Below are 58,907 nucleotides of genomic sequence, written 5' to 3'. Positions count from 1 at the left end.
AACTGACAATGCCATTTTTTTAACCTCTGACCAGGACAAACTTCTGTGGTTCCTTTTAAGAATGGACTTAAGTCTTCTCTCACACTGATATAAATCCTGATTATTTCTGTTGATCTACTTTAGCGTCAGTGGATTTACTCCAAATTTATATCAGTCTAAACTAGGAGCTGAACTTTTCTCTGGCAGCTTGATGAACATGCCCATTTTTTTAAACTTTTTATTTAGGAAGTTTTAACAAGTTTACAAATCCTTCCCGTGTAAATATCAAAAATGAAACAATTACTACAACAGCGAACTTTGGTTTAAGAGACATCAGACAGGAATATAGTCAGCAGATCTTTCTATTTAACAGGTTTTTACCATAGAGCAGAGTGAGGATCATTACACCTCCGATGTCATTTCTGGTGATTTTATTAAAGTGAGTGACATTTCTGTATTCACATATTAACAGACCAGGTATGTCTACCAAATGTTCATATGCAAAGCAATTGGACAAGTGTGCTGGGATTTTTTTTCTTTTTTTACAGTTGAATATAGTTTGAGCACTGGATAAGAGGTCACCAAATATCCAAGTATTTATCTGTTCTGTCTATTTTGCTGAATATGTAATGGTCCATTTGTTGCAGCTGACAAGAAGTTAAGAGGAAGGGGAGCGGGATGAGGGGAGGAAAAAACATGGGGAAATAGTTTTACTTTGTGTAATGACCCATCCACTCCCAGTCTTTATTCAAGCCTAATTTAATGGTGTCCATTTTGCAAATTAATTCCAACTCAGCAGTCTCTCGTTGGAGTCTGTTTTTGAAGGTTTTTTGTTGTTGTAATATTGCGACTTTTAGGTATGTAATTGAGTGATCAGGGACTCTGAAGTGTTCTCTGACTGGTTGTTTAATGTTATAATTCTTGATGTCTGATTGGGGACCATTTATTCTTTTCCATAAAGACTGTCCAGTTTGGCCAATGTACATGGCAGAGGGACATTGCTGGCACATGATGGCATATATCACATTGGTTGATGTCGTAACTATTCCAACTACTCCAAGTTGTAACTATTATCCCCATTGTAGGGATGACAACTGAGGAATGGAGAGGAAGGGACTGAACAAAGTCAGAGGAATAGTTGGAATCAGATCTCAGGACACCTTGGACCTTACCTTTTTATTAATTAATTAATTAATTAATGATAGTTGAATCTGATATAAGAGGCCCATTATATTAGGTAAGACACAGTCTTCGCCCCAGGGACAGGTAAAGGGTGAGAGGGAAAAGACAGCCCCAGGGAATGACTTTCCCAAGGTAATGCAGCAGGTCAGCAGCAGGGATAGGAATTGACGACAGACATCTGGAATACAATCCTGTGTGCCCGCAGTGTTTGCTTCACAGTCTTTCCTCGAGACCCTGCTGCCTCATTGGAATTGTGAATATTTTAGTTTCTGGAAACTCTTCGGGGAAGTAGAGGGCAAGAGAAATTAATTGTTGCCTCTGTGCTATTAAGGGCTCCAGACAGTGAGTCTCACAAGCCCTTAGAAAAGAGACATGGATAAATTACCTTCCTGAAGCACCAGCCTTTTTGACACACAGCTCATCTGCAGACAGCACAGATCTCAGTGTATTTCCAGCAGCTCAGCCTCAGTGCGTTCGGGGAACGGCCTCTCATAATACAGTGATAAGGGCATTAGATAGAGAGATTGGTGGATAGAGCAGTGTATATGGGGCTTGAGGGAGAGGGGAAAACCAATTCCAGTCTGTAGCTGGAGGAGAAAAGACACCTCAGTTTGGGAGGATTCCACATTGACTGGCACCATAAATTTTCTCTTGCAATTAAATATATTTGGGAGTTACATAGTGGCACTTTAAGGATGAAATTGTAAGTGACAATAGTTTTTTTTTCATAGTTTCACTCTTAGCTCAATTTTGGCGTGGGAAACTGAGGCAGTCCAAAGAATTTACCTTCAGAAAGAGAGGGCAGAATATCTGTGCTTCAGTTTCCTTCTATTGGGAGTGGGAAACTAGATGAAATTGACACATATTTTTTAGAATGGTTTAAGGAGTTTACATTAAAGTAGTCCAAAAATTGTGACAAACACTATCAGCTCATTGATACCTTTCTCTCTGTATACAATAGTTTGTTCTTATTCTGCCTGTCTGTCTGTTTGTACTTTTCTCTCTCAATAAGTTTGTTTTTACTTCTCTATCTGTTAGGTTTTTTAATTCTGTGTTTCTCTCGCACTTTCTATATCTGTTCTTTTCTTAATTGTGTCTCTCTATTAGTTTATCTATCTATCTATAAATTTGTGTCTAGTTCTCAGTTTGTAATTATTTCTGTCTATTAAGTTGCAGCAAGGGCAGCTGAGTAAAGTGGGTTAGAGTAGTGGTGACTAGGTGCCTGGACTCCTGGGTTCTATCCCCAGCTCTGGAAAAGGAGTGGGGTCTAGTGGGTAAGAGTAGTGGGGACAGAGAGCCAGGCTTCCTGAGTTTTATGTGTGGCTCTGGGTGGAAATTCAGTCCAAGGTGGGGAGGAGAGGAACCAGAACTGGGGGTTCTATTTCTGTCTCTCATAAGGACTCTGGGGCAAGCACCCCTTATAACTTGAAGCTATGTAGTTAGGGCACTCTGCTGGCTTGTGACAAACTCAGACTCAATCTCTCCCTCTTACTGATGATGAGAAGGGGTTTGAATTCCCACTTTACAGGAGGGTGCCTGAGCCGCTAGGCTATGGGTTGTTCTGAAATAAGACTGTCTCAGTCTCTCCTGTTGAAGCTGCTCTACTTTGTATGAATAATTAAATACTCACTGGAGCAGGGACTTGAAGTCTTCCAGACACCAGGTGAGTGACCCTAGTACCACGCTGGAGAATCATTCTCACTTGCATTCGGTACCCCAATGACTCTCCATTGTCATTCGCAGCAGTCATTCCTGATGGCAATGGAGAGTCACTGGGATAGAGGATGAGATACAGTTTAATGCAGTCATTATAGGAGGGAACTGGGAGTCATGACACGTCACTTTTGTTCCCAGCTCTGGGAGGGAGTTGAGTCCAGGGAGTACAGCCAGAACTGGCCTGTATTTCCAGATCTGGGAGGGGTGTTGTATTTACTGAGTTAGTTCAGAGGGCGAACTGGGAGTCAGGACTCCTAGGTTCTCTTCCAAGCTCTGAGAGAGTTTAGTTGAGTGGTTAGAGAAGCAGGAGGGGAGCCGGTACGTCTGTCTCTCACAGCAAGCGTGAAAATCTGGCTAGAACGGGGGACGGGGCATCAGAGCTCCTGGGCTGTATCCCTAGCTCAAGCTTACCATGTAATTGTGACTGGATTGGCTCACCTCAATGTGAGATGCTGCTCCAGTTTAGAGCAGTATAAAGTGGGAGTTACTCCTTATTTACACTGGGGTGAGAGTAACTCCACTGGAGTCCATTGAGCTGATTCTACTTTCTCTCACCCCAGTATAAATCAGGAGTAACTTCACTGGAGTCAATGGGGCTGTTTTTCCCATCCTCATTCCCATATTACACCAATCTTCACAAGCTAAGGGTCTGACTCAAGGAAATTAAGGTGGTTTTCACAAAAGGAGAGTTATTTTTACTGATCTAATGTTGTCCCTTGTTCTCTTCTCTCCCTCCGCAGACATCAAACAATGTCCTGAGAAAGAAAATGTCCATCTGAACCACCTTGACCGAGTTCCTTCTCCTGGGATTCTCTGGAGTTTGGGAGCTGCAGATTTTGCACTTTGTGGTGTTTCTAGTGATTTACCTGGCAGCCCTGGTGGGGAATCTTCTTATCTTCATGGTTATAGTCTTCGACCACCACCTCCACACCCCCATGGATTTCTTTCTGATGAATCTGTCCATCCTAGACCTTGGCTCCATCTCTGTCATTGTCCCCAAATCCATGACCAACTCCCTCATGAACATCAGGTCCATTTCCTATGCTGGATGTGTTGCCCAAGTCTTTTTCCTCTTTTTCTGCTGGGAGCAAATTTTTCCCTTCTCACCTTCATGGCTTATGACCGATATGTCGCCATCTGCCAACCACTGCACCATGAGACAATAATGAACAGCAGAGCTTGTGTTCAAATGGCAGCTGTTGCCTGGATCAGTGGGATTCTCCACTCTGTGCTACACACTGGGAAAATGTTTGCATTGCCCTTCTGTGGAGGCAACATGGTGGATCAGTTCTTCTGTGAAATCCCCCAGCTACTGAAGCTCACCTGTTCTGACTCATATCTGACTGAAGTTAGGGTTATTGCTTTTAGTACATGTTTGTTCTTAGGCTGCTTTATTTTTATCACTTTGTCATATGTTCAGATCTTCAAATCAGTGTTGAGAATCCCCTCTGAGCAAGGCCGGCATAAAACCTTCTCCACCTGTCTCCCTCATCTCATTGTGGTCTCCTTGTTTGTTTGCACTGGGGCCTTTGCCTACCTGAAACCCACCTCCAGCTCCACATCTGCTCTATATCTTGTGATGGCTGTTCTGTATTCTGTATTGCCACCAATCATGAATCCAATTATCTACAGCATGAGGAACAAGGAGATGAAAGCTGCACTGAGGAGACTGACTGAGTGTAGGTAATTGAAATAAAATAAAAGTTTGCTCACTCATTATCTGTTCATTGAATGTCGGTGATTTCCATGACCACACAGCTTGCACACAACCAGGTCTGATTCTGATCTCAGTTGCACCAATGCAAATCCAGATTAACTTCGCTGATGTAACTGCTGCTGGGGTGATTTACACCAGTAGAAAATGTGGCCGAGTTGTGGAGTTAAATGGGTGTAAATTGTGTGTGTAAAAGGAATCAGACTTTCATTCCGTGTCAAAACAATAACTGTTACACTGGTTGGTCACTTGCACCCATTCCATGGCCAGTGAAAACAATGATGAAAGTTGTCTTGCTTGTGTGTGTAAATCAGGAATGGTTTCGTTGGAACCAGAGGAGTAAGACTGGTGTAAGACGGGGATATGTGAGAAGACATTTGGGGTAGATCCTCAACACATCAGTGTAGTTCCATTGACTTTGGTGGCCCTAAAACGATTTGCAGCACTTGTGGATCTGAGCTACTGCTTCCAATGGAGCTGTATATCCATTGCCACCAGCTGGTGACTGGACCCATTGTCTTATAAACCACCATTCGTGGCCTAACCGTTACAGGGGGACAAAGAGCCAGGCTATGTCATCCTGGCTTACATGTACATTGGGCATGTGAGTGATAGAGATACTGTCTAGAAATTACAGGGAGGTTTCTAACCACCAGTGGGGCAAGGTCCTGGAGCAGCCTCCAAATAGAAGTCGTGGGGGGCAAGTGACCAAATTCATTTTAAGAGAGAGCTGGACACATGTTTGAGTGAGATTGTATGATGGAGCTGCTTGTGATGGTGCAGGGCAGGGCTCAGCAACCCTGTGTCTCACTTGCAGCATATGTCTTATGTTTCTAAAAGTTAATGCTTCAAGATTTTGTCTGGACACTTGCAGGGGTCAGGAAGAGATTCTGCCCCCGAAGTGTATTCTGGGAGGTTGTTTTTTTTTTAAATCTCTGAAGCATCAGGGCGGCCCTAGCTGGAGATGTAACATTGGGTGGGATGTGCCAGGACTCTGAGGTGACACTGAGTCATTATCTCTCTCTCTTGGGTGTTTGGCTGGCTGGTTCTTGCCCACATGCTCAGGGTCTAACTGATCATCATGTAGTGGTCAGTAAGAATTTACCCCCCGATCAGATTGGCAGGGACCTTGGGGAGGTTCACTTTCCTTTCCAACATGTGGTGCGGATAACTTGCCATGATTTTCTGTGTATATCTCAATCATTTCCCTGCCATTGTGGGGGCCTCAGGCACTGGTGCACCTCAGTCTCTCCTATTCTCTGCCGGTGGTACAGAACTGTGTAGTTTCCTGAGGGCTGCAACACTTTGGTCTAATTTCAGTTGTTGGGTTTGGTGTGTGGGTGGTATTGGAGTACAGCAGATCAGACTGAATGATCTTGTCATCTCCTCGGGCCTTGAACTCTATGACTCTGTGACTTTATGGATGTGCAGGGATGGGGAAGTGGAGAAGGGGCCACACAGAGAATATACACGAGTAAAGTCCATAGCTTTACATTAGTACAACTGTCTGTGAGGCACTGTCCTCCTGGCTGAGGGAGGTGACTGAAGCTCAGATGGAACCCTTGACCCGTGTAGTTGTGCAGTGTCACTGTATAAACCTCACCCAGGGGCAGTGTGTGTTATGAGGCCCCTCTGTGCCCCACCTAGAGGATAGGAGGCTGTTCCAGTGGTTGTCAGGCAGCCTGGCTGTTCAGCTCAAGCTGTAGAATCTCGTACTTTGGGCCCTTGATGTCCCTGGTTGAGTCCCCCGGGTGCCAGCCTTGATTATATGGTGACCCTCACATACGTGGAAGTGGCCTGAGAACTTCAGGGGTCCATACCCCTGCACTAATCAGAGGCTGATGTTGCCTACCAAGCTTCTGCAGAACAGCAGCCGGAGTGAGACCTGAGAGGGGAGGGACTCCCTAGTGAGAGAAGGGGAAGGTTTATTCCCGGATCATCTCAGACATGCCCATTCCTAGTCCCTCTGCACCCTGGAGACCGAAGATGCATGGCATTGGCAGGGGTGTGTGTGTTGCTCTCAGCTCAGGTTGGTAGAGCTGGTCAAAGTAACTTGTCATTAGCAAATGGTTTCCTCAACCTGTTTGTGACAGATGCTGCTATGTTTTTAGCTGAGTTAAACAATCTGCCAATGGCTTGGAAAAATATTGCCCAACTCTGCGCTCAACTAGGTTGGCCACTGACTCATTCCCAGAGTACCGGACATTCTGGTACTTCTGGGAAAGGTGTGGCCCCATCCACCAGTGTGACCATGCCTGCCTCCCTAGTCCGTGATACTGGACAAAACCACGTCTGGTTTTCTCTCAGTACCAAACAGGGGACAAGCCACACAAAAGGGGATTCTCCAGTTGAAAACCAAATGAATGGTCATCTACATCAACCCACAGGAGGTGTGGGGTTGGCTGGAAGCAGGGCAGGGAGCGCACTCTTCGGCAGTGTGACTGGTGCCAGGTCTCTGCAGTTCCCCCCGCTGGTGAGTGCAGGCCTGGACTTGCTGCAGAGCTCAGGGGAGTGGGGGTAGTGCTGAGCAGGGATGGGGGCCCTGGGGAAGAGCCAGAGCAGCAGGGAGCAGCACAGCACCCCCAGCGGCCGGAGGAGGAATGACATACTTCCCGGCCAGCTGGAGCTGATCAAAGCCGCAACGTGGGGTGAGCATCCCAGATATTTTGGGCACCACTTTTTGGCACCCTCAAATCTTGGCGCCCTAGGCAGCTACCTAGTTTGCCTAATGATTGCAGCGGCCCTGTGTGGCTTCCTTCTGGAGTAGGGCCTAATGGAGTTAAAAGATTCCTTGGGAACTTGTGTTTAACATCTCAGGACTCTCAGAAAATCACAGCTCTGGTATTAGACCAACCTTCTGTCTTCTCCCTAGACATGATGCCTCCAGGTTAGCTGTCAGATACACTGTCTTGGACAAGTGCATTTGCTTTATAGGTGAAAAGAAGGATTTAGTTCTCCATGGCTCTCAATTAAGGACCAAACTAACAAGATACTGAAAACAGGCTTTAGAATTTTAAAGGTCCCTAGGGGATTTGGACACAATTATAAAAAGAAAGCAGCTTAAGGCAAAGTACACACTAAAGGCAATAGCCCCAGTTTCACTGAGATATGAGTCATAGCAAGTAGGTTTGAGGAGCTGGAGGATTTCACAGAAGAACTGACCCATTTAATTCTCTCCACAGAAGATTATTGCAAACGTGTTTCCAGAAATTTTCTGCTTATATTGTTTTGAAAGGAAAATTGTGTTCTCAATTAATCAAATTTTCACAGAACTTCTCAAGTATCCTCAAATATATTTCACTGATCCTTCATATATATACTGTGATAGACCCAGGTCAGTTGGGAACAGCAGAGTAGTCCTGTTGGTATCCAGGGAGTGGGCGGGCCTGCCTACTGCTAAAGGACCTTCCCACAGCCTAAGGGGAGGATCCACAGGTCCGTGATACCAAATAATTGTGGGAGACAACCAATGAAATAACAGGAACAGGAGTGAGGTCACAGGGCTAAATGAAGAGAACCTGATGGGGGCACCGAGCAGAGAACCCTGGACAACTGCTCCTCAATGGCATCAAGGGAGCCAGCGGGACACTGCCCGAGTAACTCTGCCCGGATGCATGAAAGGACGGAGGAGTGGAAATAGGGCCCACAGTTGCAGGAAATTTGGTTGGCCAACCTCCTCTCCCTGGTGTTGTAAATGGCCATTTTGACCAGAGCTAGGAGGAGGTTGACAAGAAGGTCCCGCGACTTTGTAGGGCCACGGATGGGGAGTGTGTAGATGAACATGTGAGAGGAAAAGTGCAACCAAAAATGAAATAATATATCGAAGAGGAGCCAGAATAGGGGCTGCAACAGCAGAGGAGTAGAAGGGAGATATACTGGCCACTGGAGAAGCAGTTTTCTGTGCCCTGAGTGACCAGAGCAGAGGCTGCTCCAGGCCAATGAGAACACCTGACTCTAATTAACCTGCTAAGAGTCAGGTGAGGCAGTTAAGCACCTGATTCTAATTAAGGCCCCTCTGATGCTATAAAAGGGCTCACTCCAGTCATGCCGGGGGAGCCAGAGGAGAGAAAGTGTGTGTGTGAGGAACTGGAAGCAAGAGGCATGCAAGAAGCTGAGAGTGAGTAGGGATACTGGTGGAGGACTGAGAAGTACAAGCGTTATCAGACATCAGGAGGAAGGTCCAGTGGTGAGGATAAAGAAGGTGTTCGGAGGAGGCCTTGGGGAAGTAGCCCAGGGAATTGTAGCTGTCATGCAACTGTACCAGGAGGCTCTCTAGACAGCTGCTGTCCCCAGGGTCCTGAGTTGGAACCCAGAGTAGAGGGCAGGCACAGGTTCCCCCCAAACCTCCCAACTTCTGATTAAACACAGGAGGAATTGACCTGCACTGTGGCTTCTACCAGAGGGGTAGGTCTCTGGGCTGTTTCTTGACTCACAGGGTGAATCTGCGAGGCAAGCAAATCTGCCAATAAGCACAGAACCCACCAAGGTAGAGGAGGAACTTTGTCACCATACATAGCAGAAAGGAAAACTCATGTTTTTTTGGGGTCGATTTAGGCAGAAAAAAAAATCAGTTTTCTGCAAATTTTAGCTGAAAATGTTTGTTTCTCACTTGCCAAAACATGAAAAATTGTAGATTTTGGGGAATTCTATGAAAGCCCAATTTTTTTATTTTAATTTTATTTTGATAAAAAAAAAAGATAGACTCTAGATATTTGGTTGACCTGATAGCAAAAGTCTTAAAGAGTGCCAAACAAAATTCAAATTTATGTTCTTAAATTAGCCCCGTACCTGTGCTTGTCCTATGCTTGAACACTGAGCATGCTCCCCCCACAGAATGCCACATTGGTACAATTTAACTACATACACTTCACACTTGCACAGAGGAGACCACCCTAACTCTACTTCTCTCTATCTCTCATTAAACCCATAGCCTGCTCTCATATCCCCCCTCACCAATGACAAGATGACCCCAGGGCCCTTCTACTGACATGACCTACACAATTCTGTATTGAAACGATGTAGATGGGACCCTCAAGGGACACGTGCACCTCTTCCCTTTGGTCACACATGGGATGTAGGGGTGAGACCAGATCTCCCCATATTACAAACACAGCTCTATGGCACTCCTCAACTAATCCCCAAAGTTCCTCATATCACAAACACACCACTCTTCTCCCTCCGCCATTCAGGTCAGCTATAGCTAACACAATGAATGCAGCTAGAGTTTAATACAGAGAATTCCATGGGGCTATTGTCAGCTCCTGGTGGCAGAGTTAAGGTTGTATTGTTACCCGGGGTTCTTTCAACCCAAAGCTCTTGGTAACTTTTACTCTGTGCGAGGAGGTGTCAGGAAATAAATCAGGGAGACACAGCCTTCCAACTGATAGATGGCTGGCACAAACAAGACAACACAAGAATGCTTTCACTTAAAGCCAAACGTTACTAGTCTCAAGCACTTACACACATCCACAACAAGATTAGTAAAACACCCCCAACCCTCGATTATTACCGAGTGTGGCTCTCAAGTGACGCAGTGGCAGCCTGTCTTCTGGTGAGGAACAGAAGATGCATCCGGAGGGAGAGACCAGTCCAAAGAGTCCCCAAATGAGTCCCCTTATTTATACATTAGTAATAGAACGACATGTCCCTTAAAGAAACCTTGTTAAGTAAGCAGTTTCAATGATCAGGCAGAAGGTTCCTTCTGATTATTGAATAACCAGGTGTTTTTTTTCCAGAACTTGCAGCGTTGAGACCTCAATAGACAATCCTGGGGCATATCCTACTCTTTTAAAATGCATGCATCAGCAACTTCAACACAATTCTTATAAGGAAGGATACGGTGTCAAGCTGTACTTTCTGTGGCACCCCAAACCCCCTCCCCTCCTGCTTTGGTCAAGCTGAGATTGCTGAATGGCCAATTTACAGCTTGTTGACTAGGCTGCCTTTAACAATAAGCCATAATGGTTTCAAGCACTTTACTGGTTTGGCAAAGTCTCCCCGTACAGTTTGAGTGTGTATATTAACTCTCTATTTCTTGACTTTCCAAAGTTTAAATTTTGCTGTACAGCATAATATTCTGGAAAGGTCTGAGCTATCCCTGGGAAACCTTAACTCTGTGTTAACAAAAGATTTTGCTTTTTTTTTTTGCCATTTATAGCTAGATTGATCAATCAATTCTTATCTGATTTACACTGGGGTAAATCTAGAGTAATTCTACTGACTTCAGTGAATTTAGTCTGGATTATTACCACTGTAAACACAACATTTTGTATAAAAAAGATTGCACATCACATTCCCATGGAGACAATAATGTCATCATTTGATTATATCTGTGAGGAAACACAGAATGAAACCATGGTCATGGGAGAAATCTGGAAATTTTATTTTTGGTGAATAACCTCCAGTTAGTCTCTTCAAGGCACCTTTGATCTCCTTGTTCCTCATGTTGTAGATGATCAGACCACATGGCTACAGACTGGGGACGGAGTGGCTAGGCAGGCAGTTCTGCAGAAAAAGACCTAGGAGTTATAGTGGACAAGAAGCTGGATATGAGTCAACAGTGTGCCCTTATTGCCAAGAAGGCTAACAGCTTTTTGGGCTGTATATGTAGGAACATTGCCAGCAGATCAAGGGACATGATCATTCCACTCTATCTGACATTGGTGAGGCCTCATCTGGAGAACTGTGTCCAGTTTTGGGCCCCACACTACAAGAAGGATGTGGAAAAATTTGAAAGTGTCCAGCGGAGAGCAACAAAAATGATCAGAGGGCTGGAGCACATGACTTATGAGGATAGGCTGAGGGAACTGGGATTATTTAGTCTGCAGAAGAGAAGAATGAGGGGGGATTTGATAGCTGTGTTCAACTACCTGAAAGGAGATTCCAAAGAGGATGGATCCAGACTGTTCTCAGTGGTAGGAGATGTCAGAACAAGGACTAATGTTCTCAAGTTGCAGTGGGGGAAGTTTAGGTTGGATATTAGGAAACACTATTTCACTAGGAGGGTGGTGAAACACTAGAATGTGTTACCTAGGGAGGTGGTGGAATCTCCTTCCTTAGAGGTTTTTAAGGTCAGGCTTGACAAAGCCCTGGCTCGGATGATTTAGTTGGGCATTGGCCCTGCGTTGAGCAGGGAGTTGGACTAGGTGACCTCCTGATGTTCCTTCCAACCCTGATATTCTGTGATTCAGAAAAAGGAGGCACCATGGATTAAAGCGCACACACCACAAGGTCCAGACCAGATGGAGAGCGGGAGGTGTGCATCACGCAAGCAAAAACAGCTTTGCAAAATAACAAGGAGACCACAATGAGGTAAAGAAGTCTGGTGGAGAAGGCTTTATGCCAACCCTGCTCAGAAGGGATTCTCAGAACTGTTTTGAATATCTGAACATATGACACAATTATAAAACCAAAGCAGCTTAACCCTAAAAATATGTTAAAGTAAATAACCACAGTTTCACCAAGGTACAGGTCAGAACAGGCCAGCTTGAGTATTTGGGGGATTTCACAGTAGAACTGAGCCACCACGTTGCCTCCACAGAAGGTTAGTGGAAAAATGCTCCCAGTGTGCAATGGAGAAAGGAGAATCGCAGTGATCCAGAGACTGTCTTCCATTTGGAAAACAAGCTCTCCTGTTCATTATAATCTCATAGTGCAATGGTTGGCAGCTGGCAATATATCAATCATATGCCATGATGGTGAAAAAAGCAAAGTCAACCACAGTGAAGAAGATGAAGAGAAAGACTTGGGAAATTAACCCACTATAAGAAATTGACCTGGTGTGTAGTAGGGATTTGGCCACAAACTTGAGGACAGTGAGGGAGATGGGTCCAAGGTCCAAGATGGACAGATTCATCAGGAAGAAATACCTGGGGGTGTCAAGGTGGTGGTCAAGCACTATAAGGATGATAAAAAGGAGATTCCCTTTCAGGGCTATCAGATAAAACCCTAGAAACAGTATGAAGTATGAAATCTGCAGCTCCCAAAACTCAGAGAATCCCAGGAGAAGGAACTCAGCCACGGTGGTTCAGCAGGACATTTTCTTCCTCAGCACATCATGTCCAGCCTGTGGAGGGCAGGAGAAGGGCACTGCTCAGGATTAGAGTGACAAAGGAAATGATCCTGATTCTCTTTCTCTAATATACCCTAAAATAATTTGGCGTGTTTAGCCAAGCAAAACGCCGGCTGAGAGATGTGGTCACTTTCTATAAATAGATTAGGGAGATAAACACCAGGGAGGGAGAAAAGCTATTGATGCTAAAGGACAATGCTGGTACAGGATCTAATGTGGATAAACTGGTCATGAGTAAATTTAGGCTGGAGATGCGAAGGTTTTTCCCCATCAGTTATTCCTTAAAAAAAACAACAACAAAGAACAAAACAACCAAAAAACCAACAATCTTTAAATACTACTTTTCAAAATAAAATGCAAATAAAAAATTATATATGCAAATAAAAAATTGTATATATTTAATTTTGACTGATAATATTGATGTTTATCATTAAGCATTTTTTTATTTTTATCAGTTTAAATTTTCAGAGTTACAGGAAATTATGAAGGGGGTCAGACAAAAGTTATTTAATGATATTACATGTTGAGATTAAAAAAGTTAAAACTTGAGAACTGTGAAAGCACAACCTTTCAACATGACGTGAAAATATACAAAGTCAACATCCTTAAATAAAACACTCATAAGTTCTCAAACAGCATTTTTCTTACTTTGTCTTGCTGGAAATGTTGATTGTTGAAGGAAATATTTTTTTGCTGGTTTGTGTGTGTATGGTGAAATTAACATTTGCCAATATTTACTGATAAAAATCTGATTCTTCCAAGACTACTTACAGAGGTAGCAATAGAAGGAGCATTGCATAGGCAAGACAAGACCATAACAGTGAACTATTAGTTTAGTTTTCCTAAAAGATTAAAGTTGTTGTCTGCATTATGCATAATTCTCATTCAAATGTTGCACGTGAATAAAGAATAGTAACCAGAGTGTGTGTGGGGTTTTGTTTTTTTAAATCTTGAAGTCCTTGATCTATGTTGTCCTCTCCATTATACCAGTTTTATGTCACCATAACTACACTGATTTCAGTGAGGTTACACCACTGCAAAACTGGTACAATGGGATGGACAGGCAAAACTCACAGTGGAGGAAATTCTGAACTTAGGGATGAAGCCAAAATAACTCCAATGACTTCAGCTTTACTCTGGTGTTATTGAGATCCCAGTTTGGTTCATCCAGCCTTGCTTGATTAAACACTTATAAGTAACTCAAAATTTGGCTCCTAAATAGGCTTGTTCTGCAATTTATAACTATAGATCAATACCTCAGCTGCCTATATTCCAAACCCAGTTGTCTTCTCTCACATACCTTGGAGAAAGGTAAAAGTGCTACCCAGAAATAAGGACCTGGACACAATACATGGTGTGAATATTCCTCTCATTCACAACAGGCATCTGACCCCACAGCATCTCAAAGGTGGTAAGAAAAATAAGCCACCGCACTGCTTTGGCCTCATCCTAGGAGAAGGCAGGCTCTGTGTAGATTTTGCAGATCTGCCATTTTTTCACCAAAGATAGGTAATAATAATATTGGGAGTGTTCTGAGGGCAATATAAATAAATACTCTCATGTAGGAGAAATGACATTAACCCTAAATATTCCTCAAATCTCACAGTGATGGATATATGTAGTTGAGACAGAAGGTTCAAGACAGTGGGGCAACATACTATGTACAGGAATAAAGAGATAGGTCATGCAAGTGCCTCAGCATCAAGAAGCCAGCAGATTTCTGATGGGTTCCCATGTTTCCATTTCAGTGCTGGGGAACTCGTTGTGGGAGGGGTTTGTAGATATCCCCTCCAGCGGTGCATTGCAAATTCTCAGTCCAGAGAATTTGTGGGAACTGATGCCAAACTCAGTCCTGGTTCCTTGTTTTGTAACATCACTATACACAATATACGTTCTAACCTGGGACATAAATGTGTTGTGTTTGTCTGTGAGAGCCAGTGAGCATGTGTCTATGATTGTTTTTGTGCTGGGGGAAAGAGTGTGTTTGGTGCATTTAGGCTGGTGTGTTAGTGAGTGTTTGTATGTTGGATAGTGTATGTGTGCCTGCTTGTGTGAAGTGTGAGGGAGCATCATGGTGCGTGTGTGTGTGCATCAGTCTATGGAAGATACTGCATGAATGTTTATGTGAGTGTTTGCCTGTGTGTTTAAATGGCAACTATTGGACACAATAAAAGTTACCTTCCTCCTTCCTTATTGCTCGTAATCTAGCACATCAAATTTCCCATGATTTGCGGGAGGAAAATCCAAATAGAGCTGGGCAAATAATAGAGTTTTCATTTCACTGGCAATTTTGAAAAATCAGAAAAAAAAATAATTGTGGGTCAAACTGAAAATGGTATTTTTTCCAAATTTCAAAAAGTAAACAAAAAAAAAGTTTCACTTTTCATTTTGACAAAATCTAAACATTTTCTTTCAATGTGTACCATGTTTCAAAGTAAAATTAAGGAAAAAAATAAATGAAAAATTGTTTTGTACTGGAAAATCAGAATGTTTCATTCCAAAAAGGGAAATTGTTTTACACTTCAACTAACAATTCCACTTTTTTAACCTCTGAGCAGCACAAACTTTTGTGGTCCATTTTAGGAATGGATATAATTTTTCTCTCACACTGATACAAATCCTAATTATTTCTACTGATCTACTTTAGCGTTGGTGAATTTACTCCAAATTTATATCAGTCTAAACTAGGAGCTGAACTTTTCTCCGGCAACTTGATCAACATGCCCACTTTTTAAACTGTTTATTTAGGAAGATTTAACAAGTTTACAAATCCTTGCCGTGTAAATATCAGAAACAAAACAATCATTACAACAGTGAACTTTGGTTTAAAGAGACATCAGACAGGAATATCGTCACCAGATTTGTCTATTTAACAGGGTTTTACCATAGTACAGAGTGACATTTCTGTATTCAAATATTAACAGACCAGGTATGTCTAACAAATGTTCATATGCAAAGCAATTGGACAGGTGTGCTGGTGTTTTGGGTGGTTTTTTTTGCAGGTGAATATACTTTGAGCACTGAATAAGAGGTAACCAAATATCTAAGTATCTATTTGTCCTCTGTCTATTTTGCTGACTATATAATGATGCATTTGCAGCAGTTGACAAGAAGTTAAGAGGACGGGGAAGGGAGGAAAAAACATGGGGAAATAGTTTTTCTTTGTGTAATGACCTGTCCACTCCCATTCTTTATTAAGCCTAATTTATGGTGTCCCTTTTGCAACTAAATTCCAATTCAGCATTCTCTCATTGGAGTCTGTTTTTGAAGGATTTTTTTTTTTTTGGAATATTGTGACATTTAGATCTGTAATCAAGTGACCAGGGAGACTGAAGCGTTCTCTGACTGGTTTTTGAATGTTATAATTCTTGACATCTGATTGGGGTCCATTTATTCTTTTCCATAAAGACTGTCCGGTTTGGCCAATGTACATGGCAGAGGGACATTGCTGGCACATGATGGCATACATCACATTGGTAGATGTCGTAACTATTCCAACTACTCCAAGTTGTAACTCTTATCCCAACTGTAGAGATGACAACGGAGGAATGGAGCGGTGAAGGGACTAAACAAAGTCAGAGGTATAGTTGGGATCAGATCTCAGGATACCTTGGACTCTAGCTTTTTGTTAATTAATTATCTGATATGAGAGGTCCATTATATTTGATAAGACACAGTCTCCGTCCCAGGCAAAGGGTGGGAGGGAAAAGACAGCCCCAAGGAATGACTTTCCCAAGATAACACAGCAGGTCAGCTGCAGGATGAGGAATTGATGACAGATGTCTGGAGTACAGTCCTGTGTGCCTGCAGTGTTTGCTTCACAATCTTTCCTCGAGACCCTGCTGCCTTGTTGGAATTGTGAATATTTTAGTTTCTGGAAACTCTTCGGGGAAGTAGAGGGCAAGAGAAATTATTTGTTGCCTTTGGGCTGTTGAGGGCTCCAGGCAGTGAGTCTCGCAAACCCTTAGAAAACAGACATGGATAAATCACCTTCCTGCAACACCAGCCTTTTTGACACACAGCTCATCTGCAGACAGCACAGATCTCAGTGTACTTCCAGCAGCTCAGCCTCAGTGCGGTGGGGGAACAGCCTCTCATAGTACAGTGATAAGGGCATTAGATAGAAAGATTGGTGGATAGAGCAGTGTGTATGGGGCTCGAGAGAGAGGGATACCAATTGCAGTCTGTAGCTGGAGGAGAAAAGACATGTCAGTCTGGGAAGATTCCACACAGACCAGCACTGTAAGTTTGCTCTTGCAAATAAATATATTTGGGAGTTACACAGTGGCACTTTAAGGATGAAAATGTAAGTGACAACAGATTTTTTTTCATAGTTTCACTCTTAGCTCAATTTCAGCATTTGAAACTGAGGCAGTCCAAAGAACTTTCCTTAGGAAAGAGAGGGCAGAATATCTGTGCCTCAGTTTCCTTCTATTGGGAGTGTGGAAATTGATGAAATTGACACTCATTTTTTAGAATAGATTGAGGATTTACATTAAAGTAGTTCAAAAACTATGACAAACACTATCAGCTCATTGATACTTTTCTCTCTGTATATATTAGTTTGTTGTTATTGCTGTCTGTCTATCTGTTTGTACCTTTCTTTCTCAGTTAGGTGTTTTTCTATCTCTATCTGTTAGTTTTTGTTAGTTCTGTGTTTCTCTTGAACTCTCTGTGTCTAAACTTTTCTTACTTGTGTCTCTTTGTTGTTCTATCTATCTATCTATCTATCTATCTATCAATCAATTTGTGTCTACTTCTCAGTTGATTGTTACTTCTGTCTATTAAATTGCTACAAGAGCAGTTGAGTCTAGAGGGTTTGAGTGGTGTGGATTAGAAGCCTGGACTCCTGGGTTCTATCCCCAGATCTGGAAAACGAGTGGGGTCTGGTGAGTCAGAGTAGCGGGGACAAGAGCCAGGCCTCCTGAGTTTCATGTGTGGCTCTGGGAAGAAATTCAGTCCAGGGTGGAGAGGAGAGGAACCAGAACTGGGGGTTCTATTTCTGTCTCTTATAAGGACTCTGGGACAGGCACCCCTCATAACTTGAAGCGGAGTGGTTAGGGCACTCTGCTGGCTTGTGACAAATTCAGACTCAATCTCTCCCTCTGACTGATGATGAGAAGGGTTTGAATTCTCACTTTACAGGAGGGTGCCTGAGCCACTAGGCTAAGGGCTGTTCTGAAATGAGACTGTCTCAGTCTCTCCTGTTGAAGCTGCTCCACTCTGTATCAATAATTAAATAGTCATTGGAGCAGAGGACTTGAACTCTTCCAGACAAAAGGTGAGTGACCCAAGTACCACGCTGGAGAATTCTTCTCACTTGTGTTTGTTAGCCCAATGACTCCCATTGTCACTCTTGGCAGTCATTGATGATGGCAATGGTGAGTCATTGGGACAGAGACTGAGATACAGTCTGATGCAGTCGTTAGAGGAAGGGACTGGGAGTCATGACACGTCACTTGTGTTCCCAGCTCTGGGAGGGAGTTGAGTCCAGTAGGTAGAGCCAGAAGTCCTGGCCTGTATTTCCAGCTCAGGGAGGGGTGTTGGATTTACTGAGTTAGTTCAGGGGCGAACTGGGAGTCAGGACTCCTGGTTTCTCTTTCAAGCTCTGGGAGGGAGTTTAAAGGAGTAGTTAGAGAAGCAGGAGGGAACCGGAACGTCTGTCTCTTAAAATAAGCATGAAACCCCAGCTAGAAGAAGGGGATGGCATGTCAGAGGTACTGTCTGTATTCCTGACTCGATTTCACTGTGTAATTGTGGCAGGGTTCAGTCACCTCCATGCAAGATGCTGCTCCAGTTTAGAGCAGTATAAAGTGGGAGTAATTCCATGTCATGCAGTGAAATTACCCCATATTTGAAGCAGTGCCTCTGACAGCAGAATCTGACCAGGCAAACTCCTGATTCTTCTCAGTAAATTGAGATTAGTAACATTTATACAACGTCATCCAGAGTTTGCCCACCTCTGGGTGACAGAGGTATACAAATACCTCAAAAGCAATTGTTCCTAATTCTCCTTCCCATCACCCTGGTGTAAATTAGGAGTAACTGCACTGGAATCCATTGAGCAGATTCTATTTTCTCTCACCCCTGTGTAAATCAGGAGGAACTCCTTTGGAGTCAATGGGGATGCTTTCTCCATCCTCATTCCCATTTTACACCAATCCTCATAAGCTAAAGGGCTAACTCAAGGAAATTAAGGTGTTTTTTAAAAAGGAGATTTATTATACTGATCTAATCCTGGCCCTTTAACTTTCCCCTCCCTCCACAGACATCACACGATGTCCTGATGTCCAACCAAACCACCGTGACCGAGATTCTTCTCCTGGGATTCTCTGAAGTTCGGGAGCTGCAGATTTTGCACTTCGTGGTGTTTCTAGTGATTTACCTGGCAGCCCTAATGGGGAATCTTCTTATCTTCATGGCCATAACATTAGACCATCACCTTCACACCCCCATGTACTTCTTCCTGATGAAACTGTCCATCCTAGATATTGGCTCCATATCTGTCATTGTCCCCAAATCCATGGCCAACTCCTTCATGAACACCAAATCCATTTCCTATGCTGGATGTGTTGCCCAAGTCTTTTTCCTCCTCTTCTTGGTGGGAGCGGATTTTTCCCATCTTACCATAATGGCGTATGATCGATATGTTGCCATCTGCCAACCACTGCACTATGAGCAAATAATGAACTGCAGAGCTTGTGTCCAAATGGCAGCTGCTGCCTGGATCGGTTAAATTCTCTACTCTGTATTATACATTGGGAACACGTTTGCATTGACCTTCTGTGGAGGCAACACGGTGGATCAGTTCTTCTGTGAAATCCCCCAGCTACTCAAGCTCACCTGCTCTGACTCATATCTGACTGAAGTTAGCATTATTGCTTTTAATATATGTTTATTCTTAGGCTGCTTTATTTTTATCACTGTGTCATATGTTAAGATCTTCAAAGCAGTGTTGAGAATCCCCTCCAAGCAGGGCTGGCATAAAGCCTTCTCCACCTGCCTTCCTCACCTCACTGTGGTCTCCTTGTTTCTTTGCATTTCTATCTTTGCCTACCTGAAACCCACCTCCAGCTCACCATCTGCTCTAGATCTTGTGATGGCTGTTCTGTATTCTGTATTCCCATCAATCATGAATCCAATTATCTACAGCATGAGGAACAAGGATATGAAAGCTACCCTGAGGAGACTGACTGGGTGTAGGTAATTCACCAAGAATTCATTTCTGTCTTTCTCTAATAAAAATTTGCTTACTTAGTATCTGCTCATTAATGTCAGTTGTTTCCATGACCACACAGTTTGCACATAATCAGGTCTGATTCTGATCTCAGTTGCACCAATGCAAATCCAGATTAACTCCCCTGATGTCACTGGTGCTGGGGTGATTTACACCAGTAGAAAAACTGGTCCAGATGTGGAGTTATATGGGTGTAAATTGTGTGTGCAGAAGAAATCAGACTTTCATTTTGTGTGAAAACAATACCCGTTACAATGCTTGGCCACTAGCACCCGTTCCATGGCCAGTGAAAACAATGATTGGAGTTGTCTTCATTGTGTGTATAAATCAGGAGTGGCTTCATTGGAACATGAGGAGTCAGACTGGTGTAAGACTGGGGTAGTTGAGATGATATTTGCGGTAGATCCTCAGCACATCAGTGTAGTTCTATTGACTTTGGTGGACGTAAAGCAATTTGCAGCATCTGTGGATCTGAGCTACTGCTTCCAATGGAGCTGCATATCCATTGCCACAAGCTGTCATCTGGGCCCACTGTCTTATAAACCACCATTCATGGCCTAACCATTAAAGGGGGACAAGGAGCCAGGCTGTGTCAGTGGGGCTTACATGTACATTAGGAATATGAGTGATGGAGAGACTGGCTAGAAATTACAGGGAGGTTTCTAACCACCAGTGGGGCAAGTTTCTGGAGCAGCCTCCAAATATAAGTTGGGTGGGGTGGAGGGCAAGTGACCGAATTCATTTTAAGACACAGCTGGACACATGTCTGAGTGGGATTGTATGATGGGGTTGCTTGTGATGGTGGAGGGCAGGGCTCAGCAACCCTGGGTCTCACTTGCAGCATATGTCTTATGTTTCTAAAAGTTCATGCATCAGGGTTTCGTTTGGCCACTGGCAGGAGTCAGGAAGGGACTCCCCCTCGCAGTGTATTCTGCAAGTTTTTTTTTTCTTTCAATCTCTGTAGCATCAGGGCAGCCCTAGCTGGAGATGGAACATTGTGTGGGATGTGCTAGGGCTCTGAGGTGGCACTGAGCCATTATCTCTCTCTTGGGTGTTTGGCTGGCTGGTTCTTCCCCACATGCTCAGAGTCTAACTGATCATCATGTGGTGGTCAGGAAGGCATTTTCCCCCGTGTCAGATTGGCAGGGACCTTGGTGGGGTTCACTTTCTTCTCCAACATGTGGTGCGGATAACTTGCCATGATTTTCTGCGTGTATCTCAATCATTTCTCTGCCACTGTGGGGGCCTCGGGCACTGGTGCATCTCAGTCTCTCCTATTCTCTGCTGGTGGCACAGAACTGTCTAGTTTCCTGAGGGTTGCAACACTTTGGTCTAATTTCAGTTGTTGGGTTTGGTCTGTGGGTGCCGGATGGTGTTGGAGTACAGCAGGTCAGACTGGATTATCTGGTCGTTCCTTCTGGCCTTGAACTCTATGACTCTGTGACTTTATGAATGTGCAGGGACAGGGGAGAGGAGAAGGGCCCACACAGAGAATATACACGAGTAGAGTCCATAGCTTTGCATTAGTACAACTGTCTGTGAGGCACTGTCCTCCTGGCTGAGGGAGGTGACTTCAGCTCAGATGGAGCCCTTGACCCCTGCAGCTGTGCAGTGTCACTGTATAAACCCCACCCATGGGCAGTGTGTGTTATGAGGCCCCTCTGTGCCCCACCTAGAGGATAGGAGGCTGTTCCAGTGGCTGTCAGGCAGTTTGGCTGTTCAGCTCAAGCTGTAGAAGCTCGTTCTTTGGGCCCTAGATGTCTCTGGTTGAATCCCCCGGGTGCCAGCCTAGGTTAGATGGTGACCCTCACATACGTGCAAGTGGCCTAAGAACTTAAGGGGACCTTATTCATGCATTAATCAGAGGCTGATGTTGCCTTCCAAGCTTCTGCAGAACAGCAGTGGGAGTGGGACCTGAGAGGGGAGGGACTCTCTAGTGAGAGAAAGGGCAGGTTTATTTCCGGACCATCTCAGATATGCCCATTCCTAGTCCCTCTGCACTCTGGAGATGGAAGATGCATGGCATCGGCAGGGGTGTGTGTGTTGCTCTCAGCTCAGGTTAGTAGAGCTGGTCAAAGTAACTTGTCATTGGGAAATGGTTTCCTCAACCTGTTTGTGACAGATGCTGCTATGTTTTTAGCTGAGTTAAACAATCTGCCAATGGCTTAGAAAAATGTTGCCCAACTCTGCGCTCAACTAGGTTGGCCACTGACGCATTCCCAGAGTACCGGACATTCTGGTACTTCTGGGAAAGCTGTGGCTCCATCCACTAGTGTGACCATGCATGCCTCCCTAGTCCGTGATACTGGACAAAACCACATCTGGTTTTCTCTCAGTACCAGACAGGGGACAAGCCACACAAAAGGGGATTATCTAGTTTAAAATCAAATGAGTGTCCATCTACCTCAACCCACCATGCTCACCCCTGCAGAACAGCTTCTGCACAGCTTCCTAGATACCTCCTCTACCAGAAATATGTTCCAACAGACTGAAACTCCTGCATTTTGTCCCATTTTGTCCCAGATGCACAGGTGGTGGGTATATTGTCCAACAGTGAACATTGTGGCTCCAGGGCCAGTGCAAGGATACTTTGCGCCCTAGGTGAAACTTCCCCCCATAGTATTGATTATAAACTTTCAAACATGAGCACTGCATAATATGGCATTATTCATTAGAATTAATACATCTTTGACTTGAAAATTTATTTATTTTATTATTTAGCCTACATATTTAATGAAAATAAATGAATAACCTGACAGGGTGTGGGGCTGGCTGGCTTCAGGCAAAAGGTGTGCGGCAGGGTTTGGCTGGAGACAAGGAGATGAGAGGCTGGCTGGAGGCAGGGGAGGAGTGTGGCAAGGATTGGCTGGAGACAGGTTGCGGGGCAGGCTGCTATGAGGTCAGGGGGTGCAGCAGAGGTTGGCTGGAGACGGGGGTTCAGGGCTGGAGGCAGGGCAGGGGGTGCGGGGCTGGCTGGGGGCAGGGCAGGTGGGTGCAGCAGGGGTTTGCTGGAGACAGGGGATGCGGGACTGGCTGTGGGCAAGGTAGGGGGTATGGGGTGGCTGGAAGAAGGGTGGGGAGGTGCATCAGGGGCTGGCTGGAGAGAGGGGGTGTGGGGCTGGCTGGAGGCAGGGCACAGGGTGCAGTGGGGGCTGGTTGCAGGCAGGGTGGCGGGTACAGAGCCGTCCCTAGATATCCTGGGGCCCTACGTAGACTCCATGGGGGAGGAGGGCTGGCCTCTGTGGGAGAGTGGGGCTGGCTTTGAGGGCAGGAGGCAACCATCCCCGGCACACCCTGGGGGCGTGGCTGGGGCCGGGTTTCTGTGCATGCAGGTCCCGCCCTGCTGCAGAACTCAGAGTGGGGCAGGTCTGAGCGGGGGCAGGGAGGGGCTGGAGAAGAGCCAGAGCAGCAGGGAGCAGCGCAGTGACCTCGGCAGCCAGAGGAGGAATGACATCACTTCCCAGCCTCCCAGAGCTGATCAAAGCCACAGCGCTGGGTGAGCATGCCAGACAGTTTGGCCACTGCTTTTTGGTGCCCTCAAATCTTCAGTACAGTTTGCAGACAGGCGGAACCAGAACAGGGGGTGGGGGGGGTGTTCTATTTCTGTCTCTCATAAGGACTCTGGAGCAGGCACCCCTCATAACTTGAAGCTAAGCGGTTAGGGCACTATGCTGGCTTGGGACAAACTCAGGTTCAATTCCTCCCTCTGACTGATGATGAGAAGGGGTTTGAATTCCCTCTTTACAGGAGGGTGCCTGAGCTTCTAGGCTATGGGCTGTTCTGAAATGAGACTGTCTCAGTCTCTTCTGTTGAAGCTGCTTCATTGTATAAATAATTAAATAATCACTGGAGCAGGGACTTGAACTCTTCCAGACAACAGGTGAATGCCCCAAGTACCACGCTGGAGAATCATTCTCACTAGCGTTCGTTAGCCCAATGACTCTCCATTGTCACTCTTGGCAGTCATTGCTGATGGCAATGGAGAGTCACTGGGACAGAGGCTGATGCAGTCGTTAGAGGAGGGGACTGGGAGTCATGACTTATCACTTGTGTTCCCAGCTCTGGGAGCGAGTTGAGTCCAGTGGGTAGAGCCATAACTCCTGGCCTGTTGATTTACTGGGTTAGTGCAGGGGGCGAACTGGGAGTCAGGACTCCTGGGTTCTCTTCCAAGCTCTGGGAGGGAGTTTAGATGAGTGGTAAGAGAAGAAGGAGGGGAGCTGGAATGTCTGCCTCTCACAGTGAGCTTGGAAATCTGGCTAGAACCAGGGACGGGGCACCAGAGGTCTTGGGCTGTATTCCTAACTCAAGTTTACCGTGTAATTATGACTGGGTTGGGTCACCTCCATGTGAGATGCTGCTCCAGTTTAGAGCAGTATAAAGTGGGAGTAATTCCATGGCATGCAGAGAAATTACCCCACATTTGCAGCAATGCCCCTCACAGCAGAATCTGGCCAGGTAGACCCCCAATTTCCCTTGGTAAACTAAGGATAGCAACACAGTTATCCAGAGTTCGCCCACCTCTGGGTGACAGAGTTATACAAATACCTCGATAGCAATTGCTCCTATTTCTTCTCTCCATCACCCTGGTGTAAATTAGGAGTAACTCTATTGGAGTCGGTGGTGCTGCATTGGAGTCCATTAAGCTGATTCTACTTTCTCTCACCCCAGTGTAAATCAGGAGTAACTCCATTAAAGTCAGTGGGGCTGTTTTCCGCATCCTCATTCCCATATTACACCAATCTTCACAAGCAAAGTGTCTGACTCAAGGAAATTAAGATGGATTTCACAAATGGAAAGATATTTTACTGATCTAATCCTGGCCCTTGGTCTTGTCCTTCCCTCCGCAGACATCCTGAGACATGTCCTGAGAAAGAAAATGTCCAACCGAACCACCGTGACCGAGTTCCTTCTCCTGGGATTCTCTGAAGTTTGGGAGCTGCAGATTTTGCACTTTGTGGTGTTTCTAGTGATTTATCTGGCATCCCTGGTGGGGAATCTTCTTGTCATCATGGTTGTAGCCCTCAACAGCCACCTTCACACCCCCATGTACTACTTCCTAATGAATCTGTCCATTGTAGACCTTGGCTCCATCTCAGTCATTGTCCCCAAATCCATGGCCAACTCCATCATGAACACCAAGTCCATATCCTATGCTGGATGTGTTGCCCAAGTCGTTTTCCCCCTCTTCTTACTGGGAGAGGATTTTGCCCTTCTTACCATCATGGCATATGACCGATATGTCGCCATCTGCCAACCACTGCACTATGATGCAATGATGAACAGCAGAGCTTATGTCCAAATGAAAGCCGGTGCTTGGATCAGTGGGATTCTCCACTCTGTGCTACACACCGGGAACACATTTGCATTGACCTTCTGAGGAGGCAACATGGTGGATCAGTTCTTCTGTGAAATCCCCCAACTACTCAAGCTCACCTGCTCTGACTCATATATGAGTGAAGCTGGGGTTATTGCCTTTAGTATATGTTTATTCTTAGGCTGCTTTATTTTTATCATTGTGTCGTATGTTCAGATCTTCAAATCAGTGCTCAGAATCCCCTCTGAGCAGGGCCGGTATAAAGCCTTCTCCACCTGCCTTCCTCATCTCACTGTGGTCTCCTTGTTTGTTTGCACTGGTGTCTTTGCCTACCTGAAACCCACCTCCAGCTCCCCATCTGCTCTGTATCTTGTGACGGCTGTTCTGTATTCTGTATTGCCACCAATCATGAATCCAATTATCTACAGCATGAGGAACAAGGAGATGAAAGCTGCCCTGAGTTGACTGACTAGGTGAAGGTAATTCACCAAGAATTAATTTTCTGTCTTTATCTAATAAAAGTTTGCTTATGTAGTATTTGTTCATTAATGTAGGTTATTTCCATGACCAAACAGCTTGCACACAACGGGGTCTGATTCTGATCTCAGTTGCACCAATGCAAATCCAGATTAACTCCGCTGATATCACTGCTGCTGGAGTGATTTTCACCAGTACAAAATCTGGTCCAGTTGTTGAGTTAAATGGGTGTAAATAGTGTGCGCAAAAGGAATCAGACTTTCATTCTGTGTGAAAACAATACCCATTACACTGCTTGGCCACTAGCACCCGTTCCATGGCCACTGAAAACAATGATTGGAGTTGTTTTGCTTGCGTGTATAAATCAAGAGTGGCTTCACTGGAACATGAGGAGTCAGACTGGTGTAAGACTGGGGTAGGGGAGAGAAGACATTTGGGGTAGATCCTCAATACATCCGTGTAATTCCAGTGGCTTTGGTGGATGTAAAGCAATTTGCAACATCTGTGGATCTGAGCTACTGCTTCCAATGGAGCTGTATATCCATTGCCACCAGCTGGCGACTGGGCCCACTGTCTTATAAACCACCATATGTGGCCTAACCATTAAAGAGGGACAAAGAGCCAGACTGTGTCAGCCTGGCTTACATGTACATTTGGTCGTGTGAGTGATGGAGAGACTGGCTAGAAATTACAGGGAGGTTTCTATCCACCAGTGGGGCGAGGTTCTGGAGCAGCCTCCAAATAGAAGTTCTGGGGGCGCAAGTGACCAAATTCGTTTTAAGAGAGAGCTGGACACATGTCTGAGTGAGATTGTATGACGGGACTGCTTGTGATGGTGGAGGGCAGGGCTCAGCAACCCTGGATCTCACTTGCAGCATATGTCTTATCAGGAAGGGATTCTCCCCCCCCACCCAGTGTATTCTGGGAGTTGGTTTTTTTTCAATCTCTGAAGCATCAGGGCGGCCCTAGCTGGAGATGGAACATTAGGTGGGATGTGCCAGGTCTCTGAGGTGGCACTGAGACATTATCTCTCTCTCTTGGGTGTTTGGCTGGCTGGTTCTTGCCAACATGGTCAGGGTCTAACTGATCATCATGTGGTGGTCAGGAAGGAATTTTCCCCTTGGTCTGATTGGCAGGGACCTTGAGGGGGTTCACTTTCCTCTCCAGCATATGGTGCGGATAACCTGCCATGATTTTCTGGGTGTATCTCAATCATTTCCCTCCCATTGACAGATGGTGCTATGTTTTTAGCTGCGTTAAACAATCTGACAATGGCTTGGATAAATGTTGCCCAACTCTGCCCTCAACTAGGTTGGCCACTGATGCATTCCCATAATACCGGACATTCTGGTACTTCTGGGAAAGCTGTGGCCCATCCACCAGTGTGACCTTGAATGCCTCCCTAGTCCGTGATACTGGACAAAACCACATCTGGTTTTCTCTCAGTACCAGACAGGGGACAAGCCAACAAAGAGGGGACTTGCGAGGGCCTAATATAGATGAAGATGGAGGTGCTATAGCCGAGGGTAACCACAGTGAAATGAGATGCACAGGTGGAGAAAGCTTTCCCCCTGCCCTTGGTAGATGGTATACGGATGATGGTGCAGATAATATACATGTAGGAGATGACCAGCAACAGCAGGGAGCCTAGTAACACAGACAGCGAGATGATGAAGTCGATGAATTCCACCAGCCGGATGACACAGGCGAAGTATAACAAGTGGGAATGGTAGCAAAAGAAATGGTTGATGACGTTGGGGCCACAGCAGAGCAATTCAAGTTTGATCATGGTAAGGACCAAGATGCAGAAGAATCCCCGCATCCATGATCCCATCACCAACCAGACGCAGACCTTTCTATTCATGATGGTGCTATAGTTCAGTGGGTAACATATGGCCACACATTGATCGCAGGACATCATGGCCAACATGACATTTTCTTAAATGCCCAGCAGGAAATAGAAGTAAGACTGAGCCAGGCAGTCATAAAAGGAGATGGTATTCCTCTGATAAGAAGTTCTCCAGCCTAGGTTTCTTGGCGAGAACATTCTCCTTTCAGCAGCTATGGGGCTACGAGTCAGAAACAGCTTTCAACCAGATCCTCCTTTCGCCATGCACATTCACAGTGCAATCTGTTTGGCGTGACTCCAACCACTTCAAAGGCTGATGCCTAACTGAGAACTAAACACTGTGGTTGATAACGCTATCACTTTATTTCCCCAGAGGGCAAGCAGGTGGACTAAACTCTACTGAGCTTTGGAGTCCCCGGTGTGAGGATCTGAGCCCCGGTATGATTTCTAGCTGTGCACAATAAATCAGCACCCAAATATACCAACGGTAAAAAAAGTTAGAAATACTTCACTGTAATCAACTGATTTCCCTCTCACTCATCCTGGTGTAAATCAGGAGTAACTCCACTGGAGTCAATAGGGCTGATTTCCCAGTCACTCATCTCAAGGTAAGTCCATGGTGTTACAGTGGCGTATGTCTGGTTTCAGGGAGAGGAGATTCAGGCCCTTTGACTCCAACCTCTGCTGCATCCTCCACCCTCTGAATGTTCTTACTCTAGTCCCCGGCTGTCTCCTTCCCTCTGCCTCACACAGCTCAGACCCACAAACAAAACCCCCAGTTCCTAATCCCCTTCCTCCCCTCTCACAACCCTCCACCTCACAAATGCTCTTGGGCTCTGTTCTCTGAGATTTCCCCTCCCATGACCCAGAACCAATTCTCCACCCAGAGTTCCTGATTCAGCTTCCTCAGAGAGGTAACTGGTCCTAACCTTTTTCTGCCTATCTGTTACTATCGACTGCTTTAACAGTGGCTGTTAACCTCAAGAAATACTTTTGGTTCAAATAAAGGTTTGACCCGTCCCAAGTGTGTTGGCCACAATGTGCTATAGAAAACTCAACAGTTCCCCCCGTACCTCATGTGGAGAAGATCTGTGAAGTTGGGTCTTCCACACTACAAAAGAGAGCCCTAATCATTGGATTATGGTATGGTCTGGTGTAGGGCTCTCTCTCAGTCTTTGATGTTGAAGCTGCTCCACTATGCATAAGTAAGAAACAGAGACATGAACTTAGCTCTTCTACATCCTAGGTGAATGCTCAAAACACTAGGCTTTAGAGTCATTCTCATGATCTTGTCCCTGGCCCAATGATTATTCATTGTCATTCACAGTGGCAATTCTTAGCCTATCTCACCTGCAGGATCTGATCCAGTAGGAGTGCTCTGAAATAGCCTAACTCCACACATGGGAGAGCAGGGGACCTTTAGCTCAATTGTTAGGGTGCTCACCTGGGATATGAGATGCCCTGGTTCAGATTCCCTCTCCGGGTCTCTAACATCCCAGGTGAGTGTCCTGTTGGGGAAAAGACCATCACCTTGTCAATTTGATCAGACAGCCGGAGGCTCCTTTTATTGATATATCATTAATACATGTGTGCACACATGGAGAGTCAGCGTATTCCCTAGCAAGGGTTAAGCCGCTCTCCCGTACTGATTTTCGCCAGCGCTTATAAAGCTTAAAACCGCAAATTATCATATCTTGCTTACACATAAATCACAACCTTATTTGGCTATCACATGGCATATATTGCAAAAGCACAATTAATATTGTCCTTATATGACATAACACATGTAAAATTGCAAGCCTTATCTTTTTACTTCCTTATGGATGTTTACGTGATTGTCAGGAGACCCTGACAGTTCAGTTACCCCTACTTGCGGTCAGGCTGACAAGCTTCGCATGGCCCTCTACGATTCAGTGTCTGGTGTCCAGTTCCCAATTCCGGCCAGATGGTTTTTATACTGATATCAAATTAGTTTTATGCTAACGCAAGCTTATTAATGAGTTATTCTAGGGCAGTGATGAGCTGGTTATTAGGAGCCTTTCTTTGAGTTATTTCCTTTGCTAGCAGCATGATCATGGTTTGTATATTACGAAACTGCCTCCTGGGAGTTCAGTTCTGCAGTTGTTAATGTTAAGGCCTACACTGATGGAGCATTTATAGGTAGTATATCTTTGATAGGATACTGGGGTGAGGGGTCAATTTTCCCTATCAGTCCTAACAAGTGGGCTAAAAGCTATAAAGCATTGCTTCTTCTCCCCCGGGAATGTCTTGCAAAAAATGACATCGGTACCTAACTCCAGGAGAGGATTCACAGTTTAAAATCCCAAACAAAGCTAGGTGCCAACCTCTAGCCCAGATTTAGGAGTTGAACTCCCTGAGAAGGGCAGGCTTAATACACATCCCTCTCATTGGCATCAGGCTTTGGCTAATTTAAGTATCTCCCTGCCTAGTATGATGGCTTTTGTGGATCCCATTCATAGGTGCCTGTCTCTTCCCATTCATTGTCTAGGGAGCCTGGGTGCCTAAATTAGGACTTGTGGATTTCACTGGCTGTCTTGATGTCTTAAAATTAGGTGTTGCCACACATTGCAATGCCTTAGTCTGTTTGTGGATCTGGGCCTTGGCCACCCAGTGAAAACCAGAAATAAGAAGTTAGGAACACAGGATCCCTCATCCCTCATGTGTGGTGTTACCCCTGGGTTACAAGTTATGAGTCGAGTTGGCAGAATTGATTTCTTAAATGAAAGTAATTTTGAGCAATATTATTAATGTTTATTTTTAAGCTCCCTCCAATTTTTATTGATTTAGGATTTCAGAGTTTTGCAAAATCAGGAGTTTTAAGTTCCCCCCATCACCACAATGTTTATCTTTTAAAATTTTCACAGTTGCAGGAAATTATGGTGGAGGGGATCATACAATAATTATTTAATGACAGTAGATGCTGACTTTCAAAAAGTTAAAGCTTTACAAAATGTTATAATACACATTGTCAACATCACATGTGAAAATATACAAAGTAAATATCCTTAAATCAAACTGTAATAAGTTCTCAGGTAGCATTATTCTTACTTTGTCTCTCTGTCAGTTTTATCGATGGTGAAATCAACTTTTATTAATATTCACCAATAAAAATTGAATCCCTCCTAGCCTAGTTATGAGGGAAATCCTCCTTCCTCCTGCCACTGTTTTGTGTGGATTTCGGCATGCTCAGAACCAACCTACTAGATCAAGTTCCACAGGAGAAAGAAGTGCAGCAATGCCTATGTTCACCTGGTTTGAGGATCTGACTGAGACTCAAGACTTGAGAGGCAATGAGGCACCTCAAGTGAGGCAGCAGTGTGCATGCCTAGAAGCAGAAACATAAGCACTTAGGGGACTTTTGCAGCAAAACTTTAGGCATTGAGTGAATGAAGGTACTTACAGGGTTAGGCAACAGCTAAGTGGAGGCTTTGAGGATCCCAGTGCTGCCTAAATTTTGAACTTAGGTGTCTAAAGTAGTAGTCTTGTGTTAATTAAGATGGAATACGTGGGCCCAAAAAGTCAAAGGTGTTACCATAACCCTGTCACTGTCCAACATCAAACAATGTTAAACAAGGTTCAGGGTTTGACACACACAGGCCTCAGCCTGCTTAATCCCATGGCAAACACACCATTAAAATCCTTTTAACCTTTTATTAAAGATAAAGAAAAGAAGAAAGCACAGTTAAAGCATTTGAAAGGTAAGGTATTAAATAAGGTTTTCACATTAACAACATCCCTCACTCCCTGTCCCTTTAGCTGAAGAAAGTTCTAGAAGGGAAAAAAAACAAGCACTCTCATCTGTCAGTCTCTTTGATGGCATCAAAGATGATAATAACTGTCCTTTGAAGGGAAAGTGAAGAAATTAGTTGAGATGGGCTGGAGCTATTATTGTTAAAGTTCCTCCAATCCCATTTCATTTGAGGCAATGGTTGAGACTTAACCTGTTTATAACTTTTATTAGTGAACTTTCCATAGTTAATTCCCAAACAGGCAAAAATGATGGGCTCAATTGTCACAGCAGTAGTTAGGCACCTAAATGCTTTTCTGGATCTGGGTCTTAGCGCTAAAGGAGCTGCCCTGAGCAAATAGAATACAAATAATTAGAAGTGAACATCTCCTGTTTCCCAGACCAGTGCATAACCCACTGGACTATGCTGCGTACCAAAGAAGTGTAAGAAATACAATAATTATATGGTAGGAGGCACATGAAATGAATGAAATTGCACCTTAAAGGTCTCTGCCATCACAAGTGAGTCAATGACATATGGGAAAAGGTTAAAACATTCCAAAAGATACCAGTAGTTGGGTTCACAGATGGTAACCTAGTTAAAATTTCCTGGAAAGTGTCCTGATTTTTTATCTTTCTATGTACATCTCAAAAAGTGGCTCTGGGATTCTCCAGTGAGTGGATCCCCTAGGGTACCTGTGATCATTAAAACTAATCAGCCTCACCCAGTTGAGGCAGACCTACTTCACAGAGAATGGCAAGTAGATTGTGAGACCAGAAGAACTAGAGTCAACATATGAAAGTAGAATTCGCTTAGATGCGACAATACCCGCTGGACAAGTTAAAGGATCCTGATGTTGCAGGTGCTGTTTGAGGGCTTCTCACGGCTTGACATGAAGGGAAAAACCAGAATGATTACTACTTTTCAGTCTCTGAAGAAGTTCAGAATAAACTACTTTATTATTTAATCCAAAAGAACAGGGACTAGAATTTAAAAAATTACTCTACAAGAATTTGTTTTACAGTAGTTGGTGATAACTGAGGCACAGGACTCAATCTGTGTGTAGCTGGCTTGGCCTTCTGGTATCTTCCTAACATCACAGACCTAGACTAACGTGAGTAGCTGTTCTGCCCCCCTTTCTGTTTATTTATTTCCTTCTCTTGTTTTTCTTTTCCCTCTTCTCTTTCCTTTTTAAAATATCTTTTATCTCTGTTTTGATAAAGTTTTTCTTTTATTTTCATTTTCCCTTTTTCCTTTCTCTCCTTTCTTTTCTTTCACTCATCTTTTTTCTTCTTTTTTGTTTTTTTCTTTCCTGCCTTTTTTTTGTTTCCTATATTTTTCTCCTTTCCTTTTTATTCTCTTTCTTCATTTCTCTCCTTTCATTTTCACCCTCTCCTTTCCTTTATTGCTTTTCTCTGTTCCTTTATTTTAATTTTACTTCTCCTTTCTTTTAGACTCATAGACTTAAGGTCAGAAGGGACCATTATGGTCATCTAATCTGACCTCCTGCACAACGCAAGCCACAGAATCTCACTCACTCACTCCTATTACTTTTTTTTTCTTTCCTTATTTTTAAGGCTAGTCCAAATATTTCTATCAAAACTGTTTTTTGACAAAAAAAATTAATGCATTTTCAATTAAACTAAAACCTTTGTGGTAAGTGTCTGCTTTCTGTGGACAATTTTTGACTTTTCATTAAGAAAATAAAAACCAGAAATTTTGAAGAGTTTTCAGATGAAAACTTTTCTTTTTTCTTCCCCTCTCTCCCCCACACCCCAAAAAAGTAAAAAATTTGCCCAGGGAAAACAATTCCACCCAGTTCTGCTCTTCTTTATTTTCTGAGCTTTTCTATTCTCCATTTTTCTTTCCTCTTCTGTTTGCCATTTGTTTCCTCTTCTCATTGTCTCTCCTTCCCTGCTCACATTGACTTCTTGTTCTTCCCATCCCATCCTTTGCCCACAAGATAATTTTTTATTTGATGTATTGTTCTTTTGTCGTCTTCACTTTTCTTATTTCACCCTTGCTTTCTTCCTCTACAGTTTATCATTTTTCCTCCTTATCTCTCTTCTTTTTCCTTTTATGTTCTCTTCTGATCTTTTCTTTCTTCTTCTCTACTCTTCAGTTTTTCTACTTTTCTTTTCTCCTGTTCATCGGACACATTATTCTATATTCCCTCCATCCTCCCTCTACTCCTCACAGATAGATCCAATGTAGCCATGCGGAACCAAACGACCGTGACCGAATTCATCCTCATTGGCTTCCTCTACCCCCGCCATCTGGAATGCCTCATTGCTGTTGGCTTCTTGGCCTCTTACTTGCTGATCTTGTCTGGCAATATCATGATCATCGGCATCATCCTCTTAGACCGTCACCTCCACAGCCCCATGCACTTCTTCCTCTGGAACCTCTCCTGTTTGGAGATCCTTATTACATCTTCTGTCCTACCCAAGGTGATTGCCAGCTTTCTGACAGGTGACAGGTCCATCTCCTACCTGGCTTGTATCACTCAGTGCTACTTCTACTTCCTTTTGGGCTGCAGTGAGTTTGTTCTTCTGGCCGTTATGTCCTATGATCGCTATGTGGCCATCTGCAACCCACTGCGCTACACCATGGTCATGAATGCTCAGCTCTGCTTCCAGCTCGTGGTGGGGTCATGGGCAACGTGGTTCCTGGCCACCATCATCCCCACCATCCTGGTCATCACCCTGCCCTTCTGCAATGTCAACCATATTGACCACTTCTTCTGTGACAGCTTGGCCTTGGTCAAGCTGTCCTGTGTGGACACGAGCTTTGTGGAGCTGCTGAGTTTCATGACCTCCTCCGCCATCCTGATGGGCTCCTTGATCCTGACGGTGGTGTCCTACACTTGTATTGTTGCCACCATCTTCAGGATAACATCCCACTCAGGACGCAACAAGGCTTTCTCCACCTGCTCCTCCCACTTCATCATCATCACCATGGGCTATGGCAGCTGCATCTTCATGTATGTCCGGCCTTCGGCCAGCGAAATCTCGCTCAACAAGCTGGTGGCCCTGCTCAACACAGTGGTGACCCCTCTCATGAGCCCCTTCATCTTCAGCATGAGGAACCAGCAGATGAAAGATTCCCTGAGGGCAGCCTTGAAAAGAAGCATGAACTTCTCAAGGAAGCATATTAACTTCTGAATGGGTTTTGTGAGAGGAAAAGAAGGGGAAATTAAAGAAGAGTAATAGTTATAGTACTCTTCTAAGTTATAGTACTCTCCTAAGAAGTGGTAATTCCCTGTTCAAATCCCTTTTCTCCTAAGGCAGAGGGGGAAATTGAAGCTGGATCTTTCACCTCCTAGTTGAGTACCCAAATGGCTGAGCTAAGAGTGATGAATGAGGCATCCTTCTCAGTCCCTAGCCCTCTTGCAAAAAACACCTTTGATACCTTACCCCAAGAAAGTGTTCACAGCTGACAGATAGGCACCTCCCTGGAATCTCCCATTGGCTAGCCTAGATAAGAAACCCCTGAGCATGCTGGCTTTTGTCAATCCCGTTTTTAGGTGCCTACCTTTCCCCTTTCATTGTATAGGGAGTTGGGTGGATAAACTGAGGCTTTGTGAATCCCTGTGAATTTCTAGGTACTAAAAGTCAGCTGCTTCAATGATCAGCACTGGAACATCTATGTCCCTTTGTGAATCTAGCCCATGATGTCTTGGTCTATTACTGGGGATCCTGGTTGATCCTGAAATATGAATAATAAATAGTAAAGACTATGAAATAAGTGACAGTCATGTAGGAGTGATTATCGGGTACACATATTGTGCCATTGCGATGGTGCAATCATGGTGAAATGGACTGTGCATCATTATCTCTCTCAAGCTAACTCATCAAAATATGCGACAAAGAGTCCTGTGGCACTTTATAGACTAACAGACGTATTGGAGCATAAGCTTTCATGGGTGAATATTTACATGCATCTAACAAAGTGAGTTTTCACCCACGAAAGCTTATGCTCCAATATGTCTGTTAATCTATAAAATGCCACAGAACTCTTTGTTGCTTTTTACAGATCCAGACTAACATGGCTACATCTCTGGCACTTGTCATTGAAATAAATGACTCATCTATTTACCTATTGACTCTAACTATTCAGGTGGTGATTTTCAAAATAGATTGAAGATGCAAAAGTTGTCAACACTTGACTGACTAGAGGTCAGGATTCTGACCTAGATACCTTGTCGGTTGAGTCTGGGGTTTGAGGGTCCCACTGACCACAAGGCCCCACCAATTGGCTCATGCTCCCTTGGGACATGCATGGAGCCCTAGATTGAGACCGATAGACAGATGGGAGTGTGGGTAGGATGCAGGAGGTGTCATGGGGACTGGAGATAAAACCAAACACTCAAAATGCATACCCTGGGAAGCGTGGTTTCAGGAGATATTGACAACTGTGATTTCTGTATTTCAGTGCTGATTGGTCAAGGGGAGAGGAGGAACTACCACCAAAATTCCTGTCTGTGCCCCAGAGCAGATGCTCATTGGGTGCAGGACCTACATTATGCCCCCCTTAGCACTTCCCCAAACAAGTCTCTTAGCACTGGCTCCTGACCAACCAGCAGTGAGGGGCAAGAACCAATTTTGACATCTAGAGTGTGAAAAGTTTGAGGGATGGGTGTGAAGAAATTTGTCAAGGTGTACAAGATGTGTATTCCATAACTACATTGACAGCCTACTTGGAATTTCACAAAATTCTAACTGAGGAAGCTCTCAAATGCCATTCAAATCAATAGGAGTTGGATGACTGTGAGTCTTCGCCTTCATGTTTTAAAGGAATCATGTCCCAGAAAAAAAGAATCTCTTTCTTTAGTCCTTCCCAGTCTGTTGAAAACTGAGACTTTCTTCAGGGGAATGAAACCAGTCACAGACTCTGTCCACCAGTCTATGGTCATTCGGTCATTTTTGTAGACTTTGATGATATGGCTAAAATATTAAAGGCTGAGACTGTCAGTCACCCAACTCCTATTGATTTGAATGGCATTTGGAGCCTAAATCCACTAGGATCCTTTGAAAATCCAAGTCTACAAACGTGTAGAAAGTGATATCCATGCTCAGATGATCCAAACAGGACAGGGAATCTATTGATCTGCCATACTAAGGGTATAATTGAAAATTTGGTCCCTTCTCTGAAGAGCTTGTCAATTAAGAAGACAGTGGCCTCCACAGAAAGGAAGAGAGAGATTATGAAATACATACATACTCAGAACCAGCTCCCTGATGGCCCAGTTCTCTAAAAATCTTGACTCCCATCTGCCCCCAAGCCACCACCCAACACACTTTAATTGCTACATCCACTCCTCTCCCAGAGCTAGGAATGAATCCAGAAAAGCTGATACTCAGCTACCTACTATAAACAGTCAATCTCTTGGAACAGACTTTCTCTCAGGTCATTGGAGAAGTATCCTTACTATGTTATTCACACACAATTTATAAATTGGGGGAGGATAGCTCAGTGGTTTTGAGCATTGGCTACTAAACCAGGGTTGTGATTCAATCCTTGAGGGGATCATTCAGGAACTGGGTAAAAATCGACAGGGGATTAGCCCTGCTTTGAGCAGGGGGTTGGATAGATGACCTTTATATAACACTTCTTCTTAATAATCATGATTGGCGAAAATCACGGTCAAGAAAAGATTGTCTCTAAAGGTTGAGACTGTTGCCATCAGTGTCATAACTTTGTCAATTTCAAAGATCTGATGTCTCAGAGGAAGGTGAAGAAAAACTTTATACAACAAGGCAATAATGCAACTCTGCACAGGAGGACAGAGTTCCTCCAGTGACTCATCAAACAGCTCAGGCTATGGCTGAAGTACTGACAGTTCCAGCACACTGTCCCACTAACCTGCTTCAGCCCTGCCTTGGGGAGCCTGCATCCATGTGTCCCAGGCTAGTTCAATGTCCATGATACTTCCATGTCAAATACACTCAAGGCCTGTGCACCACTCAAGGCCTTTGTAGGTTTAGGCCTGGATTTTCAAAGGAGTGTAAGGGAGATGATTGTCCAGTTCACACTGAAAGTTACCCCCAATGGGAATGACACTGGAGTGAATTTCAGCACTAGCCCTTGGCTGCTGAGATGAACTTAACAAGAAGTTTGCAAATTATTTCCAAGGCTGCTGGTGAATACATTTTAGACATGGATACTTGTCCGCTGGGAGCTGGTCTGAGAACCGCTGTATACATTTCACATGAGACAACAGGCAGCCATCATGTGGTAACAAATTGGAGTCACGTCTGCCAGGGGATAGATCTGAACTGGAGATTTAGAAATTAATGGTGGGAAGACCTGTCATCCCTGGAGGATGCTGTCCTTGGCTTTCTGTAGATCTATCACAGCATGGAAACACACACTCTTGACCAGTGTGCCTCAACTCTGTCTTTAAGAAGTCACTCTAGGGATAAGAGGGGAGTTAATAACTACCCAGGGTCCAGTGAGTTCTCAGCTCCATCCTGAGAGTGCCAACGGGGGCGGGGGGGGAATGGGGGCAATTTGTTCCCAGTTGGATGTTGAGATCATGATGAAGTGAACACCATATCTCCTTAAAGACTAGACAGACCTCACACCAGTTCTGCCAAGATCTATGCTGTTGAGATCACTGGCAATTAGTGCTAAAAGCTTTTGGCCTACCTATCAGTTATATTTGTTCTTGACATTTGTAGATACAATTTATACATCCTTGTTACATGTCCTTCAGGAGCCTATTCCTGAGAAGCTTATATAAATCGTCTAGGCTCTAAGGTCTCAGACCCTTATTGCAACAAACACATCTTAATCATGATGAAGAATATGTCTACTGTAAATGCTTGGAGAACTGAGAGTAAACCAATATTCCTGATGTTGATCAACAAGTACAGTTGACATTGCAATTTGGATTGGACCATCTCTGAATTTAATGGTAGTTTATTGCTGAGTTGATTTCATTGATCAAAGTGTTTACAAACAGAATACAATTACTAATTCTCCCAGGCACTCATAGTCAGTAGAACCCTGGGGATTTTATCCCAGTAGTCACTGAACAGTACAGAAAGGATTGATGTCTGAGATTCACTAGCAGAGAAGCTTCTCGGTCAAGATAAGTCAGTTTCAGAAATGATGGAACTGCTCAGAAGTGGGAAGATTTGACTGCTCAGAGTAAGGTATTTGTGGGACAGTCTGAGGCATTTTCCTTCTTTACTATTATGACCCCAAGTTCATTTTATGGAGCCATCAACACCTAAATTATCTCCAGAATTGAAGGAAAAATAGACAATCTCTTTCACTCTCTCTCTCTTTCTCTCATCTAATCACTCAATCTAATTTACTCTTATGTATCTAATCTACAGAATTGTTCTTAATTTTGTTCTCTTTTCAAAGGTATTATGCATAATGTCTTTCTATCAAGGTAACTAATAGTAATGAATGATTCATCTATCTGCCTATTGACTCTATCTATTTGCAATGTCATTTTCAATGATACTTAAAATATATTCATCTACAGGATTCTCTCTCATCTCACCCAGATTTGAGAGTCCCACAGACACACTGGAGAATCTTATCTGTCAAGAAGAACAGAAATTGGTCCAGCTGTGTTCCAGTAACGTGAGAGGTAAATCTAACCACATTTGCTGGCAGTGAAGTGTAAGGTTAGACAAGACCAGCCATGTGTCTGGGCTGTTCGTTGTTGGTTTGTCTAGTGTTTATTCTCTCAACACTCTAGTATCTCATTCTCATTAATGGGATGGCACTGTGTGAGGTAGGGAAGTGGGAACACATGTGGTGGTGCTATTTAATAATCATTCATAGGGCTGCATGTCTGTCACAATGGGAAAGAAGTCACAGACACAGTGATTTTCCCATCTGTTCATGACTTTTTGTGTGTGTCCATGGCTCACTCTGCAGTGGTGACTCCTGCAGTGCCTGTCCTGCTGGGCTGTACCCAGCCAGGCATTGTGACCAAGTGCACGGGGTCGCAGTGCCGCTCAGGTGTGGCCCAACTCCTCCTCTGGAGTGGACACAGCAGCTACCAATGTCCCTTCCTGAGGTGAGTGTGGGACAGGGTGTCAGAATCGCCAACTAGAGATGAGTAAGATCCAAGGGATAGAACACATGAGCTGTGTGAACATAGAGAGATGAGAAAGGGGACAGGGTGAAGCTGATTGTGTAACTGTTATTCTATCTAATCTATCTTTCTATCTATTATGAGATACCATGCAAACCCCTGAGAGGGATCTAAATACCTATGTGGTCTCAACAGGACCGAGCTATGGAAGAAAACCTAACAGCAGTGACAGAGTTTATCTTTCTGGGCTTCTCAGACCTCCAGCATCTGCAGCCCCTTCTTTTTGTCCTCATCTTCCTCATCTACCTCTTCACACTGATAGGAAATGGCCTCATCATCGCTGTCACGGTTGCTGACCTGGCCCTCCACACCCCCATGTATTTCTTCCTCAGGAACTTGTCAGTCTTGGAGATCTGCTACACTTCAGTGGTCGTCCCTAAGACCTTGACCAACCTCCTGTCAGAAAAGCAGGCTATCTCGTTCCTGGGCTGTGCAGTCCAGATGTACTTCTACCTTTTCTTTGGCAGCACAGAGTGTGGCCTGCTGACTGTTATGTCCTATGACAGGTACATTGCCATATGCAACCCCATGCGTTACTCACTCATCATGAGCAGAAAGGTCACCCTAAGCTTGGCAGCTATGGTGTGGATCGTGGGCAAGTTGGTGGCATGTGAGCAAACGGCAACCATATTCATGTTACCCTTCCATGGGCTGAATAAAATCAACCACTTCTTCTGCGACGTCCTCCCAGTGCTTAGGCTGGTGAGCACAGACACATCGCTCATCAATGCCATTCTTTCCTTTCTCACTATGGTGTTCACAATAGTCCCCTTAATCTTAATCATCACCTCCTATGCAAGCATCATCTGCACCATTCTGAAGATGCACTCAGATGAGGGGAGACACAAAGCTTTCTCCGCTTGCTCCTCACACCTAATCACAGTCATCTTATTCTACTGCAGTGCCTTTATCACCTACATGAGGCCCAGTTCCAATGTCTCTGTGGACACCGATCGAGCCCTCGCCCTGTTGTACACGGTCATTATTCCAACATTCAACCCAATCATATACAGTCTGAGGAACAAAGAAGTCAAGGAAGCTGTGAGGAAATTCTTGACCAGGAGTAACATTTCTTTGTTCTCATAAATACAGTTGTTTTTTTCTGATCATTGAGCCCCATTGAAGTGTCTCAACTTGGGAGGTGTCGGAAAATGTCATATATATTGCCTAACAATATGATGTATAATTTGGTTTCCCTTTTTAGTTCTATATTGGTAGCTGACTTGGGGGAGATTGCTCAGTGGTCTGATCATGAGCTTGCTAAACCCACAGTTGTGAGTTCAACCCTTGAGGGGGACATTCAGGGATCTGGGGCAAAAATCTGTCTGGGGATTGGTCCTGTTTTGAGCAGGGGGGTGGGTGGACTAGATGACCTTCTGAAGTCTCTTCTGATGCTGTGATTCTATGACTGTGTAATGTTAAGGCAAAGGAGGTTGTAAAGTGTGCTGTTAACAAACCCATGAAGGGTAATTCAGCCTCTGAGGTACCCACTTCAGAGGGTTAAGACAACAAGGCCTGGGTCATCAACTGGGGGAAGAACCAACTTGGCTGGCACCATCCATGTTAGGATGTTTTACTCTTCCTAAGGCTAGGGCTGAGATCAAAAGACTCTGAAGGGTTAAAAAGGAAGTGGTTAGCTCTGCTGGAACCTGACAAAAAGACCTAGAGCCAACAGGGTGAAGAAAGACAGACAGACAGAGTGAGAGGCAGGAACTGCAATGGTCAAGCTGTAACTTGGTGCCCAGAGAGAACAGGAGACACCAAGGATGGGTCATGTCTACCAAGAGGCAGGAGGAGAATGTCAAACATAAGGAAGACAATGGGTCCTGTAGGTCTTTTTGTTATTTTAAAAATCTGCTTCTCTAAGCACTGTGCACATTTAGGACAAATACTCCTGTTTCTGGTATCAGAGGGGTAGCCGTGTTAGTCTGGATCTGTAAAAGCAGCAAAGAATCCTGTGGCACCTTATAGACTAACAGACGTTTTGGAGCACGAGCTTTCGTGGGTGAATACCCACTTCTTCAGATGTATCTGAAGAAGTGGGTATTCGCCCACGAAAGCTCATGCTCCAAAACGTCTGTTAGTCTATAAGGTGCCACAGGATTCTTTGCTGCTTTTAGTCCTGTTTCTGTGTCACTGCAAATTATTCCTGACCACAGGGTCCCAATGGGGAGCTTTGGCAGAGTCCAAGAACATGTGAACCTGAGAGGTAATGGGGTTGGCACCCATGAAGGGGGAAACTGGCAACCCCGTTGGAGTGTGGCTGGATTTCTGGATTCCACCCCAGAGAGAAGTAGAGGCATGAGCTGGCCACATGGAAGGGGTTCACTCCTGGGGCTGGATAAAGGTCTCAGAAAGGGGCAGCTTATTCAGGAGGCATCCAGAAGGGCAGGTCACATTTAAAGTCTGGTCTGTATTTTATTACATCCATGTTTTAGGAAAGATGTGGACAAATTGGAGAGAGTCTGGAGCAGGGCCACCCAGAGGTTTCAGGGGGCCTGGGGCAAAGCAATTTCAGGAGCCCCTTCCATAAAAAAAGTTGCAATACTATAGAATACTATATTCTCGTGGGGGCCCCTGTGGGGCCCAGGGCCTGGGGCAAATTGCCCCACTTGCCCCCCGAGCAGCCGTGGTCTGGAGGAGAGCAACAAAAATGATCAAAGGGTTCAAAAACCTGACAGGAAGAAAGGTTAAAAAAACTAGGCCTGTTTAGTCTTAAAAAAAGAAGGCTGAGATGGGACCTGACAACAGTCTTCAAGTAAGTTAAGGGTTGATATAAAGAGGACAGTGATAAATTGCTCTCCATGTCCACTGAAGATAAAACAAGAAGCAATGGGCTTAATCTGTAGCAGGGGAGATGTGGGTTATAGATTAGGAAAATCTTTCTAATAAGAAGGGCAGTTAAATTCTGGACCAGGCTTCCAAGGGAGGTTGTGGAATCCTCATCATTGGAAGTTTTTAAGAACAAGTTGGACAACACCTAGCAGGGCTGCTCCAGGTTTACTTGTTCCTGTCTTAGCACAGAGGGCTGGACTTGATGACCTCTCAAGGTCCCTCTCAGCCCTACATTTCTATGAATGTCTGACAACTACAACTGCCTAAATGACTTCTAATCTCCTACCAACAGCATTTTCTGTTAAAAAAAAACAAACAAAAATAAAAACACCTGGGAAATTCACTCACAAAGAATTTGTGAATGCAGAGTTACGTTTGTACAGGGCTGGTGACATAGCATGCCTATGTGCTTTAGCAATTTTGTGATTGTCACCTTCATTGAGACCTTTGTTTTCCATTGTAACCTCCTTGTTGGTTTAGAACATCCAGATGCTAGTGTAAAAGAGGCCCATCCTGACAGCATCAATCTTTCTGAGCACTGCTGCCCCTGTTAGAGTGCAGGCTGCCTTGGAAATCACTCACAGGGAGAGATCCATCACTGGCCATCAATGCGTACTGATTCTTCTATCCTGGAACAATGGGTTTTCTGCTGGCAGGGCCACTGGCTTTGATTGACTCGCTACACAGAAGCAAACAGGGAAAGGATTTGGACCTGGAAAATTCCCTCAGCAAAAGCACCTAGAAACAGGACGTGGTTGTGAGACTCAGCATCACCTAAGGACGCTGGCCAGAACCAGGGGTGGTGAGATCAGACTGAGAAGGGTGCCTTGAGGATGTTGTTCTTCTAAGTTCTGTATCTCTGGCGTTGTGTTGTAAAGTGTTTGTGTCTCTTGCTTTCCTGCTGCATTGTCCCTGAAGGATTTGTCTGGGCTCCCACTGCCAGGTGAGGGGGAATGGGTATAAGTAACTGGTGGATGGGAGAAATGAGTCAGTTGTTTGTGGTCTAAGACAGGTGGACTGCAGACTCCCACTGCCCAAGAAGGGTGTCATGCAGGGAGTCCTCACCTGGAAATATGCCTAAAAGAGACCCAGAGCTAGAGACAGTTACCAGTCACTATCTAGACCAAGAGGGGTTAGAATCACATGGGAACCATAGTTTGGGTCTGAGTACAACAGGCTGATGCCTTACAAGGGGGAGGGCAGGGCCAGGCTGTAACAGCACCCACTGAAATAAATGAAGCAGTTCACATTTCCGAGCTATAGTTTCAGGCTCTCTGCATACTCAGACATTGCCACAGGGGTTTCACTCAGGTCATATTTGCTAGGTTTTTTTTGCAATCACACCCTCTAAAGACTTAAAGCTAGATTCACAAGGGGGATTTAGATGCCTTACTGCCTAACTTAGGTTCCTAAGGCCAACATTTAGACACTATTAACAGTCATGAAACCCCTGCCCGATAGTTGTCCTCAGGTACCTATGTTTCCACCAGTAAAGTCCCAGAGGTGTCTACATTTTTGCCAGTGGGCTTGTGGGAAGCCATCAAATTACTGACCCCATTGAGCAGCTCAGCACTGATTCATGCCAACTCCCCAGTGGCATTTACAAACTTGGTGCTCTCTCAGTATCTCACTTGTGGAGGTCTAATCTGGTAGGTGTGCTCAGAGGTGTCTCTCGATCTCCTCTGTTGAAGCTGTTCTACTCTGTGTATGTACTGAAATGTTCATTGGAGCAGGGAGTGGAATGCGGGTATCCCAGGAGAATGTTCTAGAAATTAGCTCTGTAGAGTCCTAGAAGGTATAGAGACAGTGGGAATAACTCTATAGCCATTCTCCCGAGACCCTGGTTTCACTCCCTGCTCCAATGAAGATTTGCATGTCAATACTACAGCCACACAGCTACAGTGTTGCAGCTGTGTCACTATTGCATAGACACTTTGTCAGTGGAATGAGTTTATCCATTGATGTAGTGAATCCACCTCTCTGAGAAACAGTAGCTAGGCCAACAGAAGAATTCTTCCTTTTACAAACTGCCCCCCTGCCCAAGACCCCATGGCTCTGTCACACCCTGCTCCTGAAAAAGACAGTGGAGAGGATCCTCCAAGCTGTCTAGAAGGGTTATGTGGGACACAGCCAATCAGGGCCCAGCAGGCTTGTAAAAGAAGAGCTTCAGGGCCAGAATGAGTCCGTTCCTTGCTGGAACTGGTGGAGTGTGGATGGTGTGTGGCTGGCCGAGGGAGTGAGAAGGAGCTCCAGGCTGGTAGCTGGGACCCTATTCAGACAAGGTCCTGAGGTAAGGGTGAAGAAGCTGCAGGGCTGTAGGGAAGTGGCCCGAGGAATTAAAGCAGCGGTATGACTTAGATAAAGGGACACAGTGAACGGCTGCTATCAACAGGGTCCCTGGGCTGGGACACAGAGTAGTGGGCAGGTCTGGGTCCCGCCACCTCCATTAGCCATTGGGGGAGTAGTAGCCTGGAATTTGAGGCACCCCAGAAGGGGAATGGAACACCTTGGTGGCCCAGAGAGGGCAAGGACATTGCCTCGTGTGGAAAACCCCTGAGAGTATGGCTCAAGACCAAGGCCAAGACCATTGATAGATTACAGGACTAATTAAGGACCTGAGCCCAAGGAGGGCTACAGTGAAAGAAAGTGTAAGCCTGCACACACTCAACCAAGGGCCCTCACTAGGTGTGAGAACCCCAATCCTATTACATCCCTGCTTTCAGTTGCTTATAACTTTGTCAATTCTTTCTGTCAACCCTGCTATCACGGCTAAATTCCATTTGGGGATGTTACTCCCTTCTTGCAGGTTCAAGGTAAAACTAAATTCTCTAGGCTTTAATTCACCCCTAGTTAAAATTTTTGTAAAGAACCTCACACTATTATATCTACATGTCATAATTTAGTCACACATCACAGGGTGGAAATAAGTCCTATTGACTCCCTAAAGCATAAGTGGTTCTTCCTGAAAGAGAGGTTTTGGAATGGGGAAAAGTGGTGATATGCTACTGAAGCTTGATCAGCTGTGGAGGTGAATTGAATTCATAGAGGTCTTGGTCCTCTGATTTCCAGAGCAGCCTAGGATAGACCGTAGGAAAAAGTTAATAATGTGTGGATCTTATGGCAACAGAGCATTCTCTAGTTGGAGTCTGATGGCAACAGATGGATCTTATGGCAACAGAGCATTCTCTAAATGGAGTCTGATGTCTCTGCTCACACCACACCCATATCTCAGTCTCCAACTAAAATACCATACTCCACTCGAAATCCAATAAGCATTTAAAGTTTCTGCTGTCAAATGGTCAAAAAAGAATTTTTTGCTCAAATAAAGATTTGTAGCTGGGATTTTCAAAGGGCCTCAGGGAGTTAGGCACTCACTTTCCATTGGACATAGTGCAAAGCTAGCTGGATTCCTAAATCCCCTGGGCCTCTTTGAAAATCCCAGTCTCAGTCCTTACCATTAGGGAAACCAAGTTTAAAATCTGGTCCAATATGTCATCAGTAGGTTTCAGAGTCACCACCCTATCTGAGAAGTAATGGAACCAAAATTCATCCCTGGCATAAATCCATTGATTTAAATGATCTTAGAACAGATATTTTAATCTGGGTATTTCAAATGACCCCTAAGAATTGTAGATGCTCAAGACCTCTTTCCATTCACAGCCCTATAGGGTCCTTTATCGCGTCATATATGGAGAGTTTATTTTCCATCCATATGATTTAGATGCTTATTTCTGCAGAAATTGTAAAAGACACCAGAAAAGTGGCTGTGATCTAAGCTCCACTCCAAAGAGCCACAATCTGGCTTTGGATATCAGTGGGTATAGACGTACATCAACATGAACACTACTATTTCCAAATACAATTTGCATCACCACTACACAGTACAGTTACAGGTATTTCACCAAAGAACAAACTGACAATATCTCCCTCCCATTCCCCCTCCTCCCCACTGGAATTCCACCCAAAGCAGCTTCATATTTGAACACAAATGCTCTAGGGATGTGTTCTCAAGAGTCCTTTTAAAGAATACATATTCAAGATCTCCTCCAAGGTCTCCACTGTTAGTAATGCAGAGCCAGCATCATTTGTTTATTTGAACTGGTAGGTGAGAGGCATTTCACATATTACTATAGCTATTATAATGATTGTGAATGTTCATTCTTTCATGGATGTTTTGAATCTCTTTCATCTATCTAGTCTATTTCACCATTTCTCGCTTTAGTGAGTTATATGAAACTTTCCGGTGCTATGGGGTACACAATTTCACTCTTCTGTAGTGTCCGAAGGGCACAGAAATTTTGAATATAAACACTTTATTTATGTTGTGCTTTTGTTTCTGAATGTACAGCTAATTTGCAAACATGAGAGACTATAATCTTTCTGATTTAGGTAAGGAGAAAAATAATGTATCCTGATATCAGTTGGACTTTGGCACTTTGTATGCTGAAAATTTGGAAACATAAAATAGATCAAAATAAAACATAGGATGATTCTATATTCTACCACTATCTTTTACTAATGCTTTTAATAAAAGCATTCACAATCATCATCTTCACCATCACCATCGTCTCTGTCTCACAGCCAGTATTGAATCTATCAGAATCAGATGGGTAGAAAGTGCTTGTCATAATATTATTTTCCCATTTCTCTTTTTGTGTGTTTCTTTCTGTCTCTATCTATCTGACCATTTGTCTCTCTGTTGGAATATTCAAAACTTTCCAGTGTTGTGGAGGCAGAATATGGCTTTTCTTTAAAGCCTTGTATTAACCTTCCACGCCATTTAGGGGCACGTAGATTTCATGTATGCAATCATGAGAAACTGCAATTTTGGTCATTTAGCTAAACTGAAAACAAATGGATCCCAATACCAAGAGGACTGCCATACTTTGCATGGTGGAAATATCAAGCAGTTAAAGAAAGAATAAAATGATTGCATATTTTGTATATTTTATTAATTAAAAATAAGTTACACTCCTCATCAATCTATCTCACCAAATTATTTACTCTTCATCTACATGCATATCTCTCTCTCTCTTAATCTGAGTTAATTGAAATTTACAGTTGTGGAGGGTAGAATCTGGCTCTTTAGTAGAAAGACATTGTAACCTACTATGTCTTTGACAGGTACATACATTTCATACTTATATCCTTTTATCCTTTTTTAAAATGTTTATTTTGAATGAAATCTGGAAATGTATAGCAGCTAAAGAAATGAAGATTAGATTGCTTTTTATATTTTACTAGCTAGTGGTAATAATCTTTCTCTCCACTGTCACTGTTTTCACAGTACCATGCCTCTGACCGTAGTACTAGAGTTACAGCCCATGAAGATTAAAATCCTTTATTTATCACTTGAATGTGTGTGATATGATCCATGGAAGGACAAACTTTCTCCAATACACAAGCACTAGTCCTGGCTAAGGGAAAGACTGGTATCTAAGAGTTAAAGCAAAGATGGTGAATCAGGAGCTTTCCTATGTCCCCTTCAGGTACTCGTAAAGGCGTGTGACCTACCAGTGAGGGAAGGATTCTTGAGTTCTCTCCCAAGCTCAGAAAGGGAGTGAGCTCTGCTGTTTAGTGATCTGGGAGACTCAGAATCAGAACTCCTGGGTTCTATTCTCAACTATGAGAGGTGAGTAGGGTCTATTGGTTAGAGAAGCAGAGGTTGGGAGCCAGCACTCCTGGTTTCTATTCCAAGTTTTGGCAGGTGAGTGGGGTCTAGCAGATTAGCACATGGGGCTTGGAGACAGGTCTCATGGATTGTATTGCAGGCTCTGGGAGGGAGTGTATTGTCGTGGTTAGACAGTGAGGTCTAGGAGCCACGAGCATTCTTCAGCCCTGGGAATGGTGCATGCTCTAGCAGTGACATTCCTGGGATCGAATACAAGCCCCAAAAGGCAAGCAGGTTCTAGGGTTCAGATCAGGGTCAGGGAATCAGGATGTCTAGCCTCCATTCCTGGATCTGAGAGGGAAATGAGATCTAAAGGTTAGAGAGGATTAGTAGGAAGAAATTCTAGACTCCTGGTTCTGCCAATGACCAAACTGAAATATGCAAATTCTTGTATCATAACTCCTTTTCCCTTGTTTATAGACCATTCTTTTCTCTGCTGCAGTCAGGTGAAGATGTGATCATGGAGAATCACGCACACCAACTGAATTCATCCTTCTTGGATTTCATAATATTCAGGGGTTACATTTCCTACTGTCTTGGGTTATCTTCGTCATCTACATCTTCACTATCGTGGGGAACATGTTCATCGTCTTCCTCTCCTTGGTGGAACCATGCCTCCAAACCCCAGTGTACTTCTTCCTGGGAAACCTCTCCCTCCTAGACGTCTGCCTGACCACCACCACTGTCCCCCAGATGCTGGTGCACCTCATCTCAGGCAGGAGCAGTATCTCATATGAAAGGTGTGCAACACAACTCTACTTCTTTCTCTTTTTTGTGGGTGCTGAGTGCATCTTGCTGGCCACCATGGCGTACGACCGCTACATGGCCATATGCAAACCCCTGCACTACACCCTGTTCATGAACAGGAAGTTTTGTGTTCTGCTGGTGTCAGTTTCCTGGCTTAATGGTGCACTCAATGCAGCCTTGCACACATTCCTCACTATCCACCTGCCCTTCTGTGAGGCCAACAGGATCAATTACTTCTACTGTGATATCCCACCACTGCTGGCTCTTTCCTGTGGAGACATCTCATTCAATATCACCATGATACTGGTCTCCAGCATCTTCTTGGGGTGGAGCCCCACCCTGTGCATTGGACTTTCATATGGGTACATTGTTTCAAGGATACTGAAGATACATTCCCCTGAGGGGAGGAGCAAGGCCTTCTCCACCTGTGTGTCACATCTCACTGCAGTCCTGCTCTACTATGGAAGTAGTATCTTCACCTATGTCAGACCCCTCTCTAGCTACTCCCTGAATAATGACAAGTTAATCTCTCTGTTGTACAACATCATCACCCCCATGTTAAACCCATTGATCTATACTCTGAGGAACAAGGATGTAAAGAGAGCCATGAAAAAGGTCCTTGTAAGGAAAATGTTATTCTAAGAGAATCAAGAATACTGGCATCGGTATCTACTTCCATGAATGGGATGTAGTAAGTTAGAACATGTGGGTTCTGGGAGTCAGGACTCTGGGTTCTATTCTGCTTTCTGGGAAGGGAGTGGGTTTTAGTGGTTAGAGAAGGGGGACACCGGGAGTCAGGATCCTAGGTTACATTTGATGACTCTTGCAGGGGAATGGGTCTAGGTGTTGGAGCAGCAGAGTTGAAGCCTCAGGACTGTTGCAAAGAGCTTTCATGTCTATGGATGAAAGCTTTTATAGGGTGCTAAATATTATTAAATGTGGAGGTTAATCACTAGGAAGGTTCGAGAAAGGATCCAACAATAGAACATTACAATTAACCTTAATTTATAACTAATGTTTGTTGTTGTGTGGCCTTGAATGTGTTTCACATATTTATGAAAGACGTGGACAAATCGGAGAGAGTCCAGCTGAGAGTAACACAAATGATAAAAGGTTTAGCAAACCTGACCTATGTGGAAAGGTGAAAAAAGATGGGCATGTTTAGTCTTGAGAAAAGAAGACTGAGTGGGGACCTGATAACAGGCTTCAAATATATTAATGGCTCATCTAAAGATGAGAGGGATCAATTGTTCTTCATGCCCACTGAAGGTAGGAGAAGCAGCAATGGGCTTAATCTGCAGCAAGGGAGATTTAGTTTAGCTATTAGGAGAAGCTTTCTAACTGTCAGGGGAGTTGAGCTCTGGATAGGTGCAGCTCTAGGTATTTTGCCGCCCCAAGCACTGCAGGCAAACTGCCTTCGATGGCTTGCCTGCAGGAGGTTCCCAGTCCCATGGACCTGCGGGAGGTCTGCCAAAGCCGTGGGATCAGCAGACCCTCCACAGGTATGCAGCCAAAGGCACCCTGCCTGCCGCCCTCATGGCGACCAGCAGAGCACCCCTCACGGCTTGCAGCCCCAAGCACATGCTTGGCGTGCTGGTGCCTGGAGCTGCTCCTGGCTCTGGAACAGGCTTCCAAAGGAGGTTGTGGAATCCCTATCAATGGAGGTGTCATGGTACAATTCCCCACTCTGAACCTTAGTGTCCAAAAGATGGGGTACCAGCATGAATTCCTCTAAGCTCAATTACCAGCTTAGAACCTGTAGTGCTGCCATCAACCAGGAATTCCAGTGCCTGGTACACTCTGGTCCCCACAAAACCTTGCCCGGGGACCCCCAAGACCCAGACCCTCTGGATCTTAACACAAGGAAAGTAAACCCTTTCCCTCACCGTTGCCTCTCCCAGGCTTCCCCTCCCTGGGTTACTCTGGAAGATCACTGTGTGATTCAGACTCCTTGAATCACAAAACAGAGAGGACAATTCACCTTCCTCCCTCCTTCTCTTTCCCCCTCCCAAACTCTTCCTGAGAGAAAGTAATCCTGGCACAGAGAGAAATTAGCCTTTCTCTCGCCCTTCCCTCCTTTCTCCCCACCAATTCCCTGATGAATCCAGACCCAGTCCCCTGGTGTCTCACCAGAATAAAAAAACAATCAGGTTCTTAAACAAAAAACTTTTAATTAAAGAGAGAAAAACAGTAAAAATTAGCTTTGTAAATTTAAAATGGAATAGGTACAGGGTCTTTCAGCTATAGATACTGGGAATACCCTCCCAGTCTAAGTATACAAGTACAAATTAGAATCTTTTCAGCAAAATACCAATTTGAACTCCTTTCAGCCAAATACACATTCAAACTTCTTCCAACCAAATACACATCTGCAAATAAAGAAAACAAACATAAACCTAACTCATTTTATCTACCTAGTACTTACTAGTCTGAGCTTATAAGAGCCTGTATTGGAGAGATTGGAGAGAAACCTGGTTGCACATCTGATCCCTCTGAGCCCCCAGAGTGAACAACAACCAAAACTAACAGCACAGCACAAAAACTTCCCTCCCTCAAGATTTGAAAGTATCCTGTCCTCTGATTGGTCCTCTGGTCAGGTGACAGCCAGGCTTACTGAACTTGTTAACCCTTTACAGTCAAAGAGATATAAAGTACTTCTGTGCTATTCACTTTTCTTATCTGTTTATGACAGGAGGTTTTTAGGAACAAGTTGGACAGACACCTGTCAAGTCTGGTCTAGGTTCACTTGGTCCTGCCTCAGCACAGGGAGCTGGACATGATGACCTCTCAAGGTCCCTTACAGCCTGACATTTCTATGATTCTATGATATACATTCGACTAAAAAAATGAAATTTTGGGCCAGTCCTTCAACTACTTAAGCATGTGGGCTCAGATTTCCGAGGGAGCCTAAGGAAGTTAGGCACCCAACTCCCCTTGATTTTTCAATGAACTCCTTTATGCCCCTTTGAAAATCATGGCCATAAGTAATTGTTGGATTGACTTACATCCTCTCCCCTCCTGCCAATGCACGAGAATCCCTTCACTCATGGGAGTAAGAGTCCACAGGCCTGTAAACATCTCTGCCATGTTTCATTTGATGCTCCATCCCTGATATGGGTGCATATTAGTAGTGGATGAATTGAATATTCCTTATTGCCTAACTCCCTCAAATGCTGAGGCTTGGATTTTCATGAGAGCCAAAGGAGTTGGGAGTTAGCCTCCTTCAAAAAACAAAACAAAACTGCCCAACCTTTTTCTGTCTGTAAAATTATTTCATATCTTTAGATGAGAAATAGTGTGGAAGGTCTGGTCTACATGGCAAAGTTTGCCAAACAGCTATGTGGGCTAGGAGTGTGAAAAAAGTCACAGTCCCTCACTGACATGCTATGCCACCAAAATCCATCATGTAGAGGAACTATGCTGACAGAAGAGTGTACCTGATGGTGTAGCTATGCCAGTATGGTGCTCTGCTGACACACTAATCTCAGCCAGGAGTCTGTAATAAACAAGGCCAAAGTGACCAAAAAGTTCAGTTATAGTATTTCTCATTTCCCTGTGTTTATTTCTCATTAACTTATACTAATTATGTTCATTTCTTTCTGCTTTTGTGTACTATTTAATCCTATGTATTTTTTTTCTCTGCAAAATGTGTGGGGTATATTTTGTCTAAAAGGGTGTTACATAAAATAAAACTGATTCCATATTATTCTTTAGTATCTATCTCATCTATCCTATGTATGCCATCCAGAAATAAGGTGTGCATTTTTAACATTGAGAGTATTTAACCATTGGAACAACTTACCAAGGGTTGCGGTACATTCTTCATCACTGACAATTTTTAAATCAAGATGGGATTTTTTTTTCCCCAAAAAGATCTCTAGAAATTATTTTGGGCAATTCTCTGGCCTATGTTATACAGGAGGTCAGACTAGCTGATCACAATGGTCCCTTCTGGCCTACGAATCTATAGCTACTTATATGACTCCCATCACCATAGTATCTGAGCATCTCACTAATAGCTCAGAGAAGGCAGTGAGGTTTGTCCATTGCACATGGGTCTATTTTTATTTGGGAAGCTTCTGGCATTCTGGGGCCCTGATCTGAGCACAGAATTTCCAGGAGTGGGGAGGGTATCCTCAGACTCATTCGAAGAGGGGCTATCCCATCCCTGCTATAGGAGAAGAGGCCTTGGGGAAAAAAGGGACCTACAGCTGAGCAGGTGCTATTTCCCTAGAGATGTATATAGAGAGAGTATTCCCACTCTGCTCTGGGTAGGCCAGACAGAGGGAGCCCAAGCACGAGAATGCCTCTGTAGTCTAGTGGTTACAGCACTCAGCTGGGAGACCCAGAATCCAGTTCCCGTGCTCCAATAACTTTCATTATTTATCCAGGCTGGAATGACTCCAGCAGGAGGGATTGAGTGAGCCCCCAGTCAGAATATCCCACAGGGCAGTGGTTTGAGAGGTGGCAAAGCCCTGTTCAAATCCCTTCTGCCACTCAGCATGAGAGATGTGAACCTGAGGTCTCCCATATCCCAGGTGTGCCTCATAAACATTAGGCTAAAAGTTATGGGGGATGCCTCTTTCCCCCACTTGCAAAAAAAAGCTTAGTTGTTGAACTATCTGAGAGGGGCAGGGCTTAGCACACATTCCTCTCCTTGTCGTGTCCATTGGTTACCTTAGCTGATTCCCCAATCAGAGTTCTGGCTTTTGCAAATCTCATTCTGAGACATTTGTCACTTCCCACTCATTGTACAGGGAGCCTGAGATCTGAACTCAGCCTTTGTGCATCCCAGACTCCCAGTGGTTATCTAGGTACCTAAAAGTTAAGTCTGGTGACACACAGTGTCCCCATGCCTAGTTTACGAAGCTAGCCCATAGTTCTTCTGGATGGTGCCAGGCAGACAGTCCAGGAGCCTGCCTCACTCCAGTTCATCCATGGAGAAGCATGGCACGGCATAAGCCCTCCCTGTGTCGACACACAGGCATCTGTGGACTCCAGCACTCACCCCGGCACTAAAACTCCACCAGAGGCAGGGGGTAATTGGCCACAGCTATGGGACCCTCTCCCCACAGCAGTAGTGGGGCTAGATGACTCTTTGCGGTCACCTATTGAACAGGGTAACTGTCATAGGTTTCACTCCCACTCTGAACTTTAGGGTACAGATGTGGGGACCTGCATGAGAACCACTAAGCTTAATTACCAGCTTAGATCAGTATGCTGACACCAACCAAATCGTTTAAAACAGCTGTTTATGAGTCAGTTGGGAAACTTTGTCTTCCTCCTCAAAATATCTCCTTCTCAAGTACTGTAAACTTCCCTGGGTAACCTTGAGAGACTTCTCCACCAATTTCCTGGTGAACACTGATCCAAACCCCTTGGATCTTAAAACAAGGGAAAAAATCAATCAGGTTCTTAAAAAGAAGACTTTTAATTAAGGAAAAGGGGTGAAAGGAATACCTCTGAGATTAGCATGTAAGATACTCTCACAGACAACAGATTTAAAACACAGATGATGTTCCCCTGGGCAAAAACCTTAGTTACACAAAAGAAAACCCAATTTGATTATCCCTCTAATGCAAATAAGACAAAGTCATAAAAGGAAATAAACATAAGCTAATTCATTCCTTTTCTAATACTCACTCTCCTAGCTGATTCCTGGATCTTTTCACTCTGGCACAGAACCTAATGAATAGAACAAAGGAGGAACTTCCCCCCTTACTCTTGAAACATCTCGTCCCCCCATTGGTTCCTCTGGTCAGGTGTCAGCTAGGCTAGCTGAGCTTCTTAACCCTTAACTCTCTGTTTATGACCGTAACAAAATCACAGAAACATAGAAATGTTGGGCTGGAAGGGACCTCCTGAAGTCATCAGTTCCAGTCCCTGTCATGAGGCAGGATCAAGTTTTTAGAGTTAGAATGTTTTTCCAAAACCTAACCGAAATCTAAGCCCATTACTTCTTGCCCTACCTTCAGTGGAAATGGAGAACAATTGATCCCCATACTCTTTATAACAATCCTTATCAGGTCCCCCCAGTTTTCTTTTCTCAACACTACCCATGCCCAGTTTTTTCACCTTTCTACATAGGTCAGGTTTTCTAAATCTTTCATCATTTTTGTTGCTCTCCTCTGGACCCTTTCCAATTTGTCCTCATCTTTCCTAAAGTGTGGCACCCAGAACTGGACACAGTACTCCAGCTGATGCCTCACCAGTGCCAAGTTGTGTGGGACAATTAACTTCCCTGTCTTACATACAAGACTTCTGTTAGGACATCCCAGAATGATATTAGCCTTTTTCACAATTGCATCACATTGTTGAAGCATACTAAATTTTTGATCCACCATAACCCCAGATCTTCTCCACAGTACTACCACCTAGTCAGTCATTCCCCATTTTGTAGTTGTGCATTTGATTTTTCCTTCCTAAGTGAAGTACTTTGCACTTATCTTTGTTGAATTTGATGCTAATTAATTTAGACGATTTCTCCAAATTGTCAATGTTGTTTTGAATTCTAATCCTGTCCTCTAAAGTGCTTGTTTCCCCTCAAAGCTTGGTATCATCTGCAACATTTATAAGCATACTTTCTACTCCGTTATCCAAGTAATTCATTAAAATGTTGAATGGTATTGAAACCAGCACTGACCCTGTGCGACCCCGCTAGATACGTCCTCTTACTTTGACAGTGAACCATTCATAACTCCTCTTTGAGTATGGTCTTTCAACCAGTTGTGCACCCATCTTATAATAATTTGTCTAGACTGCATTTTCATAGTCTGTTTAGGAGAATGTCATGTGGGACTGTGTCAAAAGCCTTACTAAAATAAAGATATATCTCGTCTACTGCTTCCCCCCATCCACCAACCCAGTAACCTGTCAAGGAAGGATATTTTGTTGGTTTGGCATGATTTGTTTTTGACAAATACTTGCTGGCTATTCCTTATAAAGCCCACTTCACTTTCCGTTTCCTTTAGTGCACAAAGAGGTATTATGCTTGTTTCAGGTGCAAAGTCTTGAGGAGTGGCCTACAGGATGATATAATGGCTCTGTTTATATCTATGTTATGCCTCCCTCTAGAAGCTAGCCCCAGAAGAGAACAAGAGAGCTACTAGTGGCTAAAGGAGACCTGCTTTCACTTGAGTGGTAGAGGCCAGGTATTCCAGCATGGGATTTTCAAAGGAGACTAGGGGAATTCAAAGGCCTTTGAAAGTATCCCCTTTGAAAATCATGAAACAAAGTTTACAGTCCTCCTTTCTCATGAAACAGCCAGTCCCCATGGCTTTTGCTTAAAGCTCGGTGAGTTATTGATTTTTTGATTCAGAGTGGTTTGTTTCAATTTCAAACTGCATGTTGGGGAGTTGGTTGGTTGTTTGTCTCACCAAAATGAAAAAAGAAAACAAAACAAAATCATTGAGATCCAATGAAACATTTTGCATGTTGATTCAAGTTCACATTATGAAAATGTAAATATTGTTTCATAAATATAATGTTGATTAGAAATGAGGTTTCGTTTCCAAAATGTCACAATGCCTTTTTTTGACATTTCCCCCATATGACACTCTGTACCTCGGGGGAACACACCACATCCCCATATTCATCCTTATAATATGATTGTGTGGTTTCCAATGCAAAGTTTGTCATGTCCAATGTCTTTGGAAGGCTCATGATGCACTGAGCATTGTTGTTATAGTAATGTACTGGTTATAATTACCTGTATATAGTTATGAGATTGAAAATGTTAAAATAAGACCAGGCAAAACTCTCCAGGAGCAGAGGGATAGTTCCAACCTCATCAGGGCATATATTGGACAAACCTGGCCAAACTTCACAGGAACAGAGGACACTGGCCTAGGCAGAAACAAAGAATCAGTTAGACTCTCAAGTGAGTCACCCACCTTCCCTTGGTCGGTTTGGGACTATGATAAGATAATACTCACCTGACTCTGAAGGGGGAGGGGCAAAGCCAAGAGGCAAGGAAGAACCTTATAAAAGGGAGAGATATTGGCAATGCTCTCCCTCTTCCACCTCCATTTACAGATACCACCACCAAGCGACTGAAGTGCTAATCAAAGTGGTGAGCCTGGCTGAAGGGCAACCAGCCAGCCTGTGGTGAGAAGCATCTAAGTTTGTAAGGGTACTGAAAGTGTTAAAATCAGCTTAAAATGTGTTTCGCTTTTATTTAATTTGACCAAATCTGACTTCTTGTGCTTTGATTTATAATCATTTAAAATCTATCTTTTGCAATTTATAAATGTGTTTGTTTATTCTTCCTGAAGCAGTGCATTGGTCTGAGGCATGTCAGTGACTCCTGATAGGGAACCCCCCGACCCCACCTTACCCAAGGCCCCAGGTTTTTTTCTGAGAATAAAGTAAGAGTAGGCCCTTAGCTAGAAGCAAGAGTTTTAACTCCTGCTAAACTTGTTTTTCTGTACAAAGGGCATGCTGAGGCAAAAAGATGTGGTCAGGGCCCCAAAAAGAGGAACTAGAATTGGATAAAGGGGAACCAGAAAATCTGTTAAATTGTAACAGCTTTTAGTTTATTATAGTTTATTAAGTTGCTTGTGTGGGCGTAAAATATAACTCATGATCATTTGACCAAAGGTACACCAATAGGCATTTTTGGGTACAAGTTCCTCAAAAAGGCTCAAGCAACGTGTAATAGCTTAACCGCAAGTAGAAGAAAAACACCAGGTGTCAATGACCTAACGCTTACAAAACTTTCTATAGGGAAGTAAAAAGAAAGCAGGCTTACAATTAGCTCATAAATAATATATTAATAGCAATTGTTTTTAGCAGATGTTCAGCAGATGTCATTGTATTAGCCAAATAAGGTATCATCGGATGTATAAGCTCATATGATAATTTGTGGTTTTCAGCTTTATAAGCACAGGTATCACTGCTGTAAGGCAGAGCGACTTGCCCCTTGCTAGGGGACCTGTCGTCTCTCCGTGCATATGCATGTATTCTATGATTAATCAATAAAAGAGCCTCAAGCTGTCTGATTAACTCAACAGGGTGGTGTTCATTTCCACGACACTCCTCTTGGGATAACAAAGCTGGCACATATCAATTTCTTTGTTAAATTGACAAACTCATATGAGCTTGCCGGATCCAGTGGGCATAACTGGAGATTGCAAGATGGAGGTTCCTAGAGTTGTGTCTGCGACCGGAGATATTGGTTAGTGTCATTCTGTTGCACGATCCACTCAGCAGCTGGCTAAAAGTTCTCACTCACCTAGCTGGGAGCAGCTTACATGCTGGAGGCTGTGTGTGAACAGCCCAGGAGTGGGGGTTCTCACAGCAGAGCAGGGTAAGGCTGCCTCCCAGAATGGAGGATTGGAATGACCTAGTAGATCACTGGTCCAGATAGCACCAGAAGGGAATGTCACCCCCCCCCAAACAATTTTCAGTTTCTTTTTTGGGCCAAAACTATTTGCCAAATTTGAGCAAAAGAAGGTAGTTTTGGTGTCCTTCAAATGCATTTTTCAGTGAATTAGAATTGCTGGTATCTTGGGCTAGCTGCTGAGGATGCTTTCTGCTCCCCACCCTACCCAAGCATGGTTGAAAAAATGTTCCTACAGAGTGCACCCCTTCAGGTCTCAGGCTTCATGCCTCCACCTCCCGGGTGCAGAATTCTGTGATTCTCTCCCTCTTAGACTGGGCTGCAGCACATTGTGTATTGACCATGTTTACTCAGCAGATCTGACCGAATTCAGCACCTGCATGTCTTCTCTTCAGGAGCTGCTGCCAGCATTGAATGCAGTGATCAGACAAATTTCGCAAGACAAAATATTGTTTAATCTTAACAGTGGGAACGAAGCATAACATAAGAGAAAATAATTTTTAAAACAACAATGTGTCTACATACATGTCTATCTCACCTGGAGTCCAAGGTAGACCTACCTTATCCAGGGCCACCCAGAGGATTCCGGAGGCCTGGGGTCTTCGGTGATGGGGGGTCCCCACTTCGGTGATCATTCGGAGGCGAGGGGTCCTTCCACTACGGGACCCACTGCCGAAGTGCCCCGAATACCCACAGCGGGGGGCCCCCCTGGGGGCCCCCGCAGCCGAATTATCACCAAAGCGGGTCCACTACCAAAGTGGAGAGTCTTCGGTGGTAATTGGGCGGCGGGGGGTCCCCGCCGTGGGTCTTTGGGGCACTTCGGTGGTGGGTTCTGGAACAGAAGGGCCCCCCGCCACCGAATTACCACCAAAGACCCGGCTGCACTTCAGCGGCAGGTCCCGCT

The 58,907-nt window shown here is 44.2% G+C and overlaps 3 protein-coding genes and 2 pseudogenes across 3 annotated transcripts; 4 read left to right on the top strand and 1 right to left on the bottom strand.

Annotated features, from left to right (window-relative positions):
- The first annotated feature begins 3,656 nt into the window (after positions 1–3,656).
- Positions 3,657–4,564, top strand: LOC115640080 (annotated as a pseudogene).
- A 22,528-nt stretch (positions 4,565–27,092) lies between these two features.
- Positions 27,093–37,440, bottom strand: LOC115640079 (annotated as a pseudogene).
- On the top strand, positions 33,466–34,452 carry LOC115640077 (olfactory receptor 6C76-like). The gene has a single exon (XM_030542940.1). The coding sequence runs from the start codon at positions 33,505–33,507 to the stop codon at positions 34,450–34,452; it is 948 nt and encodes a 315-aa protein (XP_030398800.1). The 5' UTR covers positions 33,466–33,504.
- Positions 37,441–39,348: 1,908 nt separating the features above from the next.
- Positions 39,349–40,496, top strand: LOC115640078 (olfactory receptor 10A7-like). Its single transcript, XM_030542941.1, has one exon. The coding sequence runs from the start codon at positions 39,531–39,533 to the stop codon at positions 40,494–40,496; it is 966 nt and encodes a 321-aa protein (XP_030398801.1). The 5' UTR covers positions 39,349–39,530.
- Positions 40,497–47,699: 7,203 nt separating this feature from the next.
- LOC115640076 (olfactory receptor 5V1-like) lies at positions 47,700–49,305 on the top strand. Its single transcript, XM_030542939.1, has 2 exons — positions 47,700–47,734; positions 48,369–49,305. Exons 1-2 carry the CDS (start codon positions 47,700–47,702, stop codon positions 49,303–49,305), a joined length of 972 nt encoding a protein of 323 aa, XP_030398799.1.
- The last annotated feature ends 9,602 nt before the right edge of the window (positions 49,306–58,907 follow it).

Source organism: Gopherus evgoodei, unplaced genomic scaffold, assembly GCF_007399415.2.
Source record: "Gopherus evgoodei ecotype Sinaloan lineage unplaced genomic scaffold, rGopEvg1_v1.p scaffold_195_arrow_ctg1, whole genome shotgun sequence".
NCBI lineage: Eukaryota > Metazoa > Chordata > Testudines > Testudinidae > Gopherus > Gopherus evgoodei.
This window is presented reverse-complemented; position numbering and strand designations above follow the sequence as displayed.

Coding starts and splice junctions, on each gene's coding strand:
- LOC115640077 (XM_030542940.1), top strand. CDS start 33,505: ATGCGGAACCAAACGACCGTGACCGAATTCATCCTCATTGGCTTCCTC.
- LOC115640076 (XM_030542939.1), top strand. CDS start 47,700: ATGGTGAATCAGGAGCTTTCCTATGTCCCCTTCAG. Junction 47,735..48,368: donor CTTTCCTATGTCCCCTTCAG/GTACTCGTAAAG, acceptor AGTCAGGTGAAG/ATGTGATCATGGAGAATCAC.
- LOC115640078 (XM_030542941.1), top strand. CDS start 39,531: ATGTGGTCTCAACAGGACCGAGCTATGGAAGAAAACCTAACAGCAGTG.